Source organism: Ischnura elegans, chromosome 2, assembly GCF_921293095.1.
Source record: "Ischnura elegans chromosome 2, ioIscEleg1.1, whole genome shotgun sequence".
Classification (NCBI taxonomy): domain Eukaryota; kingdom Metazoa; phylum Arthropoda; class Insecta; order Odonata; family Coenagrionidae; genus Ischnura; species Ischnura elegans.
In genome coordinates this window covers 109,615,282-109,680,513 of record NC_060247.1, presented here as the reverse complement: position 1 = coordinate 109,680,513, position 65,232 = coordinate 109,615,282, and the positions used below count along the sequence as shown (strand labels likewise).

The 65,232-nt window shown below is 37.9% G+C and overlaps 1 protein-coding gene and 1 long non-coding RNA gene across 10 annotated transcripts; one reads left to right on the top strand and one right to left on the bottom strand.

The window, feature by feature from the left end:
- The first annotated feature begins 8,687 nt into the window (after positions 1-8,687).
- LOC124154349 lies at positions 8,688-63,257 on the top strand. Of its 2 annotated transcripts, none has more exons than XM_046528023.1 (6): positions 8,688-8,849; positions 57,684-57,793; positions 58,439-58,566; positions 62,244-62,374; positions 62,478-62,607; positions 62,964-63,257. In XM_046528023.1, exons 1-6 carry the CDS (start codon positions 8,822-8,824, stop codon positions 63,112-63,114), a joined length of 678 nt encoding a protein of 225 aa, XP_046383979.1. In that variant the 5' UTR covers positions 8,688-8,821; the 3' UTR covers positions 63,115-63,257. The 2 variants fall into 2 exon arrangements, with proteins under 2 accessions (XP_046383979.1, XP_046383980.1); XM_046528024.1 differs by lacking the exons at positions 57,684-57,793; positions 58,439-58,566; positions 62,244-62,374; positions 62,478-62,607; positions 62,964-63,257 and adding exons at positions 21,446-21,546; positions 22,194-22,309; positions 35,545-35,666; positions 35,763-35,901; positions 36,256-36,685 and having other exon boundaries at positions 8,691-8,849.
- Positions 13,267-15,992, bottom strand: LOC124154350. Of its 8 annotated transcripts, none has more exons than XR_006863881.1 (3): positions 14,232-14,492; positions 14,028-14,150; positions 13,267-13,307 (listed from the first exon to the last, which is right to left on the bottom strand). It is a non-coding gene; the product is annotated as an uncharacterized LOC124154350 (long non-coding RNA). The 8 variants fall into 8 exon arrangements; XR_006863880.1 differs by lacking the exon at positions 13,267-13,307 and adding an exon at positions 13,322-13,366; XR_006863878.1 differs by lacking the exon at positions 13,267-13,307 and adding an exon at positions 13,325-13,369.
- Positions 63,258-65,232: the final 1,975 nt, after the last annotated feature.

Sequence of the window (65,232 nt, the reverse complement as noted above, 5' to 3'; positions counted from 1 at the left end):
TTTCGCAACTTTGGCCGAATTAGGTCTCTATAATCAGGTATGCAACCCGCATTGCCATGTATTGCCGTATCGTAGGAATATGCTGTTTTTACTGTCAGATATAATCCTAAGCCTTTTTTATGCCACGTATAAGACAAATATCGTCATATTGAATAATTAAAATTGTTAGATATTATCTTTTCAATGAGATGTTGCATTATTTAACCTAAATCCAATATAAAATAGAGATGCATTACGGTTTGAAAGAAATGAGTCAAAGTGAATATTTTCACAGTAGATAACGTATTTTCCAGTTTTTAATTGACATTTTTATCACTACAGATTGAATTATAACATATAATGACTATTTATGGAATACATGAAAGCAGTTTGGGTGCAATGGAACACAAAACGTTGTACATTCAATCCGAATTAGTCCTTCCTTACTTAACGAATCAGCGATATCACCGACTTCCACAGCAAGATATAGGTCGAAAGAATACGATTAGGCGTGGATTTGGTTCGGAAATCATTGAGCCAAACCATATTTAGATTAATAAAAAATAATCTACACTTTTCAGACAATTCCTGTCTGGACAAAAATGACAGATTTGTAAATTATGGCCTCTATTTGACGACTTCAATTAACAATTATTACAACTCGGAGTATTTGCGCATCATTTGTCAAATGATGAGCAAACGGTACATAAGTATGGTCACCACAGTGCAAAAAATGTTCCTTAAAAACAAGCCTTTTAGATTTCGCTTTAAACTTTGTTGCTTATGTTATTTAGACGGCTTTGGGGTTCAACCAGGCGATGGGAAATGACTTTGATCGAAAGTTAGGTTTGGAAGCAAGTTTCATTCTGCAATTTCTCAAGATTATCCCTGAGCCCACTAATCATCGTATATTTTTCAGTAACTTCTTTTCATCGTGCAGACTATTCATTGTTTTGAAAGCAAAAGGATTTTTTGTCACTGGAGCCATCCGTGAAAATAGAACGGAGGAGTCCCTGATAGAATATAGTAAAACCATCGGCGTAAAACCGAGAGGAACAAGAAAACAAGCATTCGATGAAGCTGTAGGTCTTAGTATTGTTCGATAGAATGATAACTTGATTGTCACTGTAGTCAGCAATACAAGTTCTGCGCTCCCATTGGGCACAGGGAAACGTTTCAGCAAAAAAAAAGAAAATACTATCCCACAGCCTCGAGTTATTGGGGAGTATAGTAAATATATGGGAGGTGTGGACCTACTTGATAATGCAAATGCAAATTACCGCACTAGAATTCAGGGGAAAAAGGTCTTAGTTTAATAACTAACTAAAAAGCGTTTGCGCTAACGCCTGTAAATTGTACAGGTTATGTAACGGAAGTATATGCCACTGGTAGACTTCAAATCGCAGCTAGCAGGGACGCATCTAAAAAGTGAAGTGAATGAGCCAGTAGATGACGTACCCCTAGACAATTTACGTCCATAAGCATAAAAAAAGGTAGAATATGCAATTCAGCGCGGATTCGTGAAGTAAGAAAGGACGAATTTGGCCATAGAGCTGAAAATAGTGAGACCAGAGAAAGTTGCCGACGCGACAGTGTAAAAGCCAAACTACGTATGGATGTACAAAATGTTGCGTTCCATTGCACCCGAAATGCTTTCATGTATTTCATAAATAGTCATCAATTGTAGTAATTCAATCTGAAATAGTAAAATTAATATCAATTAAAAACTTTGAGATACGTGCTCTTCCGAAAAATATTTGCTTTGACTCACTTCTTTCCAACCGTGATGCATGTCTATTTTATTGTGGATTTAGGATAAATAATACAACATCTCATTGGAGACATAATATCTAAGAATTTTAACTATCCAATATGATAGCTGTCTTATATGTGGCATAAAAAGGCGTAGGATTATATCTAACAGTATAAACGGCATACTCCTACGATACGGCAATATATGGTATGTGGGTTGCATAACTTCCTACAACTACCGGATACTGCCAAAGTTGCGAAAACGCAAGTTTTATTTTTTAACATGATTTTTTTTTAACAAGCAAATTTTTTTAAGGCCCATATTTTCAATTTACCTTATTTGGCATGTTATTAGGTAGAATGAAGTGAAAAAATTATATATTTTCCAGTATTTCTTTGCTCAGCCGGTAATGGTTTAATAAGTGGCTCTATCGTACAGACGATGAAAATATAATTCAATTCAGCAACAACACGTACGTAAGTAATGGATCTTATAATTAACCATTAATATACTTCCAATTAAGTCCTTTAAATTCAAGACGCATTAAGCTTTAACTAAATTTGCATGAAAATATTTCAAAAAAATATATAGAAATGAAAAATATTTTGAATGAATGTATTTTTTCCAGATTGCTTTCAGGGGAGATTTAATGGAATTTATGCTCATCTAAAGCGTAAATCACACGATCATTTTTTTTCGTCGCGAAAGTGATCACTATCGCGAGCACTGCGCAAAATGATCGTCGGCGGCAATTGTTTTTCGCGATGGCGATCGCGATTTGGATTCCTATCGCTATTTTTCATCACTCGTCCGGTCGCTTTTTCCGTCGCTAAAACCGTCACTAAAACCCCATATCAGCCAATCAGATAGCATGACCGTATGGTGTGATTGCAGCGCCACGTTTGACAAATGTGGGAACGGCATATATAAACAAACACGCTATGTAATTTCGTGATGTGGGTCCTATGACAACGAGCTGTGATATTGGAAATGATGCAAAAAGCGACGGCGGGAGTGACCGTGTGATTCAGAAAAATGATCACAAGAGCGATTGCTTTTCGCGACGGGAAAAGCGATCTCGATAGTGATTAGTTTCGCGACGAAAAAAAATGATCGTGTGATTCAGGCTTAAGTAAATTTAATAAATGCCGTATTCCCTTATTGACCCTGGATCACTAAAGCTTCGTATTTTTTTTAACGCGACAAGATAAAATTCCAAATACGCTTGCACGCTTCGTCTAAATCTATCTACATGGGCTTGATAACTTGCTGTCAATAAAATCGTTGTTCCAGCGAAGAAGAATCGCGGAAAGTACAGGTACATGAGTACTTCTCTGGCGTCTGTCTAGAGCAGTAAATAACTTTAGGGTAAGGATATCTTTCCCACCTCTCTTAATCTCAATATTCATTTATGTGCCTTTGCCGTGCGAAGTTATAATTATTCAAGCAGGTTTTAAACATCTGGAGGGGGCACCACTGGTTTCGAGCGTGGGGCAAATGTGGCCGGAGTGGGGGTCCTAAGGTAGGACAAGTCACGCCCACATTGAGCAAAACATTGACAATATCCTACGGGTCAATGTTTACTATTTGGTTAATCTTTAATACATTAAAATAAACTATAGAACGCACTATGCGAACCTTATTCTCTTACTTCACTGGTAGGCTTGGCGAAGTTATTACTCATAAATCTTTCCCCCGGGAATAAATATTTTCAGTCACCACGGTTACGTTCTACAACCACCTCCGCTGAATGTAAAATTTTACGAGAGTAAACTAGTCATTTGCCTGCCCTTATACAGGTATTGAATTTTATTATAGCCAACGGAAATGTAAAAACTACACTAATAAAATATATTTCCAAGGATATCCCCACCAATAAAGTGGCTAACAGACACAGAGTTTATAGATTAACAGACGTATCGCGAATGATCCGGGAAATAAAGGGAAAAATCCGATAACAATCACCGGCGATATACTAGTTATTGCGGCATCATTTTTTACTTAATGTAATTCATATTCGGAACAAAACATAGCCACTTCAAAATATCAGTCGGAGACTAACGAGTCCAAAAATCGTCAAACCAAGATGGCGGATCTTGGACCACGCTAAAAACTCGGAAACAGTGCCTCCAGATATTCACAACCTCCTTGTAATTATTAGATTCTACTCGCTTAAGTCACCGCAGCGCTATTCAGACATCTGACTTTAAGAGCTTGACATCTGGATATTCAGGCGAAACTCATGGATTCAGAGATGCTGGATTTCGCTGGCCTTATCTCTTCGTTATCAATCACAGGAAGACCAAGCTATGAATGAAGCATCGCGGGCGAGGAATGTGCGGCTCAAGATAAAAGTTGGTGGGGAAAATCTTGAGCAAGTATTGTAATTCCACTAAAGCATTTTCAACTCTGATCTTAAAAGAAATGCCATTGTGTGATAACACAAGCTGAAAAACAATGTTACAACACTCATGCGTAACATAATTTTCTTAGGCTTTCGACGCAGGTCCTCCAAGTAAATATATTTACCGTGGAAAACGGAAAACTCCTGCCTGTGACCATGATCTCTCATTAAGACCGGGGTAAAAAGTTATCTTTAAAGTAAGGTAAAAAACTGAAATAAATTAAATAAATAAATAAAAAGCATTTAATGTAATTTTTAACGTAACATAAACGACGACAATCACACTTAGATTAATCGTAATTATTGTTTATAACCATACTGTTAAGCTTTAATTTCCTAATACTCCGCGAATATGATAGAAGCGGTGATAATTGGTATATCGTATTTTCGAATATGCATTTAGGCCGTTTTACACGGGGCAAATATTGCGCGGTTTAGTATTGAAAACTTTTGTTGAAATTGCGAGAATCCGAGCTCGCAATTAGAGCAGGGGCTATTTTGCCATCTCGCAACAGTGCATTCTCTCGTACGTTGTAGCAATCCACCGCTTTACATAATACAAATTTTATTGCGCCTTCGTACATACGTAAGATTGCGCAATGATGTGCCCCGAAAAGAACGGCCTGAGTCACACTAGTACTCCATTTGCTGTACAAAGTATCATTAACCAATCGTCTTTAATGTTCTTAGAAATTCCTTCATAAACTAAGCTGTGTCAAGCAACTTGTTGTGTCCGATTATTTCCTTGCATTGAATGCCACGCCTTAAGATTTTTATCCGTATTCTGTCTCCTTGTAGACATGACTGTCCATTACATCCATATTGGCCCTAATGACTGTCCATAGAAATATATTGGCTTTAATGCAATATTCTACCGACGAAGTTATAAACCATAAAGTCCATATTTGAAAAAAACAAGAAATAGAATGGGTATGCAATTTAAAAATGAATTCATTTGTTACAGTAGCTAAGCTTTATCGCATAATGATTTTTTTATATTAAATTTTAACAATAATTTTATACAATATCTCCTTTATATAATAACATTCATAGAAAAGAGCTATTTTAATCGAAAAAACTCTCTCAAAATATTGTTACCATAAAAGTTTCATTATACTATCGTTAACATCACAATATCTAACATTGTGAGTTATTTACTATAGGAAATCATATCTCTTCACGTTCCTCAACTTGGAAATGGAACCCTCGATAACTCAACTTCGTGTGGCATTGGGCAGCTGCCTGGTTCCTTTGGAACGCAATTATTGCACATTTCTCAAGACAAATGCCACCAATGCTCCTTCCGAGTGTGGTGTCTCTGGTTCCTTTTCCATCTCATCGAATACCAGCTGTCAACGGACGAGATCCTTCGACTTCCCCACTTATTTCCACTGAATTGGATTAACCCTAGCAATGTATATGCAGTGGAACAATCATGGAAACTAGCCAAACGAAAATAAATAATTTGTCTATGAACACTACTAAGAGACACTGCATATTCTTGGATAGGAAGTAACGAGAAAAAAAGCTGCTTCGTCTTAGCAGAGATCGGTAAAATGAATCATCGTATACATAAAATATGTATAGGATGAATAAATAAGTACGAAAAATAAAAAATGCCCCCCTAAAAACTTTGAAAAAAATGCCTAAATGTATAAACTGTTAACTAATATATCAATCCTCGAAATAAAAAAATGTGAAATAGTTTGAAAAAAAGATTTCAAAAAGTTGCCGCGGGCGATTTACTTGAATATACTGCCAGCGCCGAAGTCTTTACCTCCTCCAGATCCGAGCGTCATCCACGGTTGACGGCAAAAAGAGCTTAAACAATATCAATATCTTTTTGAATAGTGACCTATTTCGATTATTTTTACAAAATTTAACAATTATAAGCCTAATTGACGGCAAAACAATTTTCTGATCACGGAAAAATAAAAGTTTTTACCTTCGGGTTGAAAGTGTTAGTCGGTACAAAATTTTAATAAATAGTTTCCACACAAATCTACTTTTAATATATAAGGTATTTAAAAATACTATTTTTTAGCTTTTTTTTCAAATACCAAATGTATTTTGCATTTTTAATACATTTTCGCGGATGCGCAAATTCAGAATTCAGAGGCTTATTCCAATTCACCAATTAGAATAAGTATCCCCAGTGGGGAAAGGTTATGCAGAATTAAGTTTGAAGTAATTCAAAGTATGTGCAGAGTTTCATGATTGAATGTGCTTATAACGTTCATAGGACGTGCAGAGGTCGTTCCTCGCTGCACTAAATTCGGCAATGTGCAAGGTGAACATTCTAAGCATATTCATTGAACAAAGTTGGGGGATTACGGTAAAGATAGTTGATTTAGCACATTATTTTACTGATAACCGCAGGTTTTACGATCCAAGATGCAGGTGGAATGCGGAAAACACATCACAATTCACGTGAAGTTCGAAGATTACCTCATATTTTCCTTCCAAATGTCTTCTTAACATGAGTGCGACGTTCGCGTGAATACCAACGCCTTTACTGCTTCTTTCACGGAAATTCTGAATGCGAAGTCTTTATCAAATTCGGTCCGCAATATTAAAAGCTAGGTTTCATATTTGTATATTTTATCTTTATAAACAAATCGTACATTTTGTTTAACACCATAATCGAAAAAAGACGGTAGGTTTTGAATCCACGACAAGCGAAGCTGATGGTACAGAAGACATGGAGTTGAGGTTGTGGAACGGCTAGGCCGAGGCCTACGGGTGAAGGTGACTGGAATGGTAGGTGGGGAGGAGTGTGAAGAGGGGAGAATCCTTGCGCTTGTATAGCTAAACCCCTTTACGGCTAAATATTGTTTGAACTAGCGTAAGGATCTCACGTCAGCGTAATAACGATATAGTTCGAGGTTTTCTACATCTACATAATACCTTGCGAGCCACCTCTAGGATATTTTGGCAATGGGTGATCAATCACCAGCATGCAGAATGCAATTGGATACCCACATGCACACCACACGGTCCTAAAAACGTTACGCATACTTAAAAATTATACTACCACATGGTGTTAGAAATATCTAATAATAAAATTCAGAAACATGCATGCGTTATTCATGCATTGTGCTTGTTGTTTTAACGCTCAGCAGATATTCGATTCCTAATGAATAAAGGAAATACTATGTTTGTGATGTACACTCGATTTCTTTCTGACTAAAGCATAATTTCGTAAAATAATAATATCCTTCGCGGAAGCATACCCACGAAAAGGTGCTGAGACCTGGAGTGGCTCTAGGTGACACTGAATTGCATTACATTCACTCTACCCCTAACTCGTGGTGTTTGGAGTCCTGCGCTGGGAAGAGCCCCACGGACCCGGAGTAGAAGAGACCGAGCCGACTACTGATCAAATTGGATTAATGTGTGTATGAGTTCTTTCCATAGTTTTGTTGATATCCTCAACCAAGAGAATAATTATTAAGAACGCTCGGTGTCCCTCCTCAAAGGATAGTTGTAGTCTTTCACAACGCAGCGGGACCCAGTTGATATTTTTCTTCAGTTGCAGTGCTTATGGTAATACTTAATACAGATTGGTAAATATATCTCTCAAATGTCAACACAGTATTCTAAAACGCTCGGTTCACACGTCAGATCAATTCGCACTATGAAGACTGACCCGATGATGTGTGAGGAAAGAAATGTCGGACAATGATCATGAGTGTGGTTATTCTTTCAATAGCTTTGTAAATATTATTCCGGAACTGTAGAATAATTATTATGAACGTTCCAAATTGATTATCGAAATAAAGCTCGTCGGGTATGGCGAGATACATATTCAATTAAAGTCCAAACTATAACGTCAGATAAAGGTCCACCACCATGCACATCCTATGAATAAACTTTGAAGCTTCTCACTGCATGATATAGTCAGAGGTAGTGCACGATGCATATCCAGAGAACATCCAAAATATATAAGGTCTGATAAATTTCCACCACCATGCACATCCTATGAAGCAACTCTGAACCTTCTCGCTGTACGACCTAGCCAGTAGTAATGCACGATGCATATCCAAAGAACACCCGAAATACCACATATGATAAAGGTCCACCACTGTGCACATCCTATGAATAAACTTTGTACCTTCTTACAGCACGATACAGCCAAGGGTAGTGCAAGATGAATATCCTATGAAGAAACTTTGAACCTTCTTGCAGGACGATGCATCCAAGGGTAATGCAAGATGATTATCCAATGAACATCCTTTGCACTACTTCAGGAGAATGTACTTTGAACTCGGATAGTGCTTAGTTTGTTGATTCTCGAGACATTCATGAAGAACATCCTTTGCACTAAAGAGGCTGTGGTACAGAATATTCTTTGCATATCTTTTGACCAAACTTTTCCCCAGTGCGTCTGATTATGCTCCAATCTACTGATTTTCGTCAATCTTATCTATTGACTGATAAAATGGTTGATAATTAGAGCGAAATGGATATACTTTTTGATACTCATGACTGATCACAGAACAATCACGTGTTCACTGTGGAGATATTTAGCAGGAAATTCGTATTGCAGCATCTATACATATATACAGGTTCGTTTAGACTCTCAGCGCAGTGTGCTGGGTGGATAGGTAAGAAATCGGATCGGATCGGTCTTCAAGAATAGTGGAAGTTTACCAGCGAGAAAGAGGAATTCACCCCATAGAAAGATGACTTCATTACTTGTGACAGTTATTGGTGGGTAAATTACTTTTAAAAATAAGGAATACCTCTAATATGACTGATGACCGATTGAGTGACAAATTTTCAAGAACTAAGACAACCGCATTCACTATATTTTCGTGATATGATCATTTTATTTAGATTTTGGTTTAATTGCACATTATTATGAAGTAGCCACTTCCTTGTGGCTGCAATGAGATAATTTCCTGCGAAAGCTTCTTGGGTAAAATATATGTTCCTTCAAAAATTAGACAAGTTTCGCAACCGATATGTCGTCTAGGAATTGGTGATTTATCGTCTTTCTTAAGTATAAAAGATCGTAAGTTTTTCCGGCGAATGTTATTAACGAAATTTTTTCGGGCTTGTTTCCTGATTAAGCTGACCTCATCGATGATAAACTCCCTCATTGTTATCAAGGCTAATGCTGCTCCAACACACGCCGGTTTTTTACCGGTCAAAGGATCACTTGCTTGAACGTATTTGACTTGATGTTAAACGAATTAGACTGGTAGCCGATGGAGACTCAGAGCCTGCGCGCTAGGCTTAGATTGCTTGAACAATTAAGAATGGATATCTTGAAGAGCACCACATTTAAAAAAACATAATATTAGAGCCCCACTATACTTCGAGGTCCGATTGAAGCGACAAATTAAGAGAAATATTTTCCCGAACGGATAGATGTGGGAATTCGTTTTTCCCACGAATCATAAAGGACTTTAATAAATGCTAGTCTCAACTTCGTTAGAGTGCATCATTTTTATGTGTAAACGGCTGTTGTCCTAACACCCCCTGCCGCACGCCTTTTACGTGGCTTCCGGGTAATAATGTAGATGTAGATGCTTTTGTGTCGGCGACAGTGACAGCCGGCATTTTACCGGTTCCTGTGCGTGGTCGGTTGGAGTGCAAACCAAGGAGTCCACAAAAAGGAGGCCCAATTCCCATTATTCCCACCTACGTCTGATTTGTTGCCACTTCAATCGCATTTAAAACTGATTTCAAGAATGCTCGCGGTGCGGCGACGGGTGCGATTCGATCCACTTTTTGCCAATATTTTGCAGTTCAATGTTTTTAATTGCGAGGACTAGCATTGAAAAGTTATGAATTTGATAGATCACAGCATTATGTATATGAATTTCGGTTGCCAGCCCAAATATACCTTATTTCTCCGTGAAACTTGATTTATTTTGTCCGTCAGCGACGCGAGTGGCGACATTTGTAAACCACTGTGAATGGGCGGTGGGTGACATTAAATTCATAAGCCGACTTGAGGATCCTCTTTCTTAATATTCGTGGTGCAAACTCCAATATTTTACCGGTAAAACCGGTAAGCTGCCGGCCATTGCCACTTTGGACCACCGCCGCGGATTCAAAAATGTAGCAACTTATCTTTGATCAGTAAAAATCCGGCGCGTGCGCAAACATCGCGTGAAACTTGATTCATTTTGTCCGTCAGCGACGCGATTGGCGACATTTGTAAACCCTTTTTAATAGGCGGTGGGTGACAATAAATTTAGAAGCCGACCTGAGGATCCTCTTATATAATATTCGTGATACAAACTCCGATATTTTAACCGGTAAAACCGGATATCTGACGGCCATTGCCACTGTGGACCACCAACTTGATTCATTTTGTCCGTCAGCGACGCGATTGGCGACATTTGTAAACCCTTTTTAATAGGCGGTGGGTGACAATAAATTTAAAAGCCGACCTGAGGATCCTCTTTTATAATATTCGTGATACAAACTCCGATATTTTAACCGGTAAAACCGGATATCTGACGGCCATTGCCACTGTGGACCACCGGCGCCGACTCAAAAATGTAGCAACTTATCTTTGATCAGTAAAAATCCGGCGCGTGTGCAAACATCGCTGGATCATGTCCTCTGTCAAAATCAGAAAACAATAACTGCTAAGACTGTAACGCAGCGACAAGTGTATCTCAAGCCCAAATCATCACAAAAGTGCCTCAATTGAGGCTTAAGTCTCAAGATTAGGTCCTCTTTTCTTCACCTACTTCAATGATTTGTCAGCACATCCGAATCAAGGGCAATTAGTAGTACATGTTGTGGATATCAGCCTAATTATCACTAATAGAACCTTTAATTCGTATCATTAGAGCAGTTTGAAAAATGCAAACTACGCTATCGATGAAATGATTAGTTGGGGGAACACATCTGAATTAAGCTCTACGTAGCAAGGAACAATGCTCGACGACGCTGGAATGCAATATTTAATTCATAAGCAGCTCATAATAAGCACATACGTTGAAAATCATTCCAATTAAAACAAGAACTTTGCCCTGCACATTCTCTTTTTCCTTCCAACAGATTATTTGCTCTTGTTAATTCATTTTCCACTTGGAATTACTTTGGTAACTCATCAGATGTCGCCAGTGTCTAGCCATAGTATGCAAGGTCGGTAAAAGCCAGGTCGTGTCACGCACTTGACCAATGTAATCCGCCATCTTGATTCTCAAGCGCGGCGGGAATTCAAATTTTACGTGCATTTAAATGGGAGACATAGGTAAAAGGGAACACGGTTATCTCACAACGTAATCGATGCAGGGACATGAAATTTTTTTTATAAATAGTTAATAAAATGGAAATTTATGATACGTCTGTATTTTGAGTCTATGGTCCACGGTTCGACTCTAGAAAAATTGTCAAATCACGGGAAAAATAAATTTCGCACTGCAGCGCTCTGGATGCATGAGTTGTAAGGCACCATGTCTTGCTTCCTTATTTAGGAAGTCTGGTACATGAAATTTTCCATGGTCATAGATGATTATAATATACTTGCGAACACGGGCAGTTTTTGACACTGAAGACCTCGGTTCGACTCTAGAAAAATTGTCAAATCACGGGAAAAATAAATTTCGCACTGCAGCGCTCTGGATGCATGGGTTGTAAGGCACCATGTCTTGCTTCCTTATTTAGGAAGTCTGGTACATGACATTTTCCATGGTCATAGATGATTATAATATACTTGCGAACACGGGCAGTTTTTGACACTGAAGACCTCGGTTCGACTCCAGAAAAATTGTCAACTCACGGGAAAAATAAATTTCGCACTGCAGCGCTCTGGATGCATGGGTTGTAAGGCACCATGTCTTGCTTCCTTATTTAGGAAGTCTGGTACATGAAATTTTCCATGGTCATAGATAATTATAATATACTTGCGAACACGGGTAGTTTTTGACACTGAAGACCTCGGTTCGACTCTAGAAAAATTGTCAACTCACGGGAAAAATAAATTTCGCACTGCAGCGCTCTGGATGCATGGGTTGTAAGGCACCATGTCTTGCTTCCTTATTTAGGAAGTCTGGTACATGAAATTTTCCATGGTCATAGATGATTATAATATACTTGCGAACACGGGCAGTTTTTGACACTGAAGACCTCGGTTCGACTCTAGAAAAATTGTCAACTCACGGGAAAAATAAATTTCGCACTGCAGCGCTCTGGATGCATGAGTTGTAAGGCACCATGTCTTGCTTCCTTATTTAGGAAGTCTGGTACATGAAATTTTCCATGGTCATAGATGATTATAATATACTTGCGAACACGGGCAGTTTTTGACACTGAAGACCTCGGTTCGACTCTAGAAAAATTGTCAACCCACGCGACAAAAATTTTCTTACTTCAGCGCTCCGGGTGCATAGGTACAAGGAACCATGTTTTATTCCTTTATTTATGAAATTAGATTCATGAAATCTCCCAAGGTTATAGGAAATTATAGCATACCTGATAATACTTTTATTATTTTATTAAATAAAAATTAAATTATTAAAATTATATTATATGGTGGTATTTTAGTCTGAGGACCTTGGTTCGACTCTCGAAAAATGCCCAAACCAAGCGATAGGATGACTGATCTAAGAGGGTTGTGAATTTATTAACATTGCTACTCCAAATCATGTATGTAATACTAGAACCATCTGCTTACCAATTTTCTAAGAATCGTGACAAATAATCTGACTGCAACTGCATTTAATTCAGCACAGAGCAAATGCATTCCAAATTACACCCAGACCATTAACAATTAAAATACTTATTGAGATGAATTGCTGGATAGAAATAAAAAAAGCTGGCACATCGTAATCACATCCTTATATTATAATAAAATTCACTACAATCTCCACAGTTCAGTAAATCACATAACTATTTACAATTACAGTCATATAAAGTAATGTTTGATCATTAAAACAGAAAGTCATGGGCAATAGAATATTTTTCCAGAATAAATAAAATATAATTTTGTTGAAATAGTAGTACAATTTGATCAAACTAATTTCAAAACAGATGCACATAATTTAAGGCTTTTAAAACATCCATTTAAAGGTGCACTGCCATAATGTCTAGACTTTAAGGAATGATGATTTTGCTAATGCTGGCAAATGTAGCAGTAAGGTCCACACAACAGGTATCACCCTCAGGATTACAAATCCAGCCTGCCACTTAATGCATAGTATCCTGTCCCGGATTAAGAAGAACAGTTTTTCAAATAGTTCATGATTATCCACTGCACCAGGCTGCTAGAAAACATAACATATAAATACCATGAGACAAAGTAAACCGAAGAGTTAACAATGTAATTAATTGAACAAACCATTCAATTTGAGATGCACAAGTATGTTCATGGGAAATCAACATTCAAAAGGAAAAAGTTATGTTCATCCAAGTTATCATTATAGGTCAGTGTATAGAATACCCAACAATACTTAAACCATGATCCCGAAAAAATCAGAACTATGTAATTGTGTTTGTAGTTCATAGAATAATATCTTAAAATAAATGGATTGTACTAAACATCAATTCCATACTTAAAATCATCAACTTCTAAATATACTGATATTCCTCCTGATGTAAGATCCTAATAAAATCCTTGCAAACCTGAAATACAATTAAAAAGACCATCGGAAACAGTACATATTACATAATTTCCAAGGATTGCAGATTGCAGTAGTCTCACACATTATCCAAATATGTAAAATAAAGTTGAAATGCCATTCACCATTACCATATGCCTGCAAAATGACAAGTTCACAGCAATGCATAAGGCCTCATATACTCCAATAGCATATACCAGCATTGCATTATAATTTGCATTGCATTATATACTTGCATTATAACAGCTTTGCCCTGATTTTATCTAACTTAAGAGACAGATTAGAGACAGCTTATCAAACTTACTTCACCAACGTTACCAAAGATAATCAGACTTCACCATCCCCACAGGTCAAAAATACTAAGATTTTCCTAAAGCAATGTCCCTGATGGGTATCTCATTTGCTCCACCATTGAAGACAGATCAACCTAGAAGAAAGAAAATAATTATAAGGACATCCTTGGATACATTTCGAAAAGGCAAGACAAATGAAAAATGCTCCTACTTACTCATGCTTGCCAATCATTCATCTTCATAGACTGTTTCCACAATGTTCCGAATGAGACTCACTTGCTCCCATAGTTAACACAGATGTTATTCCATTCTTCAAATCATTTAACAACTCTCATGGCTAACATGTTCACAATTCACCAAACCATAGATGACAAAGGAACCTAGGAAAGTGATAACATGTCCATATGATAATAATAAACTCTCATTGAATGCTTATTAATTGTCTAAAGTTGAGGCCTATGTTAATTAGTTAGAAATTGTAAATATTGCCAATCCCAATAATGAATGTAATACTAGAATAATCCGCATGCAAATATTCCAAGAATCATGGCAAATAATCTGACACAGTGATGTCAGTGTGCACTCAGGTGAGCCTTTAGGTACATTAAAGATTTTACAAATAACTGCAATAAATGAATATACATCAGAACATTAATTAGAATAGGATGGATTCCAAACTCAATCACTGATTTTAAGTCAGCAAATGCTGCACGGAGCAAATGCATTCCAAATTGAGCAATTAGACTCAGACAATTAACAATGACAAGACAATCATGGATGTAAATAACTGAAGCATAAAGCCTGTTAAATTGTAGGAAGTAGTTTTACAAATCCAGTAGAATACCTCGCTCATGTGTTAATTTTAATGGATATATTATGGGTTGAAATGCACTATAGATACAGGGTGGGGTACAGACATAATGGGTATTAAATGAAACGAAATGATTAATACCGAGCTAAATGCAGGAGATAACCCCGAAAGGAAAGATATGGTGCATCTCAATATGCAGTCAAACTATACTAATAATGCTGCATTGATGGAGAGAGAAATAAATCATCCAGGCTCATCATAATCACATTCTTATATTATAATTCACTACAATCTCCACGGTTAAGTTAATCACAAAACTGTATCTATATTCACATAAGTCATATGAGTGTGCACTGATCATTAAGAGGGATAGTTATAATATGCATATTATCATCCTGGAATAAGAATAACTGTTCTTCAAGTAGTTCATCAATAACCATTGCACCAGGCTGCTAGAAAACACAACATATAAAAACCATTATAAAAAGTATACCAAATGCCAGCAATTCCATACTTAAAGTCATCAACTTCTTAAAATAAACTGATATTCTCCCTGATGTAAGATCCAAATAAAATCCTTGTACACCTGAAATAGAATTACAAAGACTATTTGAAACAATACATGCTACATAACTTTCACAGGTTGTAAAATCTCACATATTAACCAAACATGAGAATAAAGTTAACATGTCATTCAGCATTTGCCAGCTATATGAAAGGCTGTTCATAGCAATATATAAGGTATTATATTCTCAAATAACACAAGCTAGCTCATGCCATTACTAAATACTACCCAGTTCCCAAACTAATCCTACAAAAATATTTTGTAGCCTATAAAAGGGTGGGAAAAATGTGCACATTAACATTATTGAAACAAGTTCTAATTCTCTTACATGACTTACCATTTTTTTAATAAATAATCCTCATGAGGCAACCAACTTCTTCCTTAAATTCTCCAGCCATCATTCCATAATTCAACTGATTTCACCATCTCTCATGAATACCGTGTTAATGCCTCAACTGACCATAGATCATAATTCAACCTAGAAGAATGATAATAATGATATGAACACCATTGGGAATATGTTGCAACGGAACACAAGATGAAAAAATGCACCTACTTACACATGTGTGGTTATGAGACAGCTTCATAAACTTTTCCGACAATGTTCCCCATAAGACTCTCACTTGCTTCCTTAATTTCTCTATCTACATTCTACAATTCAAATGATTTTACCAGCTCTCATAAGTAACATGTTCACACTTCACCTGACCATGGATCATATATCAACCTAGAAGAATTATTAGAATTAAAAGAACAACCATGGAAATATGTAGCAAGGGAAGGACTGGATGAAAAAATACATCTACTTACACCTTTATGGTTGTGGAACAGCATCTATGACTTCTTTCAATAATGTTCCCCCAGGAAACTGTCACATTGTCCTTAAATTATCCAGCAAAATTCTACAATTCCAATGATTTTACCAGCTCTCATGAGTAATATGTACACGCTTCAACTGACCATAGACCATTCAACCTAGAAGGATGACAATAATGATAAAAACAACCTTGGTAATATGTTATAAATTTATAACAATATTTTGCGATTGCAAGGGAGGACAATGGAAAAAAACATCTACTTACACCTGTGTACTTATGAAACAGCTTCCAAGACTTAGGCAGTATTCCTCATAAGACGGTCACTTGCTTCCTTAATTTATCCAGCAGTCATTCCACAGTTCAAATGCTTTCATGAGTACATTTTTATTTTGTTGCTGCTTCACCTGACTAGCTCATCATAGTTCAACCTGAAAAAATGGCAGAAATAATAGGAACAACCTTGGAAATAGTTTGCATAGGAAGGACAGGTAATGCCTGCGAAAAGCAATGCTCATCACAATAATATCAGATTATAAATTGTATGTGGTCATTTTCATTAGGCTTCACCGTATTGATTCACATCCTACAGTGGGTAATCTATTAACACATATAATGATTAGTATCTATTACAGTGTTGAATATTTATTACTTTTTGCATGAATTTGGCCATATAATGTTCAACTTTTGCACTAATCCACAATACGTAAAATGGGCTGATGTTGTTGCACCATTTACACAGTAAATGAATGATAGCATAGATTTAAGGTCTATTTTTCCCACACTACTGTTACACTCTCAATAACTTAACCTCACATAATACCACATGTCCTTATTCCCATGAATTCAACACACAATGACTGCACTCAAATAACTGTCAAATAATTGAACTGCCATATATTGATATCCCTATAGCCCACACTTTAATGAAATTCCTGTCAATAGACCCTTCCTTTAAATGAAGATATACTTTGCGACATTCTCAAAAACTACCAGACAACTTTATAAACGGTACATAGGCTTTATATAAATTTATACGCGAAGGAGTCCATGTATGAAGTTATAGGTTACTGCAATTCGGTGTGCATAATATCCAGTATCATGAAAATATCACTTCAACAGCACTGATACAAAAAAGTTAACTGAAAGCCAAACAAATAACGTAACAAGTGATAATTCAATATTCTACTACATAACTCATAAATTTACTACACACTAGCAGAATTAAAACTCGAGTAAAGCATATAACTTTCTCGTACATGGTTGCATTGAACTTCACAATCATAATTTGTAAATACTTTTCCATAATATCATAATACACTTACTTTTGCTTTCAGCATCCGGATTTCCTAATTAATCACCAACATCTCGTCCTGTTGACAGTCGGGAACGTCTGGTTCTTCCACCAACTCTCCTCCAGCACACGGGTTGATATCCGAGTTGTTTGGATGCAAGAATTTCTATGCATAACGTATAACGAATGCACGAGTTTAACAGGACATCTTATTACGACTTCCAAAAGTGCATAAAAAACTGAAATTATTAGAAAAGACTAGATTCGACTGTCGCCAATTTGCAATATTAAAACTATGTAAACTTATTCAAACTTTGTATAACTTATCTTCAGAATACATACCTTTTTCCAGAAATCGCTGTTGGAACGGCAGTTTGTTTATGTAGTTTGCGACCATCCTGTTGACGACACTCTTAACTTCTCCGCAGTGAAACAAACCTAAATAATAATATTCGTAAAAATTGAGGAATTTCTGAACAGAGAAGGCATTATCCATTGCACGTATAAAACTGAATTGAAGAAATGTATACTGGCGCAAGCGAGCCTACATACGATCCGATTATTCTACTAATTTACAATGAAAATGCACCATTTCCGTATTATTCCGTATGAAACATGACCCGAAGTAATAAATAACATTGAAAAGTTTGGCACTTTTGCATTACTTAACATAATTTCAAGGCAAAGCGTGATGAATCCGTATCAAAATATGCTGGTGACAACAGCGTTGTCAACAACTTTTGAGAAGCCTATATTTCTACTATGTGACGTTCCCTCATTGACATATACTATTGCTAGAATTATTAAGACTTACGTTGAATATATAAATATTTACAAAGTACAAATACAGGCAAAAAATACTTATAATATTGTCACTTCCTTACCTCACAATGTGCGATGTTATTGTAGATTTCCATTTGTTTCTTCTGCAATCTATCGACCAAGGAGCCTTTCTTTTACGATCAGAAGGAAAACGAAATATTCATACTCCGTTTTTCGTGGAATTGGAGCAAATCGGAGCACTGCAGCACACAATTTTTTGAAATTAATTCATATGCCCTATGCAAACACCATGTAAACAACAGACAGGTGGGAACCAAGATGATCAAACCGAAATGCACTATGGGAGCGTGACACGACCTGCCTTTTACCGACCTTGATAGTATGCAAGGTCGGTAAAGGACGATGGTTATGGAACAGCATCTATGACTTCTTTCAATTATGCTCCCTCAGGAAACTGTCACATAGTCCTTAAATTATCCAGCAAAATTCTACAATTCAAATGATTTTACTAGCTCTCATGAGTAACATGTACACGATTCAACTGACCATAGGCCATAGTTAGTTCAACCTAGAAGGATGACAATCATGATAAAAACAACCTTGGTAATATGTTATCAATTTATAACAATATTTTGCAATTTCAAGGGAGGACAATGGAAAAAACATCTGTATTACACCTGTGTAGTTCTGAAACTTGAAGTTGAGGTATTTCTGAACAGCGAAGGTATTACCATCGCACGTATAAAACCAAATTGAAGAAATGTATACTGGCGCAAGCGATGTTACATACGATCCGATTACTCTACTAATTTACAATGAAAATGCAATATTTCCGAATTTTTTCATATGAAACATGGCCCGAAGTAAACAATAACATTGTAAAGTTTGGCACTTTTGCATTATCTAACATAATTTCAAGGCAAAACGTAATGAATCCATATCAAAATATGCTGGTGACAACAGCAGTATTAACAACTTTTAAGAAGCCTATATTTCTACTATGTGATGTTCCCTCATTGAGATAAGCTATTACTAGAATTATTACGACTTACGTTGAATACATATATATACAAATATATATGTACAATGTATATTATATAAAAAAATAATATATACAAAGTACAATTACAGGCAAAAAATACTTATAATATTGTCACTAGCTTACCTCACAAAGTGCGATGTTATTGAAGATTTTCATTTGTTTCTTCTGTAATCTATCGACCACAGAGCCCTTCTTTTAGGTTCGGAAGGAAAACGAAATATTCTTACTCCGTTTTTCGTGGAATTGGCGCAATGCGGAGCACTACAGCACACAATGTTTTTAAATTAATTGACATGCCCTATGTAAAACACCATGTAAACAACAGACAGGCGGGAACCAAGGCGATCAAACCGAAATGCACTATGGGAGCGTGACACGACCTGTCCTTTACGGACCTTGATGGTATGTTTGAACGCACGCTGGTTCTGACGTCATGTTACGCTGGTTGAGAATAATGGTCGTGTGAATGGGGCATTACCTTAACGTTATTTTCTTTACGATTTTTTTCCGCACTGTAAACTTTTCCAACTTTCCGTTTAAACCCCGACATTGAGGTGTACTTTTGCTTTTCGAGTATGAATGCTAACGTTGCTAATTATGTTTTTTCATACTCATCACGCATGCACCAATGGACCCATGAAAATAACTATCCGAAGTGCATAAAATATGCACCATATATATCTCATCAATGAGATATATATGGTGCATATATATCTCATTGATGTTCACACGGCCTTTTGTTCAAGAATAAGTGCATCTCAAACATACAAATGCTTCGGTAGTACGCATAAATCTCTCCTTTCTCAATGGTGCAGCATAATTGTTAGTGTACAATAATCAATAAATATATCTTAAATGGAATTACATCAATTTATCCATTACCAATTAAACACTTCGATGCATTTTGATGCATCAACTTCTTTTGTTTGACAGTTTTACAAATTTTCCGCGCTGCAAAGGAGTCGGATGCAGTGTTGCCAAGAGTATCCTAACGGGTAGAACACAAATCGCTACCGAGTATCAGCTGCCGTGCTGGCTAGTAGTATACTAAGTTAGTATCTCTTAGTAGCTCACTTAATAGAATCCATGAATACCATATCCTTAGTGGGCGACTTGAAGGCCTTAATAACAGACTAAGTTAGTCGCCTTACTAGCGCTTTTTAAGTGGAAATCTATGAATACGGCCGGAAGTGTTTGGTGGTTACCACCTTGTACAAAAGTATTTAGTTATATTTTCCTACGTATTTGCCAACTTTGACAAATTGAAACACAAATTACCTCTAAACTTAGGGCATATTTTACACACTTTTGGTATATTAAATTCCAGTGATAAACCCAGAGAGGGACTAAGGGGAACATGCCCTTGGATGTTCAAATTACACTAAGTGGAATTTTAATCTTAATTGAGAGCTAAGAGCGATAACAAAACGATTTGACACACTGCGAACAAAAATGGAAAAAAACATAAAGGCAATACAATACAAACAAAATTATCGAGTGACAATCAGCGAATACTAGGGTTGGTACGTAGAAAGTAACAAGCATTGCCCCTTGCTTAATCGATTGGTCACTAGGGCGTAACCTGGATCAAAACTAGAGGGGGAGCCAAGCCAAGGTAGTTCAAGTTGTAACATTAGTTTTTTTAATTATTTGCTTGAAAAAATAAACATCTTTATTTTAATCCCATGTCTTATACTAATATCATTTTCGTAGGTATAAAGAAAATTAGTTCATAACTTTCGTTTCAAACCACTCCTGATTTTCCTTAAAGAATATTGCGACTTGTCCTTGAAAGGGGGGGCTGCCCCCTTCTACCTACGCTGGGTACGCCCATAGTTCTTCAAGTATCTGGCAAACACAAAAGAACTTTTGATTGGCATGAAGCCAAAGGAAGTCCTTCCTCGATGGTAATCTACTCCGACACTTTTGGAAAACCATCTGTGCGTTAAAACTTCAGTTTTTTGGGGAAATTGATGGCTTGAGAAATAATAACTAATTTTTTTAATGTTAATTTTAACTAAAAAGTTATAACTAATAAGTTATCACCCCAGACCGCCTCTGCGTGCTTGTTCTCTAAATTTCTAAATAAGAGCATAAAATGTTCTCACGTTTATTTTAGTGGCAGCTTGCGTCACTCTTCCGGTACACGGATTTGATGAACTACGCATTGATGACATCAAGCTACTAGAAATCTTGATGCTGAACCTAAAATTACAGGAGGTAATTGAATAAACCAGTGTGTCACTCATGAAATGTATAGTCCAGAAACAGTATCTCACGTTTTCCCTTCCCTGATATAAATGTATCTATCGATTTAATGTATCTTAAGTAATTTATTTAACAATTTACGCGATGTTTTTGTAGTTATGCCGTTTTGTAATATATAAATTAAAACGATCAGTTTTTTAACAATTCTTTATATGAATACCAATAGTCTACCTTGCTGGATTATTTTTCGCGATTTTTTTGTAACTTAACATATCGAACAATGCCTTCCAATATTCCATCGCGCTTGGGCCATGGAGCACATGTAGTTATATCAAGTCACACACGTCCTATGCATGGTAGTAGATTAATTTCAGCTGCCTTGTTTTCCAACTTGTAGGACCTCGAGTTTATTTCACACTGATCGAAGCATGTACTCCAGCTCGTAGTTGATTCAAAAAATCATTAATTTTGACTCAAAAATCATAAACGCTAACCTTCAGTTAATAAGATATCTGAATGTGCATTCAGCGGGCGAAGAATTCTATGTTATTTAAAGAATCATTGTGTCAACGGATGTTTCTATTTCACTCAAAGCTAAGGAAAAAACTAATGGTGTATCGGGGAAACAATTTTTATCCTTGGCAATTATTTATTCACAGGTGATATGGACTGATTTTAAAAAATGCATCATTCATAAAATTGAGAGATCATTTGAAAGAGATCCGGAGGGGTTGTATCCTGATAGCCCATGTCCTCATTGCAGTGCTATGTGCAGGTTAGTATTCTAATTCCACGTCTCAAGTTTATTTACTTTCATCCATCTCGAATGTAAATGATTTTTAATAATTAATAATAGAGGCGTAATAATAATTTAATCGATGGTAAATAATATAGGAACGTTTGTCATGCCATTTGACAAGGGATTCCCTTGTTGTTGACAGCATTATCATTTCGTGAGAAGGCACGCTTAACATTAGTATTTTTAGTTTTGATATCTACATCTACATCTACATAATACCCCGCAAGCCGCCTAAAAGGCGTGTGGCAGGGGGTGTTAGGACACCAGCCGTTTACAGCTAAAAAAATTAAGTGCTCATACGAAGTTGGGACAAGCGTTTATTAAAGTCCTTTATGGTTCGGGGGAAAAACGAATTCGCATATCTATCCGTTCGGCAAAACAACTCTCTTAATTTATCACATCTATCGGACCTGGAAATATAGTGTGGCTCTAATATTATGTTCTCTGTGTCGCTCTTAAAGATATCCATTCTCAATTGTTCAAGCAATCTAAGCCTAGCGCGCAGCCTCCGAGTCTCCAACGGCTCCCAGCCTAACTCGCTTAACATCTGGGTAACACTGTCTGTACGCCCGTAGCAGTTTTTGACGAAACGTGCAGCCTTCCTTTGAATTTTATTCAGTTCGCGGATTAAGTCTTTCTGCACCGGATCCCATATGCTCGCTGCATATTCAAGGTGCGGTCGGACGAGAGCAAAATAGCACCTTTCCTTTACTTTCTCATCCGAAAATCTTCCCACAATACGCTTGACGAATCCTAATTTCTTTAGGGCTGTGCCGCAAATATTCTTTATATGTGTTCCCCACGTGGTGTTCCCCATAGTGGTTGTTGTGACGTTGCTAGATATCTTCTCTAAGTGGTAAGGGTTAGGTTTCCTCTATTGAAGAGGTGTGCTATAATTATGACAATTAACCCGTTTGATTCATTGATATCAAAATGTTACACATTCCTGCTACATCAGTATTCGAATTATTCCTACTCTCTTTTTGTTACATTTATTTTGGGAGTGTTTTATTATGTCTTTTTTTATTATATTTATCATATTACGTTTTCAGTGTTTTTTTACTTAATATAAACTCAAAATTTCATGCTTAATGTATTCGTTGTTCAAAGGGGTATGCACCCAGAACATTTAATTAAGGTACGGGGGACGTTTTTTTCAACCTCCGATGAGCCATGAACAGAAGGTGAAATGAATGATCAAAAATTATTTCATAGGTAAATCTTGAGTACAACTGTGGTGTCCTTTCGACATAATCTCCTCGGCGATTGAGGAATTGTTAGTGCCTGTGGTCAAGCTTTACTACACCTTCTTAATAGAATGTTGCCGCCAATAACTTCCAATGATTTTTCCCTTCGTCCTGAAGCTCATCATCGTCCATTTGAAAACGCTTCCCTCCAAGTCACATCTTCATTTCAGCGTTAAGATGGAAGTCACACGGCACTTGGTCGGCATTGCACCCCGGGTGATATAAAATGTCCCATTGAAATTGCTCCATTCCAAAATGCTCCAATTTGTGGGCTATACCGGACAAGGTGGTATGGACTGCTGAGCATATAATGCAACTATCATAGGTGAGCCGTGGCTGGTCCCGGTATACTTAAATAAGTCTAGAGCGAACACCTCTCGTGTTCAAAGTTCGGGCTTTGCTCTCCGGCTGTGGCGCCATGCGCACGACCTGGACTGCTAGTCGCATAATATGCTCAGCAGTCCATACCACCTTGTCCGGTATAGTCCACAAATTTCCACAGGGGAGAATGACGCCTCGGTAGCTTAACTGAGCAGACGTGTATACTCATCGCTCCGAGTTTGCCGAAGGACGAAAAATCCCCGGATTGGGACGGCTGCCTGGCCCGCCGACTCACCACCTCTCAGAGGGCTAATGGAAAGGTTTTTAAGAGATGAATACAATGTTCACCCCCCCCCCTATTTGGAAAGGATTAATATAACATAGAATATAATAGGGGAAGGGGGTATACGAGTGATACCACTCGTATTCCCTCTTCTCCCCTAGGAAGTGGTAGGTATAAAGAGCTGCCAAAAAATCTTAACACAAATCAAATTTGTCAAAATATTATTGTAACAGCGTTTGGGGGTTCATGATTTGACTTCGTTGTCCTCCTTACTTTTACAGTAAGAGCTGAGACCTTTCCATTCATTACATGGGAAAACGTTGTGAAATACATTGGGAAACATTTGGAAATAACTGTAAAAGTTACTCACCACATATTTTGACATTCTTGTACACGTTTAAACGTGTTTTCGTGTCTCTTGGCAGTCGCATTTGCTGATGTTCATCTATGAAATAAACCAGTGGTATATTCAGCACGTCACACTCTTTCCTGCGTGTCGGGTCATAATCTTCCAAGTTCTTTCTTCATTTTTCTAGCGTGTTAGTGTGTTCTTTTGCGAGCGATAAAGTGTTTTCTCGCGATCAGTCAGCGATGCTGCAAAAATCATCCCAATTAATTTTGTAACACCTGTGGAGATTTAGTGTTTAAAGACCAAAGGAAAGCGATGACTGCAATTGTGCGGAAATCTTATGAACTTTATTTCGGGTATAAAATTGGTGACCAATACAAATCGTGGGACACTAAATTCTGTTGCAGTGGTTGTCAAAGAAGTCTATGTGAATGGCTAAACTGGGGAAATCGTTTCCTAAATTTTGGAGTGCCAATGGTTTGAGTTGAACCAACTTGCCATTTAACGAATTGCTATTTTTGCGAAACCGACACTATGGGTTAAAAAAAAATTCTGAAGTGATTTATTTGAATTTAGCATCAGAAATTCACCCGGTGAAGCATACTGATACTAATGCTATCGCTAAAGCTAAAACTACTAGCACCCTCGATGATTCTAATGCCTTATTGAACGAAGCTACACCGGTAGAGGAAGCAGGTCCTAGCCATCGAGATGAATATTACAGCCCTGATGTAGAAGAACCCCAGACTAGTCAAAAAGGTCACCTCATCCCATAACGCGATGACCTAAGTGATCTAATACAAGATTTAGACTTACCGAAGGGTAAAGCCCAACTTCTTGGCTCGCAGTTGCAGCAGTGAAATCTTTTGGCCGATAGGGTGAATGTTTCTTACTACAAAGGCAGACAGTCAAACCTCACTCGATTTTTTTCAACCGATGATGAAAATGACGATCTGATTTTCTTCACTGATATTGAAGGACTGATGAGGGAATTAGCGATTAAGAATGATCCAGACCAATGGAGGCTTTTCATCGACTCGTCGAAGACAAGTTTAATGGTTGTTTTACCGAACAACAGCCACGATTTACCTTCGGTTCCTTTTGAATATTCCACTGTTTTAAAGGAAACCCATATTCCAGATTTTTGTGGCAGCTCTTTATACCACCTCCTTAACCCCCTCCTATACTTCTCGTATACCCCCCTTTCCCTCTTATATTTTATGTTACATTAATCCTCTACAAAATAGGGGGGAGTGAACAGGGTATTCATCCCTTAAAAACCTTTCCAAAAGCTACCATATCATATGTCATAAAAACAACGAAAAATTGTTATTTTAATGTTTTTTAAGTTTTTTTTTTCAATTGTCAACCCCTAAATCTTTTCAACCCCAGTGAGGTTTGTCTCTCTCTTGACCCTGATAACCTCAAAATGTCAATTTTTTTAATCAGAAGCAGATAAAATTAGTAAAAGTCCATTGAAAAGCGATAGAATAATAGAATTTTATTCCATTCATATTCAATACATTACATCGAGAAAAATAAACCCTGTAATATTTGTGGAATATATAGGTACCCCTTTGTGGAAAGGTTTTGGGGCTACCATCATACACTATTGAGAACATGACTGGTGCTAACATACATAAAAATACATTTATTTCGTTTAATTGAGTGATTTGTTTTCTTGACAATTGCATTCGATTGTGAATTTACAGTAATTTACACATGGGTAACTTTTCTTAACACATACTATCATAACACACTTTCTCTCATAACGCATAAGAATTACATACAATATACCTTTATTTGAAAACGTTTATAACACCTTTCTTAGCAGAAACTCTACTTCCTCATATTGCATAAGCCATTTTTTAACTGCGGATATAAAACCCCATCTCTTCTCTTTCTTTGCCACATTATTGGCAACATACTACATAATTTTGGCCCCAAGTATTGATATGACTGTCTATATATTTCAGTCGTCGGCCTAGGTATATCAAAGTTTCTCCAAGATCTGATGTCATAAGTTTGTGGTCCGGCCTTTTCACCGCTACGATTATAGAAAACTCTAAGGACTTTATAAATGAATAGATGACTTAGTGGGAGGATATCTAATTTTTTGAAAAGAGGAAATGAGTGGCTTTTCCTATACGATCGCGTTATAACCCTAATAACCCTTTTTTGCGCCACTATCAATGGTTTAATGTTGATAAAATATGCTCCACCCCAGCAGGTTATTCCGTATTGCAATCTTGAATTAACGAGAGCATAATATACCATTCTTACCACTGATTCAGGGCATTTGTATCTGCGGAAGTAGAATTTTCTTACAATGTAAATCATTTCTGATTTTCATTTATTTATGTGAGACTTCCATTTACAATTTTGGTCAAATTATATGCCTAAATATTTTATGTGACTAACCTGTTTGATCAGAATACATTTATCACAGGAAGTAACATTATCTTTTATACAATTTGCACATTGATAGTATACTTTATTTTGGTTTGACATAGATTTACTCATGCTAAACATGATATATTTCGTTTTTTCACTTAACAACAAATAATTAGCAGAAAACCACATATTGAGTGTTAAAAGATCACTTTGTATGAGCTCATATAGATCATCAACACTATTAACAGAATAACTTAGTGCAGTGTCATCTGCGAACGACGTTAATTGACCTTTAAACCTGCCAGCACATAAGTTGTTAACATATATTAAAAATAGTATGCGTCCCAACACAGAACCCTGTGGCACACCACAGGTGAGTCAGATCTTTTCACTGCAGCAATTTTTGAGACGTACACATTGATCTCGATCACAAAGATAACTTTGAAACTGTTGGGAGTTGCAATATTTTCGAAGCATTCTATGGCATACTAGTAGTGCCATCTGTCACTACTAGATTTTTGTATTGAAAAACAGCTGACAGCTGTGTTCGCTGTGTTAATAAAAAGCGGAGTCTTCCGTTGAGTGTCAAACAGAATGGACGTTCTTTCTTTCTTACCCAACCTGCGCCAACAGGGTTATGGGCCCAGATTAACGGACATGTAAAAAAAGTTCTCTTTCTTAATTCTGTGCGAACTTGTCTGGGCATCGTGCTTACTGACCGAATGTGTCGTGCCGTGTGTGTCGAAGATCGCAGAGTTTAAAATGGAGGAAGAGAGATATAGAATTCCGTTGTTTGACGGTAAAAACTTCAATGATTGGAAATTTTGGATGAACATTTTCCTGGAAGAGAAGGAACTTCTTGAACATTTAGATCGTCCGCTACAGGAACACTTAGATGAATACGAAGAGAATGAGAGTGATACGCCATCGCAAAAGAAGTGTAAAGAAGAGAAAAGAAAATTAATAATAAGAATGGACAGAAAGTGCATGAGTGCCATAGTGCAGAGAATCCAAGATGGGCTACTAGAGATAGTCAAAGACTCGTGCAGTGCATTTGACGCATGGACAGCGTTAGCGGAAAGATTCGAAAGAACAACGGCAACTTCCAGAATTTCACTTACTAATAAATTAAAGAAACTATTCTTTCGCCCTAATCAAGAAAGTTTTCATGACTATTGTTTAAAATTTGATCGTCTTGTTCGGGACTTGAGACAGGCAGGAGATAGGATGGATGATCAGGGGGCTGTAATACAGTTTTTGATGCTCATGCCAGTAGAGCTTGAAAATATCGTAGTTGCTCTGAAAACAATGGCAACAAAAAGGTTGAAAATGGAAATAGTGAGAAATCAGATAGAAGAGTGCCTGAGTACGAGGAAGAGTAAGAATTTAAATTCATATGACGGGCCTATTGCCTTTTCCGGCTTCAAGAAGACGTCTGGCGACAGCAACTATAGAGGAAGAGGCTCCGGAGGTCGAGACTTCACCTGCAACAACTGTGGCAGACGGAACCACAAGGCAGCAGATTGCTACCGGCCTGGAGGCGGGGCATACCGGACTTCCTATACCAGCCGTGGCAGAGCTTCCAGCTGGAGAAATCGAGGGGACATGCCTATGACTGGAGTCATGGTCATGGTCATGACTGGAGTAAGAGCGGCAACAGGGGCAGGCATCAGGCAAACTTCTCCGACAACTACATGAGTGAAGATGCTGGTGGACCTGACCAGGTTGTAACTTATAGTTTTTGCACAGAAGTAGAGGTTAGTGATGAATTTGGATTTGATGTAGCAGCTAATGGAAAAGTATTAGTGGATGCTGGTTTTTTTGATAAAGTAAAAAATGCAAATTATGATTGGACTTTGGATTCTGGGTGTTCTGATATAATTGCACGGGATGATACTCCTGCAGAAAATGTTAGAACGTTGATTGAACCAGTGAAGATACAAGTTGCAAAGACAATTGATTTTATATTAGCCAAAAAGATTGGGGATATTAAAGGTACGACTGAAGTAGATGGAAAGTTGGTGAAGCTAGACTTTAATGATGTACTTCTTGTAGAAAATCTTAAATGCAATCTTTTGTCCATATCCAAATTAGAAGATAAAGGGTGTAAAATGACTATTGATCAGGGATTATTTACAGTTTTTCTCAATGATTATAAATCAAAAGTCGCTGTGGGCAAAAGACAAGGTAGCTTGTATAAATTGCCATTTGAAATCTATAGTAATCAACAGTGTTTCCTTGGTGACTCTGAACAACTGTGGCATAGGATAATGGAACATATTAGTTCAGAGGGTCTTAGAAAATTGTGTAAATCAGCTGATGGTGTAGATGAAATTCCTAAAATTCATGGTAAATTTTGTGATATATGTGTGGAATGTAAACAAACAAGTACCTCTCACAACCATCCAAGGAAGAGAGCAGAAAGACCTCTAGGGAGAATACACAGTGATGTATTTGGACCAATAACACCAATTGCATATAATAGGGTTAGATACCTTTTAACACTTGTTGATGATTACTCCCACTTTGTAGTTGCTTATGGTCTTAAACAAAAAAGTGAAGTACCAGCACTGATTAAGCAGTATGAGGCTATGGTTACAGCTAGGTTTTCAACAAAAATATGTCACTTCCGATGTGACAATGGTAGAGAATATGTTAATAATGAAGTGATTGAATTTTTCAGAAGTAAAGGAATACAATGGGAAACCACTATTGCCCATACGCCAGAACTTAATGGTGTAGCAGAAAGGCTAAATCGCACAATAGTGGAGAAAGCTCGCTGTATGTTAAGAGACTCAAACTTGAGTAGAACCTTTTAGATAGAGGCATCATTGACTGCAGTCTATCTAATCAATCGTAGTCCAACCAAAGCATTAGAGGGAGATAAGCTTCCAGCCGAGCTGTGGTATGGGTACCGTCCCAACTTGAGCAAGCTAAGAAAATTTGGTTGTGTGGCCTTTGTTAAGAAACAAGCATCTGAGTGTCAGGGTAAATTTGACACAAAGGGAAAGAAATGTATTTTCTTGGGATATTGTCCAAATGGATATAGATTATGGAGCTTAGAAGATCATAAAGTAGTGAGCGCATGTGATGTGAAGTTTGATGAAAGTAGAACTAAATTCCAAGATAGCTGGGAAGATTTCTTCCAAAGTGAACAGCTAAAGCCAACAAATGATTCATTTGAAAACGTAAAAGAAATGACTGAGTCAGTAGAGGGTTCAGATGGTGGGGAAGGTAATGCTATGACTAATTACGTAGTAGATGGTGAAACAACTAATGCCAACAAAGAAGTAGAGTTAAGGAGGAGTAAAAGCCTTAAGAAAACCCCATCATACCTCAAGGATTATATTACAGATAATTGTCATGATTTTGTATCAGAAGAAGAAAGAGAAAGAGTTGAATTTGCTTTGTTAATGAATATTCCCAATGATGGTAACGTTAAGTATGTTAATTTTGATCATGAAGGACTTGTGCTAAATGCCATTTCTTACAGTGAAAATGTTCCTAACTCATTTGAGGAAATCCAGGGTAGGCCGGATGAAAATGAATGGCTAAAGGCAATTAGTGAAGAGATGGAGGCAATTAAATGTAATGACTTGGGAGTTAGTTGAACTACCACCTGGTAAAAAACCAATTAAATGTAAATGGGTATTCTCTGTTAAATATTGTGATAATGGTGAAAGAGAGAGATATAAAGCACGTTTAGTGGCAAAAGGGTGTTCTCGAAAGTTTGGGCAAGATTTCACGGAAACATGTGCACCTGTGGCCCGAATGTCAACTTTACGAACATTGTTGAGTGTAAGTAACTATCAAAAGTTGCATATACATCAGTTAGATGTAAAAAAATGCTTTTCTTAATGGTGTCCTGAAGGAGGAGATTTATATGATACCTCCTGAAGGTATGCAATTCTTTGTTTTTGAGTCAAGCAAGCTATTTGGATAAAGTAATTAAAAAATTTGGAATGGATTCTTGTAAACCAAAATTAACCCCTCTGGGTATAAATGAATTTAATGATATTCCCTCACAACCTGTAGACAGTAAACCGTATAGAGAACTTATTGGTTGTTTGATGTATGCATGCTTAGCAACTCGTCCTGATTTATGTGCAGCCATTAATTTCAATAGTCAGTATCAAAGTAAAGCCACACAGGCTCTTTGGGAAGGCTTAAAAAGAGTGCTACGTTACATAAAGGGAACATTGCAGTATGGACTTTGGTTTAAGGGTAATACTGATGTAGTTGTATGTGCCTATGCTGATGCCAGTTATGCCAATAATATTGATAGAAAATCAGTAACTGGATATTTACTTAAAGTTTTGGTGATACAGTTATATGGGGTTCTCGCAAACAGAGTACATTTTCAAAATCTTCAACTGAAGCTGAGTTCAAGGCACTAGCTTCAGCATCAGCAGAATTGTTATGGCATAAACAGTTATTAGCTGAGATGAAAATTGAAACTGCTCAACCCATAACAATGTATGAAGACAATCAATCATGCATATGTGCATTACCAAACTGGGAGCAGAAAAGATTAAAACATATGGATATTGTTTACAAATTTGTTAGAGATCTAATTAAGAATAAGATCATTAATGTAATTTACATTCCATCTGAAAGTCAAACTGCAGATGTTCTAACAAAGGGTTTACCATGTGATGTTTTTTCTAAGCACCGCACTGAACTTGGTATGTGTGAAATAAAACCAGAGTAATTGTAAGTGTGCCTTGTAAATATTGAGGAGGAGTGTTGGGAGTTGCAATATTTTCGAGGCATTCTATGGCATACTAGTAGTGCCATCTGTTACTACTAGATTTTTGTATTGAAAAACAGCTGACAGCTGTGTTCGCTGTGTTAATAAAAAGCGGAGTCTTCCGTTGAGTGTCAAACAGAATGGACGTTCTTTCTTTCTTACCCAACCTGCGCCAACAGAAACCAATCATATGCGGTTCCACGAATACCCGCTTCCCATAATCGATTCATTAGTATCTTATGATTAATGGAGTCGAAGGCTTTGGTAATGTCTACAAACAAGCCAGCAACTCTACAGTTCTTATTCAGTCCGTCGTTCAGCTCTGAGCAGAATTTTAATAATGTATCTTCTGTGCTCTTACCACTCATAAATCCAGATTGGAAATTGCGATAAGTTTAGATAAGGGGTGGTTTTCCCCAATTTAGGGGTTGCGTAAAAACCGAGGGTGATAGAAAAAACGGAGGTCATTTTCGGATTCAGCGACCCAAAATTAGCCAGAAACACCCTAAATTTTAGCGGGGCATATTTTGAACTATTTTTTTGCAGAACAGTGTAATTTAATTTACCCGAAGATATGGTACGTGGCCCACACATGGATCTTAACTAGACAACACCATGCAATGTTAATTAAAAACACCAAAATTATGATTTGGCATAAAATCCTTTTAATAAAAGCCAAATAAAATCCAAAAGGCAACAGTTTTATTTTAATCGCGATAAGGGAGGGTTGAATCTGCATGATGCAGGTCTGAAATCGAGAATAGCTTTAACAAATTAAATTTTAAAATCCTGGGCGGGGACTCTGTGGAGAGGCGGCTTGGTCCGCCGGCAGCGCCACCTCGCGCGAGTTGAAAACATCGCTGACGGCGGCTCAGTCTGTCGTCGAGCTCCTTCGCCCGGGCGAAGCTTACACATGTAAAACAATTTATGAACGGGTTTTCAGGGGAAGGGAGGGGAGAGCTGCTCCCCCCTCCGCAAACTCGTGGAGGAACTGGGCGGCATGCGGGGTAGAGGAGAGTGTCGCGAGCGATGTTTATGGCGTGATCGTGGGCCTAGTGCCCACGCGGGACAGACTTTATAGAATCAAATCCGCCGACACACCTCTCTGCCCTGCATGTAATCACATAGATGACATGCCACACCACGTCCTTGGTTGTGGGGATAGACCAAGGGCGTGGAAGGCTATACGATCGATTTTCAGAAGCTATGACTCATTGGGTAGTGGCGCCACGATTACAGACTTGAATTTATTAATTCTAAACTTTAAACTGTTTCCAAATTTTAAAAACATCACACTTTCGGCCCTAATTTCCAAATTTATTAACCTTGTTTTACGTAAAAAGCCAGTGGTTGAGGGCCTGCTGAGGTTTGTGATGCTTACGGACTTTGGTGGAACGCCGACAAATGTCAAGGCTTTCATTATAAACGTTTTCAACGAAATTATTGAATTTGATCCGGGCTAAGTACATCTACCTACCTACCAATCAAAAAGACAAAGAGAGTAATATAATTGTTAACTTTTTTTTCTTTTTCATTAATTTTTTCTTTGGTTCATCGGCAAAAACTTTTTCTCTCTTTCTCAGTGTATTTAATATTGGCTACAATTTTGTAAGTTACTGTTCTTCTAAGTTACTGTTTTTTGTCTTTCTAAAATTGTATAATTCAGCTTGTGTATTGAAATAAATGGAAATTAAAAAAATTATTGAAAAAAAAACTGGCTCAAGCACTCGGCCGGAAATCGAGGGATCCGGGTTCGAATCCCGGTCAAGGCGAATGATTTTTCCTCTGTGGATTTTTCGCACTATTTATGCATTGCGGGTGACTCCGTTAAAGTTATCACCGTGGCTAGTCCCGGTATACTTAAATATGTCTATTCTTTGTTATATTTATCATACTACGTTTTCAGTGATTTGTAACTTAACATAAACTCAAAATGTCATGCTTATGTATTTTTCGTTCAAAGGTGTTTGCACCCAGGACATATAATTAATGTAATTTCATTTTAAATATACCTAGGTGCAAATTTAATTTTTAACTATTCAAAACACCACAAACTTTTTTTTGCTGTCCCTCGCAACTGGATGTAATTTTACGTTATGTCCACTCTTTCCAACTTATCACATGATGATTAGAATAGAATCGTTTCATTCGAGAGAGAAAATTCGCACTTATATGATTATCAACTGTATTTTGATCGACTTTTAGGATGTTATTTCCTTTCCCAGGCCTTCAATTAGATGAGACCACTGTCCTAGGTCTAATTTGCACTCCAATATTACCTGGGCAAAAGTTTTTTTTATTATTGCACTATTCTTTTACATGATTTTAGATGCTATTCTATCGAAATGTATCAGAGAGTTTAATGCCATCTGTCAGGAGCTAATTTGCCCTGATGCACCACATAAGTCATAGTTGACTGTGGAATTCATAAAAAGATCGAAAGAGTCACTAAAATGATGCAAGTACTGGGATGGGACTCACTAGGACGGAGAAGAAAAAAGGTAGGTTTTTCGCACTCTTCCACACACTCACAGGGAAAAGTCATGGGGGGAACTACGAGGTTAGATAGAAAACCACAGCTATATAGGTAGGAAAGATAACCAACACAAGATGAATGTCGGCCTCAAAGGACTAACGCATAAAAGTTCTCATACCTCAACAGGACGATTAATGAACGGAATAGACTCCCTGCAGAACTGTTTCATCCCCATCCTAGCAACATAAAGATCTTCAAGAAGAGGTGTTCAGAGACTGGTTCGGAGGCTGGTTTCGGAGGGTGATTTCGGAGGCTGATTACGGAGGCTGATTATCGGAGGCAGAGTTTCGGAGACAAGAGTTTCCGAGACTTAGATTATCCGAGCCTTTGAGTCGAAGTCCCTTTGCGCGAAAATCCTTTGCGCGAAAAACCTTAGCGCGAAAAGTCCTTAGCGGGAGAAGTTCTGCGGATAATTTCGGAGGAAGTTCGGAGGAATTCGGAGGAATTTCTGGGGGGTACACTAAAAAATGCCACAGCATTATGGTCAATGCATGTCAATGCTGAAACCATTGGACGAGTTTTCTGACTGTCTCTACGCAGTGCACACTTGGCGGGAGAATCAATTGAGGCAGTGTAGTTAATGAGAGTGCTACTGATCTTAAACTAACAACTTACGGTCAGGAACGACTTGAGGGTGTGATGCGGAGGGAGCGCTATTTCCCTACGTGCGCAGTACCCGCCTGCCGCCTGCATGGTGTTTTTGATGAGCGATTGCAGTCGAAAAATGTGTACCTCGTATAAAAAATAAATAAAATAATAGTGTAATGCGATAAAAGAAAACCTAATGCACTTTTGAAAGACTATTCGAAAAGGTTATTTCTTGAACAAATACACTAAATAATAAAAATAAATATAAAAAATTTTCAAGGAAAAAATTTACTAATTAATAGATAATAAAAGCATAGTACATTCTTAAATTTTATAAACTCTGAAATTCCTAGTCTTTGCTTAGAGTTTTAAAGAGAAACTGCTATTTTTTCGCTAACTTTTATATGTTTTTAGAGCCAAAAAAGTGTCAAAATCTTCTTCCGTGTAATGAATGCAATATCGTAAAATTTTCCGGAGGAAAACCCCTGGTTGGGGGGGAGGCCCTTATGAGCCCAAGCTGAGGAGCACCACTCACTCCAGACTGTCCCTGACTATTGGTATTTGGTAGTAAATGTACTATTGTTGGTCGTTTCTTATTATGATTGGACGTATTTGCCCAATTTGCCAAATATTATGAATTATCTCAACACCTCTACACAGGAGCGTCCTTCTCTTCTTCTGCATGTAAATATCCCGGTACACATGGCATGAAATAATAATCATGGATTTATTTTTTTCCTCAGCATAAAAGATGAAATGAAAGAATGCCTGCCCGGAAACCTCGAAAACACAAAATTAAACATATTTGTGGTCCAAATGTGTGATTTAGTGTTGTCAAGTGTTTGCCGTCCAGATGTGATGCAGTGTAGGTTTTAGTGAGATTTATTATTATTGAATCTAGATATGTGACTAAAATGAAACTTTTCATGCATATTTAATTTTCGGCCTTATTTTTTCACAGTATTTGCTGAACCCAAAATCCTTGCTACAATAGCAGAGACGTGGGCGAATTGCGCTGTAACGATTGCCTTGGATGACTCAGTTCTCGTCAAATTCATTCGCGAGACACCGGATATAGATATTGAAGAAAAAATGTGCTGGTAAGCAGTGATTATGAGAATTTGAGGACACACCCAGGAAATTCCTTATCTAAATAAACAATCATTCTCAATGAACTATATAGTATCGTGCTTAAGACTGCTGCGAGCACATTATTATGGTGTTAAATTTTTATCAGAATGACATTTGACTCTACCTTTCACACAAATGAGAAAACGTAATGGACAATGACTATAGCTGCTGATGCACTTTGAAAGAATACCATTAAATATTCAATTTTCCTTAAAATTCCTCCTCTAGTGATTCAGATTTCACGTATCTACGGTTTGCGTGTGAATTGAAATTCATTCAATCGTGTGACATCTTATTCTAAATATTTTTTGTCCTGTTTGCAGGGTTATTGTTAAATCAACTCAGTGTCTGAAGAACATCATGAAGGAACAAATGTTGCCGTTATATGATGTAGTGAGTTCCATCGCAAATGAAATACCATATTCAAGATTATGTGGGGAATATGATGAAAAAATGTTTATTGACAAAGGCCACGACGAATTTTGATTCCTTTTCTCACAAACGCCGACCCCCCGCTCCCCACCTACCCGCCCTCAGAAGAATGCGTCCTCGGTTGTCCTGCTAATGCGTACGCAAGCCCACCGGCACAGAAGACGCCTTCCCCTTTCCACACCATTCACCAATGGCCCTCGGAAAAAACACCCGAAGATAAGAAGACCACCACGTGTATTTCGTTTCTATGTTCAAAGTTTGTTAACCCTGGAAAAAAACCTTTAATTTCCACCCTTTTTACCTCCTCCGGTTTTTCCAAGCATCAACTTCTCCCTCCCCCTCCCCCACACGCTTTCCACCTCAACCTATTCCAGCCACCTCCTTGAGGATTTATCATCCCATTACTCCTCTCTCCCCCCTCAGTTCTCCCACTCCAGCCTCCTAAAAATGTATAAATTGACTGCACTTACCACCATTTGTACCTTGAAAATGATGTAGTAACATCGAAACTCGGATCGGATTAAATTTATTTTTGTAGAAAATTGAAAATTATTTAGAAGATGGAAAAGTCATCAAAACAGAATTGATCTTAATCAGGCATACAAAACATTAAGAAATAAAGTGAACAAAGAAATTAGTAAATCAAAATTGAAATACTATCATGACAAGTGTGTTAATGCTAAGGATAGCAGGGGAATCTGGAATGTATAATAAACCAAATAAAAGGAAATTACACTAGAAAGAACCAAGATGAATTAATACTAAAACTACTTTGCAAGGATAACGATATATGTCAAATTTGTGATACTTTTGCTTCTCACTTTACAGAAGGTATTGAAAGTGTTAAACTGAATTGCAATGACGAGCTAGAAACTCCTCAAACACGAACTTGTCTTGAAAGCCTGTACCGTCCCCATACGGCACAGGAATTTTACGTATCTGGATACGAGGGTGGACGATCGAGATACAAGAAATCGCGCTTAGAAAGTAACTAAAAAGGTTTTGTTTCTTTATTTCCTAAAATGGCGAAAAAAGATACAAGAGGACTGGCAAATTCATATGCATCGATAAAATTGTATCTCATCGATAAAACTGTATTCGGTCTGGAACTATTTTCTTTCGCGAGTGGTGCCATATCCTCCTAGAAAGAAGGCCCGATCACAAGCCTGCACAATCCTTTGGAGATCGCGTTGTTTACGTTACGTCCCACCAAATTTCAGGGATTTTTGTGGTTAGGTTGGTGAAAAATAGTGTCTGGTAGTGGTGAAGTTTCCCTTATTCTTTAACTTTCATTCACTGGGCTTCAGAAACGTGTTTGTGAGGTATTTTTGTTAAAAATGCCTTTCGTATGTGTGTTGCCGAGATGTGAAGGAAACTCCGGGACATGGTTCAAGATTTTAGCTTTCCTAAAGATCCTGAGTTGAGGAAGACGTGCATTTGGGCGATAAGAAGAAAAAATGTCATCCCTACGAAAAACAGAAAGGTATGTAACCTTTCTCGCTGTATTTATTTGGATGTCATTTTAAGTCAGAAGTGGCTTCGGGATGTTGATGCATGACTCCAGTACTGAAAATGGTGATTTATAATATTGTAGCTGCAATTCATTTGAAAATTCTTGCATTTTAGTTGTCTTTTTTTGTATTATTTCTTTCGGTAAACGTGTGGTTAAAGGAGAAACTAGGAATAAGCAGCCAAGTTTATAGAATCGAATATTCTTTCTTAGCATGCACTATGGTGTGTTATGCGTCGCCTTTCATCATTTCAAATTATCATTTGCTATAGTTTAAAATTTAAAAAATATTCAGGTATACAATTATTTAATATATTTACTAGCCCAGTAATTTGATTTCTCATGCAGAAATGCCAAAAATTGGAATTGATGTGACCTAGTAAGTTATGTGGTATTTTATTATTTATTAATTTAGGTGTGTGAGCTTCACATCACACCTCGTGGTATCAGCATATAATCTGTGGCCTTGGACGAGAAGACGGGTAGAAAATTCTTGTTGAATTGATTGAAGAATCTTGTTGAAGATTGGAGGAAGGTACCATTGCTTCACTGTTACCTATCATCAAGATGACAGACATTGTGGCAGAAGTGACATATAGATCTAAAGTGGATGTGGATTTGTTTTGTGCAAGTGGATGCTGTGATAGTGGACGTTCATTGGAGAAAGTATTGAAGATAGTTATTATGTATCTGCTAGTCCTCTTTTAAATAATTTTCTACTCGAAAGAGAATAAGAGTAATTGCTTCGCCAAGTTAGATGTGGGATAGAAGAGAAAATTGGAAATATTATTGTGATTGACTAAAAAAATACATAATATCTGTATTTTATTTCTGTTTTTTTTTTCTTTCCTGCCTCTTCAAATTTCTTGTGGTGGTAACCTCACGCAAAGTAAGTATAAGATCGGAGGTGTGATCTAAGAGAAATCATATTTTAATTTACAAATATTTATGCTGGTGATTTGGTAGGACTATCATATCTTTTAATAGGTTGATTCATCAACTGCAGTGACATAGAGACTTTTACTCATCCCAAATAATTTTCAAATACTTTAGCGCCTGGTACGGGTACGTTTTACTAGCTGAGACTGAACTATACGTAACATTTTGACGAATTCGATCATAGTAATAGCAGATGTGTCAACAATCTTGTTTCATTGGCAATTTTTATCTCGGTGCGTCGTCGCAGAAAAACTGAACCTCGGATTTTTTCTGCGTGAAGGCGGCAGTATGCCGACGATTTCGAATTGGTAATTGTTTATAAGAAGCTTGGGTATACAAATATGCAAGGTAAGCTCTAATGGGTGTGACAAATGCTATTTATTTCATTATTTACTATTACTTTGAAGTGTCAAGCATAGATATTTCGTATCTTTCCTAAACATAAGATAAATGTTAACCCTAAATTAGATTACGATCACCGAAGAGCATATATTAGCATAACACATGCCCGTGCATGGTATCACAAGCTAAATACAGAGTGAGAGTTCCTTGTTGGTGACTTTGGTCGTTTAAATTCCAATTGATATCTAATAATTGTACCCTCATGATCTGCTCAGTTGAAGCTATTTAGATAGCATGACTAGGACAATCTGTTTCAATAACAGTTATCATAAATAAATATTTCTGATAACATTCCATGTTACTCATTTTCACTGATTGTGAGTGTAAGTAATTTGTTATTTTTCGAATATTCCGACTTAGGAAAAAAATGTAAAGGTCATAATAATGCATAGGCAAGGGCCATCACTACATACATGATTATCGACTCTATATTAACTTCAAATGCTATTTATAGTTAAGAAGAATATTTTAAGAAATGAAATTGCGTAAAAATGCACAAAACAACAAATGGATTGTGCGCTCGGCTCGAAATCATTAGATGATATGCTCCCAGGCCGATTTTTAGGAGCCGACGCTTTTTGCTTTTCATTTGTTTTCGCAACGCAGAGCTGTGAAGGACAAAAGTAGCTAGCGAGGCGGGAGCTCTCGTGGCGTCAACGCAACGCAGAGCTGTGAATGCACCCTAAGTCGGCTGGGACCATCGATTGAAAGCTGGTGCGTCGGAAGCGAGCCATCGAGAGATAGCAGACGACGCAACAAGCACGAAGCCGTGGTTGGCAGAGAGGATGAAGACGAGAACTGTGACAACGGCAGGTCACGCGGCATTCACCTCCTTCTCTTGGATCTCGGACTTCAGCGGGGATGGTTCTCCCTTATAGCTCTCTCTAGTGTGGGGTCAAGGCACAGAAAAAGAGATCACGTGCTCACCACAAGTGTTCATCTCTCGATTTCGAGAGAATTTCGATTTGAAGGAGACGGACGATGGTATGTGCCATTGTCCTTTGGCGGTAATAGGGTGCATGCCTTGGTGGATTCTGGCTCCTGTAAATTTTTTTTTTAGGATTAGATGGATTGATGTTACTTAAGGCTATGGGGGATTCCATTAACTTAGAACATGATACGTTAGTGGGAATGGCAAATGGTTCGCCGGAGCGCGTGTTGGGAGCAGTTTGCCTCCCCGTTACACTCGAAGGGAAGACTCAAAAAGTATTGCTTTGTCTTACCCTCCCCGTCTGTTCCGTGTATTAAGCCTGAATCACACGATCATTTTTTCGGCGCGAAAAGTGATCACTAGAGCGATCACTAAAGTGATCACTCGCAAATGATCATCTCTGTCAATTGTTTTCCGCGATCGCGATGAGGATTCCAATCACTATTTTTCATCACTCGTCAGGTCGCATTTTTCCGTCGCTAAAACCGTCACTTAAACCCCATATCAGCCAATCGGAACGCATGCCCGTATGGAGCGATTGCAGCGCAACGTTTGACAATCGTTGGAACGACATAGATAAACAAACACTGTATATTTTCGTTATGCGGATCCCATGACAACGAGCTGTGATATTGAAAGTGATGCGAAAGCCGAGGGCGGGAGGGACCGAGTGATTCAGAAAAAATCGGATCGCTTTTCGCGACGGGAAAAGTGATCGTATGATTTAGGATTTATAGGATAAGATTTTCTTTAAGCTTTCGGTTTGATTTTATTCCCAGATCTAGATCAGTGGAGCTTTTTCATTGGACCATGTCCACTAGGGTGTTGCTTATTTTTTATTTTTTCTCGGAGTTTTGATTTCTACATCTTAAAATATGCTATGGGGTGCAGAATGGATATCCTAAAAATTTCAGCTCAGTTTTCTAACATTTAGAGGTCGCTCAAAGAGAATAAATGCAAAAACATTATATTTTCCCGATTTTTTTAAGTAACATCATTTTCAGGGGTAACACACCATTTTGCAGTCTCTTAGGGCCAAAATTCGCTCCATTTTAACGTCCGGTCAACAGTTTTCCAGGAAAACAATACTTTTCCACGAGCTACAGCAGCGCGTCACATCCCTGACGGCGAGGTTGCCCGCAGGCCGCATCACGGTCAACTGATAAGTCCTCCGCCCCTCACTGCCTTACGCCCCCCTAGCGCCTTTCCTAAATAGAGTCGGTGAAAGAAGGGAGGAGTTACCTGTACTATTGTTTTCCGTTGTTATAAATTCATGAGACTTTCGTTGAGATTAAGCAGAATAGATGGAACCATGGAGAATGATGTTTAGAGACAACTATGTGTATGTTTTCTTACCCAAGTTTGCGTGTTTCACACCCCCTTTAACGTCTTGGATTTTGAATGGCATAGAGTAAATTTTCGGAGTCGAGACGCTATTGATAAAAACAATGTCGTTTATCGCGCTCAAGTCTATTGAAGTATTCCTAATTGGCGTCCCAACAGCTATAGCCTCTTGTTACGCGAAAAATAAGCTGCCTTTGATTCGCGAAGTGCTACAGGTGTTCTATCACCACCACTTTACCCTGAAACAGGGAGTGTGTGCAAATACGAGACTAACGATGAGGTTCGTGGGTCCATTCCGGACTATTATGTCGAGAATTAAAATTATTCCTGAAATGCGTGCAATATATAAAATAGAGGCACTCTGCAGTGTGCTGTAATAATTCAAGATTTATTTCTGCCGGCGACCTATGCAACAGCTAAAGAATGACATAGAATTGAATTAAAAATTGGATCGGTTATTTGATATTGCCGCGGTAAATGCTCTGGAAGTTATTCAAAATTATGTGGATGAAGTGCTCTTGAAAATACAGAGGCGACCAGGATACCTACCTGCTTCAAAAGATACTAAATTAGCACTTAGAGAGTTTTAAAAATATTTTTCTTTCTGAAAAACTTCCTTACAATAGGGTAGTTTCTTTCATCAAAGAAAACGAAAAGCATTGATTGCGATTCGTTACCCACCATTAGTGTATTCATAATACACAAATTATTTGGTTTTTGAAATACCGGTTTAGACGAATGGCAAGGGTCAAATTTTATCCTCATTTGAAAAAGGCCAGATTGGCGCCCATGCGATTCCACTCCACGTGACGTCACAGGGACCTAGTTTCTACACGAGAGGATAGGAGTTATACATCGTCTGAGGTTACCAATGCATGCATGAGACACAGAGCTCAGGGAAACATGTCTTAATAATCACCTATTAAAACTGGCTAAGGTCGGAAAGCTTTCTTCGTTTGATAAGGTATTAATAAATCTTTTTTAAGCCAAGCGCTACCAGCCAGCAAGGTACTCAGCTACCCGCCAGCATCCTGCGTCCCATCAGCGCTCAGAGCCTCGATCAAGGTCACCTCACGAGGCGGGAGGGGGAACCAGAAATGCGTCGCACGGACTTTTTCCCATCATTCCTACTTACGCGTCGCGTTTTCGCGCCCTTGAAAATTTTCACTTTTCATTTAATCGCGAAAAATAGATATCGTCACTTAAAAATCTAAAAGCGTGAAATACGTACTCCATGAGTATTAATCTTTCGATTTAGGCAATAAAAAAATAATAGGAAACCACCCTATTATTACTTTCAAGTTTCTGCTAGCACCAAAAAACTAATCTCCCACATCATAGTCAAACGCACGTTATATGAAATGCATTGTAAACTGGCTGGTTGGGGTGGACTTGGTTTACCGGGACACTATAACGCGCCTTTGGCTTGCCAAATAATGAGATCCTCCTGTAGCACTTAATAGAGAGTGAGGAGTCAGAGAAGTCCGAGTGGAGAGGAAGAGAAGATATGACGAGTAGATAGAAGAGAAGATAGATGGTAGGAAAATCCTAATTACACCCCAAAATGCACTGATCTTTGATGACTTGGGTATTAGCGCGAGAGGAGCGGCAACGGTTCTTGTTGCTACTATGTTGTGGTAACAGGGGATACTGTCTACTAAAGGAAATATTTACATATTCGACGAATCAAGTAAGTAGATATCATTTTGCATATTACGTCATTAAATGGTTCTATACATCTCATGGCCGATTGATGAAATAAAAACAATATTAAAGATTCCATAACTCACCGGAACTGCCAGTGTCCGGGCCACTGCTGAGATTGTTCATGACTGCGTTGAATAGTGGAGATTAGCGATTATAAAAAAGCATTTTCAATTGATTCGGCAAGCGTGAATAGTGTTAACTACTTTCATATCTTAGGTTCTCAGTCTATCATATTTTTTAGGATTCTTAACATGAAAATTTCTTTTTTTATCATTAATTAGATTCGAAGAACAGTGAGGGAGTTATTTTAAAGGATAAACTACAGCAAACACTCGGTATGAAAAACGCCAACATAGTATTCGACTCCTACTTTCTTAAGCCGGCTTTCGCTTGTAAAGGCGCTAAGGGCGTTAGGCAATAACGGTCGCTGACTGTGATTGAGGCCTGCGAGCGACCAGCTCGCCGTCAGGGGTTAGACGCGCTGCTGTAGCTCGTGGAAAAGTATTGTATTCCTGGAAAACTGTTGAGCGGACATTAAAATGGAGCGAATTTTGGCCCTAAGAGACTACAAAATGGTGTGTTACCCCTGAAAATGATGTTACTTTAAAAAAATCGGGAAAATATAATGTTTTTGCATTTATTCTCTTTGAGCGACCTCTAAATGTTAGAAAACTGAGCTGAAATTTTTAGGATATCCATTTTGCACCCCATAGTATATTTTAAGAGGTGGAAATAAAAAATCCGAGAAAAAAATAAAAAATAAGCAACACCCTAGTGTACTTGCCTTGAATCCGAGTCCAAGTGAGAAGTTAACTAATTTCTTAGAGAAGGAGATTTCGTTATTTGACGCAAGTCCGGGATGCAAGGATTTAGTAAAACATATATTGATGTTGGGGACGCAGCGCCCATGAAGCAGCGTTATTATCCCGTTAACCCTGAAATGCAGGAAATTATTAATCAAGAGGTTGATAAAAGTTATCGCTTGGTATTATTGAACCCTCTAACAGTGCTTGGTCAATTCCGATTGTTTAACTGCGACAGTCTAGCGTTAAAATCATATTTTGTTTGGATTTTAGGAAGGTTAATGCGCTTAACCAAGAAAGACGCGTATCCGCTACCGCGTATGTCCGCTATATTAGATAAATTACGTAATACCGAGCACATTTCTAAAATCGATCTTAAACTGGCTTATTTTCAAGTCCCTTCAAATTTATTTAAATAAATACGGAAGTTGAGCCAGAGAGGTGATCTTTTTTTTCTTGCCCCGAGTCGCCTATCTTGAATCCTGGCATTCGTCGCCACTGCAGTTATCTCGGTGGATTACGGACGTAGGCGGCCTTGATCCTTATTTTCTAGTGGTCTGGTATACCTGGCGCCCGAGTTTATTAGGTTAAGCAGGTAAGGTGTCACAAATCTACCAATTTTCGTCAATCTTATCTATTAACTGATAAAATGGTTGATAAATTGACAATTTCTCATCTTTTTCAAGTATAAAAGATCGTAAGCTTTTCCAGTGAATGTTATTGACGAAATCTATTCAAGTTTGTCTCCTGGTTAAGTTGGCCTCATCGATGATTAACTCCCTCGTGGTTATCAAGGCTAACGGTGCTCCAACACACGCCGATTTTTTACCGAATCAAAGAATCACTTGCTTGAACGTATTTGACTTGATGTTAAACGAATTAGACTGGTAACCGATGGAGACTCAGAGCCTGCGCCCTAGGCTTAGATTGCTTTAACAATTAAGAATGGATATCTTGAAGAGCACCACATTTTAAAAAAAACATAATATTAGAGCCCCACTATACTTCGAGGTCCGATTGAAGCGACAAATTAAGAGGAATATTTTGCTGAACGGATAGATATGGGAATTCATTTTTCCCACGAACCATAAAGGGCTTTAATAAATACAAGACTCAACTTCGTTGAAGTACATCATTTTTATGTGTGAACGGTTGGTGTCCTACGCCTAATAGGTGGCTTTATGTAGGTGTAAATGTTTTTGTGTCGGCGACAGTGACGACCGGCATTTTACCGGTTCCTGTGCGTGGTCGGTCAGTGTGCAAACCAAGGAGTCCACAAAAAGAAGGCCCACTTCCTATTATTCCCATCTACGTCTGATTTGTTGCCACTTCCATAGCATTTTAAACGCATTTCTAGAATGCTCGCGGTGCGTTGACGGGTACAATTCGATCCACTTTTTGCCAATATTCTGCAGTTCAATGTTTTTAATTGCGAGGAATAGCATTGAAAAGTTATGAATTTGATAGATCACATCATTATGCATATGAATTTCGGTTGACAGCCCAAATATACCTTATTTCTCTGTGAAATTTGATTTATTTTGTCCGTCAGCGACGCGAGTGGCGACATTTGTAAACCACTGTGAATGGGCGGTGGGTGACATTAAATTTATAAGCCGACTTGAGGATCCTCTTTCTTAACATTCGTGGTGCAAACTCCAATATTTTACCGGCAAAACCGGTAAGCTGCCGGCCATTGCAACTTTGGACCACCGGCGCGGATTCAAAAATGTGGCAACTTATCTTTGATCAGTAAAAATCCGTCGCGTGCGCAAACATCGCTTCGCCGGTAAAAAAAAAATCGGTCGATATTTTACCGGCAATCTGTGGCGTTACGTCGTTAAATCTTCGAGATTGTGAAAGTAAGCCCCAGACACAAAGAAATCCGATCGTCTGTCACTAGCTGGTTGAGGGAAAGACTCCACAAACAAGAAATCAGCACTCAAGGAAGCAACTGTCACAAATTTACGAGTTATTTTCAATCAATATCTATTAGAAGTAGAAATATTCAATCTCAGAATTATTGCAGAAAACAACGATGATAACTAATGATCTCATAGGAAACAATACCAAAAACTAAGTACAAGCTGTATGGTTTTGCAGAAATCACCCATCTCAGCCGAGCCATCTATCCAGCGCCAGCGCCAAAGCAAGAGAGAACTTGCGACCTCCGAATCTAGTTAGGGTGGAGGGGAGAGAATTTGCAAAGGAGTGGAGGGGTAATAGGACGATGTTCAAGTTAGCTGCATCCGTGTAAATCTTCCAGTAGGCGCCCCTGTTGACTGGCACCACCGCAACACATCCGCCATCCAAGCCGGGGTTGGGGGAGAACCGCGTACCGCCAGATTTTCTCTCCTCTATCTTCTGCGTTGGAGACATAACCAAGTGGGTTGATAGCTGGTAGAGGCAAGTTATTGGAATTCAAGGAGGGGAAAGATATTGTGGGATGAGGTGTTGGAGGGAGAGAGAATTGTGATAGGACAAGTGGAGTACTTCTCACTCCAAATCACATTCTTATGCTTCAGCAGTGTATGACAGCAGCATGCAAACATTGTCATTAGTAGGAAAGTCTTTGTCGAGGGAAGAGAAGGGGTGGAGGGGAAGTCTCTAGTGAGTGGTGCGGGCCCCGCCTAAGCGTCGCCACGGTGCGGGGTGGCGCCCTGGGGGGTGGATTGCATTACGACGGACGATATCTCCTAAACGCTTGGAGATAGGTCAAAAAAAGCAGAAAATCGGCAAATAACTTTACTTTTACGTTTTACATAGAAATAGCACTTTTTCTGCTCCAAAAAACTCAATAGAGGGTCCTCAGTACTTAGGGCCTTTGGGGCACGGGTAGCCGTTATTTTAAATTAACCAAATTTTAACCTGTGAAAACAATCCTCATTTGGATCATTTTGAGACTAGGAAAACATAACTTTTCGCAATTCTGAAAATAAGGGCCGGCCTACTCAGCACCCACTTCCCCTTGATTGCCAAGGAGTAGGTATTCCTACGCCGTACTACCTATATAAGTCTTGATCTCCAGGTGGGCTGGCGTCGGAGGGCTGCGTCGTAGGGCAGCGTCGTAGGACAGAGTTCGGAGACAAGAGTTCCGAGACTTTGTCTCCGAGCCTTTAAGTCGAAGGGCCTTTGCGCGGAAATCCTTTGCGCAAAAAACCTTATTTTGCTCTGCGGAAACCTTCTTGAAAGTTCTGCGGATAAGTTCGGAGGAAGTTCGGAGGAATTCGGAGGAATTTCTGGGGGGGTACCAGAAATTTTGGGGGGATACACTAAAAAATGCCACAAATCCAAAATCTGTTGTTGTGCAAAGGGCCTAAGGTATGCTACCATCAAAAGGTTATTGAACCAAAGGAGATTCCCTGCCCATTAAAAAGGAATAAGATATTAAATAAATGAGAAATGGCAGCAACACCAATTAATTTGCTGATAATGTCACTGACAATTTTTCAGATGGAATTTCGAGTCAATGTAATTTTAGATGAAAATGTAGTGAAAGAAATATTAACACTTACCGCGCCGACCTGAGTACTGTACATCTGTGATACACTGCTGGCCATTTTCCATACTTTTGTGTTATTTATTAAGAACCAACCTTTGATACGGGGAATGTGTGTTTGGTATCATTTTAGAGAATGAATTTTGTTTTCATCCACAGCTGGAAACCTGGAAAAACTTTTGGTAAGTGGAAGGTATAACAAGAGAATTTGAACCAACGGAAACGGCAATGGAAGAGATTGGTCTAATTTACTTTGATTACTATTTCCTAAAGTGAGAAGGTGCAGCGGGAACTGGGGGGAAATATATGCATTGCAGTAGCAGGGACAGTTGGCGGCCATTGTCACTGTGGATACCCTGTTCTGCAAAAAAGAAGTTCAAAAAATGCCTGGCCACAATTTAGGGTGTTTTTGGTTAATTTTGGGTCGCTGAATGCGAAAATGACGTCCGTTTTTTCTTTCATCCTCCATTTTTACGAGCAACCCCTTAATTGGGGTAAACAACCCCTTACATAAAATTATCGCTTCTTAAGGGACTTTTACTAATATTATCTGCTTCTGATTGAAAAAACTGACGTTTTAAGGCTATGCCGCTGTGCCGCCGGTGTCGGCTCAACATTGGCGTACGTGGCCAAATGGGAGCTTGAACACTAGGGTGCCTCGTTTTGCCACTTTTTTTTAGGAGCGAATCGTAATACCCGGCAAAAGTTGCGTACCCGGGTGGGTATTACATAAATGATTTTTTTTATCGGTTAATGTATTCTGTTCGCCATTTTGTCCTGAAATTTCGATATTTTCAACGAAAAACGTTAAAAATGTAAATAATTTAAATTTGGTTTCAGCAAGCACTCATTTTTTCCAATGGTGTATAACATTGGTCTTTCCTTGATATTTTAGACCAAATTCGTCAGCTCTATTCCTTTTAATTATCGAGAAAATGACCTTTTCTCGTGTCCCCGAAAGCATTTTTGTGTGTAGTCAACCCGCAACACTTGTCTCATTTTACGCTGCGCATGCGATAAATGACGCGAAATAGAGATGTTTTTCAGTCAAAAACGTGTAAACCATGTCTGAAGTTGTCAAGGGTAGTCACTAGGATGAGTTTATGCTCTTTTATGCCAGCCGACTATATTGACCATATTTTCGTGTAAGAAGATATTACTGAAGTTTCTGTCGAGGCATTTGCCTTTTGGAAAAAAGCGTCTATTTTAGTAGTTACGTAAACCACAGTACTTCAACTGATCTCACGCTCCCTGATGAAAAACATATGGCAAATTAAATCCTATGGAGTAAAACGGTATTTCAGAAAACATAGGATGACTTATTCAAGTCTTTAACTACATAGGCGACGAAGCTATTTGATATATCCATCTGTAAATGTGCCAACTTTCCCAATTGTGTTTGTCATAAAAAAAATGTTTCTATCCTGGAGTACCAGTTTCCTTGTGGAACATCGATGTCGAAGAATAATCCGAATTGGAAATAATGACATCCCTACCACAAAAAATTCAAGAAAGGGCTGAGCGTAATCATATAAATGAGAGGCCTAAACTCAAATCATCTGAATCAACAGTTTTCGTTTTGGAATGAAAGTGAATACTTTGAGGATACTCAGGTTGATGAGAAAAACCGTGGCGAGAGGTGCGCTAAGGATGTGGCATTCCCCAAACCAAGAAAAAGAAAGTCCATAGTCAAATTAGACTTGACTAAGACTGCCATAATTCACCAGAGATATAGCGTAAGTGGGGGACTGCAGCACACATTACATCCACTGTACTGAACACAGCTTTAAAAGCGGGAATTATAGTTCAAGAGCAATATAGTGTCATAACGTTAAGCAATATAGTTCTTGGCAAGGACGGGTTGAACACCAGTGCGGGTTGAAATGGTGGTTTCCTGCGAAAACTGGAAGAAATGTCGGGAAAATTTCTATGCAATTTTCTATTTGCCATCTGCAGCTCATTCAGTCGCCTTTTCAACCTCTCTCCGCCCACATTGAAAGCGCTTTTTCCAGCCCGTATTAATACACAGCTAACATAGTTTCAAAACTGCCTGAATATGAAAAGCTCCCAGTGGTGTCTCATAAGCTGTGACTTGTTAAATGACAGCCCAGAAGAAATCTGAAACCTTAATGAGGAACTGCAGTACTCAAGTAGTCAAGATACTCCAAGCCATTACATCTGGAGTATGTCCAGAATGGCTAGTCACTATGATTCCTGGGAAACTAAATAAAGCCCGTTGGTTGACCACAGCCGACACAGTTCTTAGGTTATACATTTAGGCTAAGAAACCTAGCAATAAAGTGTTCGAAATATTAACATTTATATAAAAGGTCTACGTAGTGATGCAATTAGGATCAGGACTCAATCTTCGTTCGTCGATGATGATAGTCATGTTTGTGAGACCATTCATAGATATAGATACTTGCCAAGGAAGCACCAAGCAGTAGTTAATTCATCCATCCAAACAAAAGTGTTTCCTGCACTCCCAGAAAATATTGTAATAGTGATAAGTGATCGTCGACTGACTGTCCGACAGGAGGCACAAATTTAAACTCTAAGAGCTATATATCACGAAGCAGGTAATTTAAATTATGGCATCAGATGCAAAATTGTTTCCCATTTGAATTTTGAAGGCATGGATTATGGAGAAATGATTCATTGGGAAAGCACCGATGTTACTAATATCAAGCTACAAGTTGTGAGGAATATATCAAATGAAGAATTCGTTGAAAAACAGTCACTTCCTGACAATACTTCGCCAGAATAGTCATTCACCGTATATCTCCACTACACAATAACAGTGGAACGGACAGTGAATCTAATCTCCGAAGCGGCTTCCCATGCATGCAGAAATAACGCCAAGGATTGCGTCATTAGATCCACTTTGATTTCACGGCAAGTTCTGCCAAAGTTTCATCTAAATCTCAAAATTTCACAATATTTCCGCACGGTGACGATTCAGAACAAATAAACTGGTCTGCATAACGTTGGCTAGTAGGTTGGGTAGAGGAGGCGGAGGAGCCCAAGTTGCAGCCACCTCCACGTGATGGGCTCTGGATCTGGATCTGGATCGCATGGCTAGCTTCTCTGGACAGGTGAGCGAGGAGATCTACATTTGCTACATCATACTAAAATAAATCCCTTTTCTGACCGCAGGCGAGGTGAATTTGATCCTTGAGGGACATAGTAAAACCGTCATGGTGAATCCCGTATGATAATTTCCATCTTCAGTGATATCTTCTTACACGAAAATATGGTCAATATAGTCGACGATGGCATAAAAGAGCATACACTCATCCTAGTGACTACCCTCGACAACTTCAGACATGGTTTACACGTTTTTGACTGAAAAAACATCTCTATTTCGCGTCATTTATCGCATGCGTAGCGTAAAATGAGACATGTGTTGCGGGTTGCCTGCACACAAAACTGCTTTCGGAGATACGAGAAAAGGTAATTCTCTCGATAATAAGAAGGAATAGAGCTGTCGTGTTTGGTCTAAAATATCAAAGAAAGACCAATGTTATACACCATTGGAAAAAATGAGTGCTTGCTAAAACCAAATTCAAATTATTAACATTTTTACGTTTTTTGTTAAAAATTTCGAAATTTCAAGACAAAATGGCGAACATAATATATTAACCGATTAAAAAAAATCATTTATGTAATACCCACCCGGGTACGCAACTTTTGTCGGGTATTATGATTCGCTCCTAAAAAAGTGGCAAAACGAGGCACCCTATTGCACACTCACCGAATTTTTAACAGCCGTTTTCCTTCAGTTCTAGCTGCATCTTTTCACTTTCCAGAAGGATTCAGATCAATGGCACTACAATATAGTGATTGTTTGGCCGGTAAAATTCCGGCTTGTGTGCAGGCAGAGCTTCGCCGGTAAAATATCGGCCGGTAGTGCCCATGACTCCTTTCGATAGTGCCCATGACTAATTTTTTTAGGACGTTCATGGATCACATGTGGGTTGTGCCTATGTAAAATTCTTCCTATTTTCCCTGAAATGGTGGTTGCATAAGGAATGCATGCTCCTCCTAACGGCTTTTCATGATCGGTTTCCCTTGGTTTATGGGGTCTGGTGGTTCTTTTCAAGGCCAAGCGAGATTCTCTACCATTGGATACGCTACACTCATAATCTATTCACTTCATGCCTGCGGGTGAGCTTTCGTGAGAACCCGGACACTCTCGGATGGCTTCGTTGATAGGGGAGGGGTAATTCCGAGAGAAAGAGGAGGAGCGAATGTTGCCAAATGTACATTGCCGCCCTACTTTGTCACTGAAAACGTGTGAGTCATCGGTGGTCACAGGTATTTTGGCCTCGGCGCCGAGACAGTATACCAACTCATTTGGAAGGCATTGGGGATAATCCTTTCACAGAAGCCCATGACATTGTCAGCTACCGCGCTGAATGAGGGAACGTTGGTGGAAGGCATACTTACAAGGAGAACGCGTGAGATTTGGCATCACTGCTCCACGAGCTGATTCACGATGTTCACTCGGCGGAGGTCTGAGAGCGACTCACTGAGGCCACGCCTACGGTTTGATGATTGGCAAAGAGATCACATGTCGAGAAACTTTCCCTACCCTCATCTCCACTTGCTTTGGCAACACCAGCTAAGCCGCAGAGATAAAATAATAATAATAATAATAAATTCGTTTATTTCGTGGGCCTGTGGCCCATGAGAAAACAATTGCACAACTTTCACATGTTAAGAATGATATTACATTCCCAAAAGAAAATAAAAAAAAATAAAAAGAAACACATAAGATACACTTGTTGCGGACAGCCGCCAACTTACAGACAATTAGGCAAAAACAATACCAACGAAAGGAGAAACAGTTTCCAAAATGGAGATACTTTAGTTTCCCCTCCTTGGTGACATCATATTCATAAGGAAAAACAAAAAATGAAAAGAAATACAAAACATTTAATCGTTGTAAACCGCCGTCAGCACACAGACAATACGGCAAAACAACAGCAACACTAGGGAAAACATCATACTGCGGAGTAACTGACCAACCATCGCAAGAAATCAAGGCGATAATTTAATATAACAATAGTGTCAGACAAACAGTATTAAAAAAAAAACAAAAAAGTAAATAACAACTTAGTATGACACTCAAATTTAACATAATTTTACACTCAATTTTCTGCAACCATATGTTAGAGCCATTCGATTTAACACCGTTTTAATTTTACTTCAATCAGTTTTAGACAGACAGCATTTTAGGGTTATTTATTAAGATATCGTACACCTGGGTTTTGAAGGCATGTATTGATTTAGTATTTCTAATTTTGGATGGTAGGGAGTTCCATACTCTAGAGGCGATTATTGTGAAGGATTTAGTTACGTGAAGTGTGCTATGTTGAGGGATGTGAAGATCTACGGAGTGATTCCTAGTGGGTACTGCATGTAGATCTTTTTTCCAGGTAAATCTAGCAGCTAGGTAAACGGGATTACGAGTGGATAAAATTTTATAGGCAAGCAGGATCACATGGTATAAACGACGCTGTTTTAGTTTCAGCCAACGTAATCGAACGTAAGTATCAGATATCCTATCCCATTTATTTAGGTCATAAATGTAGCGCATTGAAGAGTTCATTGTTACTTGCAATTTGTTGTTACTTTCTTCGCAGAGATTAGTAAACAGAGAGGAGCAGTAGTCAAGGTGAGGAAAAATTAGTGACTGAACCAAGGTGGTTCGAATTTTGGGCGGAACTATGTTCTTGGTTCTATACAATTGATGTAGTATGCTCAGACATTTCTGTTTTGTGACATGGACTTGTTTTTTCCACTTGAGTTCCTTATCAAATATTATACCAAGGTTTTTAACCGTTTCTTCGTACGGTATTACACGATTTTCTAATTGAATTTTTCCAAGAGCGGATTCATCAATTTGAGTAATAAGATGTCTAGGACCAAATATAATAGCTTTAGTTTTTTTTTCGTTGAGTTGCAGTTGGTTTTTCCTCATCCAGGAAGCTATTCTTTGGATATCATTATTGATTAATGTTATGGTGGAAGATAGATCTGATACTGCCGTATGACAATAAATCTGGAAGTCATCCGCGTAGAGATGGTATTTACAATAGAATGAACAGAGTATAGTGATCGTAACGATTTAATTTTACAATTCAGTGAGAAGATTTTCTGCGTCAGCTACCATTTTGGTTACCATCAAGGTGGTCAAGGTGGCCTGAACTGCCAATGTTGTTGGTTGTTTTCAGCTTACATTTACGATTGCGCTCGTGCCGGGTTTTTCTCGTCTTCAGATTTTACAAAAATTCGATCGCATATTGAAAGATAAGAGCAATAACTTAGTTATCAATAATAAGTTATAAATAATTTTAGTGCTTTTTCCGAGTCATATTAAATGATATTCAGGTCCTTTGTTGATTTAAAAAAATTAACTATTAAGAATTCCTTCCATATCGTTATTTTCCTGGTGAATTTTTTGTAGTATGTCTGCTTCAAAGCCACGACATTCGAGTTATATGGAGTAACTGATATGGCAACATCTAGAATGTTATTTTTATTTCTTCCTACCCTCCTCCCTCTCTCATTCGCCAAACTATTATAACGATTAGCAATGGATACTGGGATAACGCTAATTTCTGATGCACCTCGCCTACTCTAATTATTATTTTTTTGAGTAGTTCACAGCGATTGCATTCCCGTATTTTAAAATAAGGATCGCTTTTTTTTAATAAATATTAGCGCTTACCACTTCTTCTATCAGCGTCATACTGAGAGATGTTAATTCAGTGTCGTAGGATGGGTGGGTTCTTCCCTCTTAATCCTCGAACCAATCGCAAATAAACGACGAGCATAACTGGACTTGCTTTAACTCGTTAACACCTAGCGGTAAACTTGGTATCACCTGGTATTGCAATACTAAAACGGACCTTTATTGTTTATTATCCTCTATAATTTGGGTTTTCGGAAGTTTTAATTCGTTGAACATGTTATTAAATGCATGATTCAGAAAAAAAAATTGTTTTTTTTTTTAAACCTTCATTTTCCCATGTACAGCCGTTTGAAAAGGGAGAATTTTTCAATTTACGTAATTTGGATAAAAATTTACGTTTTTGCGAAAAGTGATGTTTAACGTTTTTGGGGTGAAAATGTGAGTGTCGAAACATATATTAAATTCCGATTGTGTAACTCTTTAACCCTTCCATGGCTGAGCGGAGTAACTCGGTTTCCCCAAATTATGTTAATGTTGTACATTTTTTTTTTTAATTTTTATTATGTGACTTTGATATTTTTGGTTTGGAGCTCAACCACTTTGTCGTTATTTATCAAACGAATGATTTTTTTACATTTTAATTAATTTTGAAAACTTAGTTAACTGAGTTACTCCGTACAGCTGTTGGCGGGAGATAATAAAGAACTTGTTTGCTATGTGAGTGTAGGGACAAAAGTTGAATTCAATAAATTTCATTATATTTTAACTTCAATTACGCCAGTATTCTACATGATGGCACCTTTTTTACTTGTTTTTTTCATACGATGTTGGTCAATATTCAGTTACAATATCAAAATATGAAATATTGCTGCCATTTCGCACAAAAGCGATGTAAAAAAACCTACAGGTAGCCTACAATGCATTTATAAATTATACAAAACAAGATATGATATCATTAAAAAAAGAGCCATGGTGTTGAATTACGGGAAAGACTAAAATACAACATATAATTCATAAATGGTTGTAAAATATACGGTTACAAAAAAATTTGAAGAAACTTTTTTAACCGTGGTGTTACTAGGCTAAGAAGTTTTGAGAAAGAAAAAACGTTTATTTTTTTATTCAAAACATGTTTTGTGTATCATAATACGGATTGAAATAATCCCACTAACAATATACAGTAATGCTTTTACGACTCCATTTTTAATGAATGTGTATGCAGGAGCGTTCTAGCCAGGTCGGCTGGTCGGCGATCGCCGAGAGCCCAGCGATTAAGACTCCCCCACACACTCGCATCGATTATTAAAATTAGCGTACCGTAAACACGGGCTACTTTGATCTTAGGTTTTCTCGGCGTATCAGCTGCAGAAAAGATTCTCGGGTTTTCCATCGGTTGATGTATTCCATGTCTCCCTAAAAATGCTACTTTGACCCACTTCCAGAGATTTTTTTAAGATTCTTTTCTTCTATTTTTCTATTGTAACTTTTCAGGCCGTTATAACATTATAACCAATGTAGACTGTCTTTATCACACAATGAGAATAGTTTTAAACACCTATTTTAAATGTTTTTTATTAAAAAAAATATTTTTACTTGGGCCAATGTTACTCTTGAGTTTGGGTTACTTTGGACCAAGTCGATTTTTCCCGCTAAAGACAATGTAAGAATAGCTAGGACCAAATAAAGACCTTGATTCAAGAGGAAATCAATATATTTTATAGGACGCACATTTTATAAGCGGTTTAAGTTAAACATATTTGTTTTAAAGATAATAAAAAAAGGGAATTAAAATATGAGTTTTGACTTATTTTAAATTTTTTCCATATTTATTTATAAAATAGTCGAATAAAATTAGCTAATTTTTTTAATCCTTATCTATGAAAATATAACAAAAGTACCGTAGATTAACCTCTGAACCCCAGAGAGGAGCATGTTGGTCACAGGTAGGTTTGTTGCATTTTAATTAATTAAATATCATACAAATATATCGGTCCAATTGGCCCATAAAATTATATAATGATATATTTTTTCATTATAAGTTTCTATACTTTCATTTCGTTGTTCTACTAGTTATAGAACAAGGGCCGAAAACAGGACAGATTAAAAAAAAGAAAAACTAAAATGTAGGCCTTCTACACACTTTGACTCATGCAAAAGAACACAACATGTGTTTAATACTCAAAAGGTGAAAAGTGGACTGTATAAGAATTTAGTGCCGCCGAATGGTACTTACAAAAATTCGGAGGCGTCAATGACATGGCGAGCTGGCGGGTGTTCTCTTGAGGCAGGTTCTCCTGGATGTTCGAAGCACACACGTCCTTTACAACTACTTGCAAACATCTGTCTCCTCGTCTCGAGGATCAAAATAAAGAGAACCTCTTGCCCTCTTACGGCGAACACACTCCAAAAAACAAAATTAAAACAAAATGCACCACTCGGCGGCAAATACGAAAAAGAAGTTTACCGAAAAACATGGATTTAAAGGATTCGTAAAGGGTAGAAAACAAGTTTTACATAAGTACAACCTAATTTGTCCCAGAAAAATTCTGGGCCAAAGTAGCTCTTAATTTTGAGGTAAGGAGACCTGTTGCTATTAGGAAATTTTTACATAAAAATCTTATTAGCAATTAAAATTTTAACTATACCAACGTCTAAAGTATTAAATTGAGCTAATAAATAGGTCCTTCCCAGGCTTATAGAAGATTTAGAGCTGTTGTCACGAACAAAAGTTTAAGAGCACAGAACAGCACGTGGTTGCACAAAGAAAAGAAAACTACTAGTGCTGATCCAAGTGATGAACAATAAAATACTTGGAACACACCACTAAAAGCTAAATACCGCAGCCAAGTAGAGACTGTTGGAATCAGTCAAAAAACTGTTTCTTTAAGGTAATCAGAGTTCGTTGTATCTTTTTCTCAGTTTGCGCCAAAGTAACCCACGTTTACGGTACATGAAAGGTGTAATAAAAAAATACTCGTATTGCTAGAACCTTAGTGTTTTTACAATTTTAAAATTCTACGTTTTCATTGGTTGCAATATTCACAGCATAGTATAAAAATATATATGAAAAAAATAAATAATGACGGCAGAAGATATAAGAGAACCCGATGATTTTCCTGAAAGGGTTATTCGAAAGGATTGCTTTAGAGGTTTTATAGATTTCAGAGCAGCTTCAAGCAGCAACAAATTCAGTAAATAGATAACAGTACCATTATATATTATTAAATTTTATTGTCACTGGAATACACAGTTTTCGTATACTAGTTTTTTCTTGCAAAATTGCTTTTAAAGATTAACTATTGCCTAGTTTTAAGGAACCAGAATGGCGTCAAAATCAATTTTCGGGCTAACAATTTTCCTACAACCTTTCGTTGTACGACCCCCAAAACCCCCGGCAAGGAGATCCTCATCATTAACTCTGGTATTTGTGTGCATACTCTCTGAATTTCCTAATATTGTATAAATATTCTCACTTTTATTTTAGTGGCAGCTTGCATCACATTCCCAGCACTCATATTCGCTACTGATTATCAACCCTTTGCCGATATTCTAAAAGTGATTAAATCCGAGAATAGGAGCCCAGAAACACTGATGGTAAGTGAATAAACCAGTATGTCGCTTATGAAATTTATATTCCGGAAACAGTATATCACGTTTTTCCTTCAAAGAAATAAGAGTATCTATCGCATGTAATGTATCCTAAGTAATTTATCTCGAATTTTTACGCGGTGTTTTTGAAGTAACTGTTTTCATATAGAAATAAAAGGATATTTATTTATCAATTCCTTACAAGAAAACCAAAAGCCTACCTTGCAGGATTATTTTTCACAAATTTTTGAGGAACTTAACTATGAAACAATCAAACAATGCTCTCCTGTATTCCATCGCACTTGGGCCTTGGGAAATCAGCAGTTACACCATGTCATGCACATCGTATGTATGGTGGTAGATTGATTTCAGCTGCCTCGTTATCCAACTTGTAGGACCACGAGTTAATTTCGCACTGATTGAAGCATGTTATCCAGCTCGTAGCTAATTTTAAAAATCATTAATTTTGACTCATAAATAATAAACTCTAACCCCCAAAGATAGCTGAATGTGCATTCAGCGGGCGAAGAATTCTATGTTATTTACAGAAAAACTGTCTTTACGAATGTTTTTATTTCGCTCAAAGTTAAGAAAAAAACTAATGGGGTATCGGGAAAACAATTTCTATCTTCGGGAAATATTTTTTCACAGACGATAAAAGCTGACATTGACCAATGCCTCCACGATACATATGTGAGAGCGCTTTTGAGAGAGCCTGTGAGAGATCCGTTTGACTGGATTCCTGATAGCCCATGCCATTATTGCAGTATTAAATGCAGGTTAGTATACTAATCCAACGTCTCAAGTTTTGGAATGTCATCCATCTAGAATGTACAATATTTTTATTTTAGATATTAGGAGTAGTAATAATTTATTCGATGGTAAATAATATAGGAACGTTTGTCATGCCATTTGACAAGACATCCCCTTGTTGTTGGCAGCACCATCATTTCGTGAGAAGGCATGCTTAACTTAACTTTGGTATTTTTAGTTTTAATAGTGGCTGTTGTGACGTTGCAAGACATCTTCTATAAGTGATAAAGGTTGGGTTTCTTCTGGTGAATATGTGTGCTATACTTATGAAAATTGACCCGTTTGATTCGCAGAAATCAAACTCGAAGAGTTGTTTTTTAACTTAATATAAACTCAAAATGTGATTTTATTTTGTAAGATTTCACTTTTTCCCGGCGTATGATGGCGGTGAATTCTATTTATTTTCACTCAAAGGGGTATGCACTATGCACCCAGAACATTAATTAAAGTAATTTCATTTTAGCTCAAGGTGCAAATTAAATTTTAACTATCCAAATACCACATCTTTGAATGATTTCAGCTTCAAAATTTCATCACTCATACAGATGTGGAAATAAATATTATTCTTTTTTGTCATCCTGTCCACCCTTTTTTTCCTCCTCTGAATGGTTATAATAACTCTCGTCTTTTTGTTGGATGTCCATTGCAATAGGATTTAATTTTCCGTTATGTCCACTCTTTGGAACTTATCACATGATGACTGGAACCGAATCGTTTCGCTTGGAAGTGAAAATTCACACTTATATCATTATTAACAGTATTTTCATTGCTTTTCGGATATTACTACTTCCTTACCCCAGGCATTTAAATCGATGAGCCTTCCGTTATAAGTCAAATTGGCACTCAAATATTACCAGGGCAAACATTTTTTTAAATATTGCAGTATTTCTTTACATGATTTTCGATGTTATGCTATCGAACTGTCACGTAGAGATTTTAATGTCAGATATCGTCAGGAGCAAAGTTACCTAAATACACCACATAAGTCAAAGCTCACAGTAATAATTTATATTCATACACTTAATGTTTAACTTATTTGTGTATTGACATTTTGTTTACCTAAGGGTGGCGAGAATTCTCGTCATTTTTTACTCAGTGATCCGAACAGATGACGAAGATTCTCGTAAATTAGGCGCGCCAACTGAAACGATTTTAAAGCTTGGGCGGACATGGGCGGTCTAGCTAGGTCGGCTAATCGGCAATCACCAAGGATCCCGATCTTACGAGGCCCCAGCAAACGCTCGTGCCTATCGTGAAGAGGAAGCGAAATGTGTAATTAAAAAGACTCAGATAACTTGAGTCAAGGTTTCTTAGAAATTATAAAATTCTACTTTTTCATTAGCAGCTTTACAGTGTGTGCATTCTCAGAGTAATGTGAACATATTGTGACATAACGATCGCATAGTCCATTTCTTTTAATTTATTTGATCCCATGTTATCCCATGAATTTTTTACGCGAGTATTGTTGGAGAGACGACTCACGCGATGTTTTGAATTACCGCCCTTGTTAAAGAAAAAGAAGAAATTCTTAATTGGCCGTATAATTCTCCCTGCTCGTCCACCTTGCAAGTCAGAAAAGTTACTGCGTTGGTGTGCGGGAAGGGGGAGAAATTCCCCGCAGGGACCAACACCAGCCTCTCAACCGGAAAGCCCAAAACACACGCACTCACACGTTCACTCACACAGACATACACAACAAGATCCTTTGAGGGGGCTGTAGGGACCTCCACTAGGGATTCTTGCTCCACAAAAAACCGGGAATCTTCACAGAACGGACCTGTTACAGACAGCCAGTGATCTGTGGAAACACTTGCACTCAATAAGTAGTCACTCACACAAACATACACAACAAGATCCTTTGTGAGGGCTTTTTGGAGCACAACACATTGAGTAATCGACGGGAGAGGAAGGTCGGTGACAGACCGAGGGAACAACACGTGATTCAAAAACATACGGTCTGGTGAGGAGTGGTACGGAGGCGTACGTAGACATCAGCCATTTGGAAACGAGTACCCCTGCCGAGTGTCGGCATCATTTAGGGCCCATCCGTGGAAGCGACGACGAGAAGTTGCCGAGACGCTGCTCATCAAAAGAATTTAAGTATCACGGCCACGTTCTCATTCCCTCCACCATCTTACTAGAAATTGTTGAGTGTTGCCTTCAGTCGCCTCGGCAACATCATAAATCAGTCCATTTGTCTCCATCAAAAGGTGAAGTGATTTTTATTTCAAAGTTAATCGTAAAAAAATCGTCACCTGGTTTAGAGTAGGGCGATTTGATTCTAGCTCTCAATGCTCAAATTTGCGGTCAAATAAGTTCTTACGGGTCAAAAAAACTGATTTTATAGTAGAAAGTTCTTCCACTCCAAATTTTATGTGCGGAGTCCAAACTCCCTATTGTATCATTGATCTCCCGTCATTTGTTCATCTAAAGACAATTACTTTAAAAGACGAGGAGCTTGTAAATATTTCTAATAAGGGTTATTATTGCTTTCATATCTGTATTTTATAAAAGGGTGATTAGTCCATGTTTTACTTTACTCATATTTGTTTCATAAATCATCTGTCATATCATCCATCAGTAGTTACAGGGTATTTTTTTGTACGTGTGTCAAAGGTTATTCAATTATTTTTTTTAATTTGTGAATAAATTGTTAATGCTATTTAAAATAATTTTGAGTCGTCTCTCGACACGCCATCCCAATGCTACTAAATTAGTTCTCTATTAAATAACCATCATCGCCGATGCAAAAGTTCATAAAGATCCCTCCCTTCGAAGATATCTTCTCAGTAGTCTACTCACTGTCTTGTGTTGGAGTCCTTAGTCGCTCTGAGTGTTTGGAGCGCGTCACCTTTCTTTCTCGCCTCTCTTTGTTCGGCATTACTTTTCACGAGGTGGTTGCAGGGAGCGGGGAGGAAAAAGGGGGGTTGAATCTCGGCCGGAAGGTCTATTTGGCGACGCAACCGATGCGGCGATACTCATATAACACTCAACGCAAAACTCAACGCGTACCGTCACAGCATAAAAAAATACAAGTGTCAGAAGATAAAAGAAAACCTAATGCCTTTTTGAAAGGGCTATTTGAAAAGGTTATCATAGAGATTTTGTATGAACCAGTGCATTTACAAAGAACAAATCCACTAAATAATAGATAATAAAACCATAGTAAGTACATTATTATATTTTAATAAGCTGTGAGATTCATAGTCTTATCATAGAGTTTTTATTAAGAAGTTGTTATTTTTTTCACTACGTTTTATAATTGTTTATGATCCAGAAAAGCGATAAAAACTTTTCCCGTGCAATGCATGCAACATCCTAAAATTTTCCGGGGGAGGACCTCATGAGCCCCAGCCGAGGGATACCAATCACTCCAGACCATCCCAGACTATAGGTATTTGGTAATAAATTTTCTGTTGCTGGCCGTTTCTTGTTATAATTGGACGTATGGTAATGTTTGATTACGTAAAGTTATATTTTAAACACAAGCTTTTTAACCATGTTTAAACCAAAGGCAGTACGCCCAAATTGCCAAACATTATGAATCTCAACACCTCTACACAGGTTACGTTCTTACTCTGCATGTAAATATTCCGGCACTCATGGCGTGAAATAATAATCATGCATTTATTATTATCCTCAGCATACTAGATGAATCGATGGAATGCTTCCGCAGATGTAAATATCCCCTCATGGGCATAGATTTATGCGAGTTTACAGGCAAGGTATATGAGTTACATATGTCAAGTTTATGCCGTCCGGACTTGATGCATGGTAAGTCTTATTGTTAGTGGGATTAATAATTATCTAATCTATATATGTGACTGAAATGAAACTTTTCCTTCGTGTTTAATTTGCGGCCTCATTTTTTTCACAGTACTTCGTCCCGGAACGTTAGGTCCATTTTTAAGGACGTTTGGGGAATGCAGTGAAACCTCTACTAAGAGTCCTGACTACATACATAGCATCAAAGCATCGCATCCATCGTTCGAAGGATTAGCGTGCCGGTAAGCGGCGATTATGAGAATCTAAGGACAAACCCAGGAAAATCCTCATCTAAAATAAACGATCATTCTCAATTCAGAACTCAATGTTACCGTTCTTAAGACAGCTGCGTGCACATTATTATGGTGTTAAATATTTATCAGAATTAAATTTGACTTTACCTTTTTCGCATATTGGATAGTGTGGTGAATAATGACCAATGCTGCCGACGCACTCTGAAAGAATACCATTACATATTCAATTTTCCTTAAAATCCCTCCTCTAGGGATTCAGATTTCACGCATCAACCGTTCGCGTGTGAGTTGAAATTCATTCAATCATGTGACATTATATTCTAAATTTGTTTCCCTCTTTGCAGGGATATTGTGAAAGGATATGAGTGCATGAAGGAAAAAATGCCGCAGTATCACGACGCAGTGTTGGCCATTATAAATGGTATGAAAAATTCAAGACTCTGTGGCGCCCATTATGAAGAAATTATTGATAGCGAAGGCCACGACGAACTATGATTCCTTTTCTCACGGATATTCGCTATGTTCATATCCAATAGGTATGCAAGATAATGAACATATTCACCCAATAGAATACGGATATTAACTTTTTTAAGAAATAATTTATTTGGGTAAGTGAATAAATTTTGTGAGTGAATGTTTGTGATTTAATACAATCGAATTTCTGTAACCTCGTGTTTTGTTTGATTTCTAAAATTATATCTTCATCACTGGTCAACAATCCTAGGATTGGTTTGACGCAGCTCTCCACTCAGTTCTCCTATCAGCTAATCTTTTCACACCTACGCATTTCTTCTCTTTCACATCTCTCTTTACTTGTTCCATATATTTTGTCCGAGGTCTTCCTTTTCCATTCTTGCCTTCCACTTGCCCTTCGACGATTGTCTTCATCAGGCCATCATGTCTCAAGATGTGACCTATAAGGTTGTTCCGTCTTCTTATTAAGGTTTTCATGAGGCTTCTCTTCTCTCCTACCCTTCTTAGGACTTCCTCGTTACTCACTCGGTCGATCCATTTGATTTTCATCATTCTTCTGTAGCACCACATTTCAAAGGCCTCTATCCTTGCTTTCTCCGCTGCGGTCATTGTCTATGCCTCACTTCCGTATAGGAGCATACTCCAGATGTAGGTTCTTATGAATTGTTTCTTTACTTCCATATTTAAGTTTCCCGCTGTAAGCAGGTCTCTCTTTTGGTGGGATGCTCTCTTCGCCTGGGCTATTCTGCTGATAACTAAAATTATATATATATAGGTATATATTGCGACGGACCCGACCCGTGATCGCTGACCGTGTCCCTCGCGTCGAAACAAACGTCCACAAATTTATAGATAAAACTGAAAAGGTCTTACGAAGAGGGGTTGGTTTGGTACGCTCCTGGACTAACAACAATAACCGTTTAACCCATTAATCCCCCGCGTTGCGTTAACGCAACATTATTGAATCCTAATTCTCATAACAAGTTTCTATTTCAGAATAATTTTCTCTTCAGTTTACTGACTTTTTTAAGTCTCTAGTTCTAATTTTGTCATTTTCACCAACATCTTCATATATATATGTAATTGTATTTTTATGACTGATGGCGTTTGGCATAAACATCGATGACCCTAAGAAAAATGACATACCCCAGCATGTCCGTTAAAGCAGAATGGGGAATTTCCTCCGAAGGAATACTGATTAATCCCGGCGAAGATGTCGACTCGACATTGTCGAGTGTGCAAATCATGATAAAAAATAAAAGATGTAACCTATGTTTTAGAAATTACTTTTTTTGCATTTATTTACCGGAGTTTTCCTAGCGTTGCGTATACGCAGCATTATGAAAATTATATAATATGATTAATATAATATTTTACCAAAAACTCATCTTAATTTGGCCAAAATAAATCGGAAAGTGCGAAACAATCGACGTAAAAGCCCTAAATACAGTCTGGGGAAGAATAGGTTAAACACACAATTGTAATTTAAATTTTTCATGTATTCTGAATTTTACCATTTACTCAATTCACAAAACTGAATGAGATTATAAAACACAGATAACAAGCACAAAAAAATAACTTACAGACTAGTGAGGGTTGAAATGATTTGGCATACCGCGAACAAAAATGGACAAAAAACATAAAGGCAATACAATATAAACAAAATTATCGAGTGACAATCAGTGAATACTCGGGGTGGCAATAAAATGGTAACAAGTAATTGCCCCTCACTTAATCGGTTGGCCACAAGGGCGTGCCTAGGATCAAAACTAGAGGGGGGGCAGACCATGGAGTTCAAGTTGTAACTTTATTTTTTTTAATTGTTTGCTTGAAAAAAAATATTCTTACTTTAGTTACATGTCTTATAGCTATATCATTTTCGTAGGTCAAAGGAAAATTTGTTCAAAACTTTCGATTCAATGTACTCCTGATTTTCCTTAAAGACTATTGCGATTTTTGCTTGAAGGGGGTGGGGGGCTGCTCCCTCCTATCCTCCGCTGGGTATGCCCATGGTTGGTCACGTGACCTGACAAACACAAAAGAACATTTAATTTGCATGAAGTCACACAAAGTCCTTCCTCGATGATAATTTACTTACTCGATAATGACTTGAGCTTGAACTTGCTCATTCGGAACCAA

Coding starts and splice junctions, on each gene's coding strand:
- LOC124154349 (XM_046528023.1), top strand. CDS start 8,822: ATGACTTCATTACTTGTGACAGTTATTG. Junction 57,794..58,438: donor GGAGCCCAGAAACACTGATG/GTAAGTGAATAA, acceptor ATTTTTTCACAG/ACGATAAAAGCTGACATTGA. Junction 58,567..62,243: donor TATTGCAGTATTAAATGCAG/GTTAGTATACTA, acceptor TATTATCCTCAG/CATACTAGATGAATCGATGG.